Source organism: Chenopodium quinoa, unplaced genomic scaffold (genome assembly GCF_001683475.1).
Source record: "Chenopodium quinoa cultivar QQ74 unplaced genomic scaffold, ASM168347v1, whole genome shotgun sequence".
Classification (NCBI taxonomy): Eukaryota; Viridiplantae; Streptophyta; class Magnoliopsida; order Caryophyllales; family Amaranthaceae; genus Chenopodium; species Chenopodium quinoa.
In genome coordinates, this window is record NW_018745251.1 from 1237304 (window position 1) to 1309392 (window position 72089).

A 72089-nucleotide genomic window follows, 5' to 3' on the forward strand; every position below is an offset into this window, starting at 1 on the left:
GATGAAGAAGAAGTCGACAAGAATTAGAAAAAAGCAAAGAAAGAGAAGAAAGATTAGAGCATTGCTTTACTTTTTATTTATTAGACAATTGGAAGTTAATTTATTTTCTTAAGCTTTCATTTTAATTCAATTAATAATGTAATTTTACTTTATTTTATTAATGCAATATTCATCTTTTACAATTAAATCAACTTTTACATTACAATTTCCATTAAAGCAATGAAAACACTTAATTATTTTTCTGAAAATTATTCGAGTAAGTAAGTCAAAAATTTCTGAAATACACCAAAATTTGTCCAGTTTAATGCGGAAAAATTAGCGTCGCGATATGGGTTTGTCGCCAGACGCTGATGTTCGTCGCCTGGCGATGTCTTTGTCGCCATAAGCTGTTGTTCATCACCTGGCTGCTGTTCATCACCTAGCGCTGTCCTCTGTCGCCGGGTGACAATTTTTCTGGGATGCGTTTGCAAATTTTCGCGTTAATTGCTTTGAGTTGAATTGCTGGGATGTGAGGTTTGTAAGAATTAAAGTGGCCGCACCCTATAAGGGTTGCCTACGTATCCTTTCTTAAGAAATCAGGCCAAACGTAACTCTATTGAGTATCTTACTCAAGTATTTATGAGTAGTACTTCTAAAGTTGGTCAAGATTTATCATGTTTGAGAATTCATTACCATCCATATCAGTTAGTTTTGCAGCTCCTCCTGATAGGATAGTTTTGAGAATATATAGCCCAGACCAATTGGGTCTAAACTTGCGTCTTGGTTCTAAAACATTTTTCCTTAATGCTTTTAACACCAAGTCTCCTACTTTAATATTTTTGGTCTTACGATTATAATAACATTATGTATGATGTAGATCCTCCAGTCTATTTTCATCAAGTAGAATTAGCTCTTCATATCTCGCTCTAGTCCATTCTACTTCATTGAGTTTACTTTCTAACGCGATGCGTAGGGAAGGTATTTCTAGCTCTATAGATTGTACAGCATCCATCCCATAGACTAAGAAAAATGGCGTATTCCCTGTTGATGAGCGAATTTAATTGCGATAACCCACAAAGCAAAGTGGAGTTTGTCAGGCCAATCTTTGTAATTTTATGTCATCTTCTCGATAATCGTCTTTAAATTTTTATTAGCTGCCTCAACTGCACCATTTGCTTGAGGTTTGTATGGAGAAGAATGATGGTGTTGAATGCCATACTTTTGTAACAATTCTTCACATTCTGTTTGAAAGTGAGTTTCATTGTCACTTATCATTTTATGTGAGACTCAATATCGACGAATAATGTTTCTTTCGATAAAGAGTGCTACATGTTTTGTAGTGATTTTGGCATATGATTTTGCTTCAACCCATTTAGTGAAGTAATCAATTGCTACTAATATGTATTAATGGCCTCCTGTTCTTGGAGGAGTAATTCTTCTAATAATATTTATTCCCCATGTTGAGAATGGCCATGGTGATGTACAGGTGTAGAGGATAGACGGAGGAACATGTTGCAAGTTAGCATATATTTGAAATTTAGGGCATCTTTTGACATATTGATGACAGTCCCTATTCTTGGTAGTCAGATAATACCCTTCGCGCATTATCTTTTGGACTAACATTTTGCCATTTGCATGTGTTTCACATACCCCTTCGTGGACTATCCGTTCTCATAGCCCTTTGAGCTTCCTTTTTGCCTACTCATAGAAGAGCTTGACCTTTAGGTACCCTTTTGTGTGACTCGTCATTAATGAGCACATATTGGGAAGCCAAAAGTCTTAGGGCTCTTTTTGCTCTTTTGTCAGCATGGGGTGGATATTCTCCCCTTGTGACATAGTTTAGGATGTCTTTATACCAAGGTTCTTCCTCTTCTTGGGTTACTTTGTCATCTTCTATGACTTGGATATAAGCCGATTTATGCCTCTTTTCTATTGTTAAAGGCATTTGCTCAATTTCCGTAGGAATCCTAACCATTGATGCTAGTCTTGCCAAGGCATTAGGAAATTGATTTTCCTCTCTTGGTAGGTATGTGTATTCTACCTTTTCCAATATATTTGTGAGAATTTCCAGTAGGTTTGGTAAGGGGCCAAGCTTTCAATCCTTACTTTCCATCTCTTGGAAATTTGATTGATGATTAACAAAGAATCCCCAAAATTTAAAAGTTTCTTTGCTCCCAACGCCAATGTTGTTTTGAGGCCTACCACGCATGCTTCGTATTCTGCAGCGTTGTTGGTAACGTAGAAATCTAGCTTTATGGAGATTAGAACATGTTTTTCTTTAGGTGATACCAATAGTACTCCTACACCACATCCCTTTTTGTTTGAGGCTCCGTCGAAATAGAGAGTCCAAGTATCATCTTCTGTAACCATCAAGTCTTTGTTTGGAAAATAATTCTCAAGTATAGGCGTGTAATCTTCTATTAGAAAATCAGCTAAGAAATCTTAAACCACAGATCCTTTAATAGCCTTTTGGGGCATGAATCTTACATCAAATTGGGCTAAGTTGACTATCCCTCTTGATATTCGCCCATTTAGTGTAGATTTCTCGAAAAGATATTTGAGTGGATCCGTTCAAGATACTACAAAGATTGTATTAACGAGCATGTAATGTCTTAACTTTGTTGTGTCCCACACTAATGCGAGGCACAATTTCTCAAGTGGTATATAGCGTATTTCATACTCGAGCACCTTTTTACTTAGATAGTAAATGGCATTCTCCTTTTCTTCTACTTCTTGTATGAGCATAGCCCCCATTGTCTATTTGGTGACAGTTAAGTACAACCTAAGAGGAATCTCTGGGAGTGCTGGTGCTAATACAAAAAGATTAGTGAGATAGGCTTTGATCTTCTCAAAATCTTTTTGACACTCATTGTCCCATATTACCGGCACATTATTTTTAAGCTTCTTTAATATTGGTTCACATATTGTTGTTAATTTAGATATGAACCTACTTATGTATTGCAACCAGCCAATGAATCCCCGAATTTTCTTTTCGGTTTTGGGGAATGGCATTGACATGATTGCTTTGGTCTTGGTTGAGTCTATCTCTATTCCTCTAGAACTAATGACGTATCCCAAGAGTTTTTCTGAGGTAACTCCAAAAGCACACTTGGATGGGTTCAACCTCATGTTGTATTTTCTTAACCTTTCAAAGAATTTTTTTCCGGCTACCAAATGCCCCGGGCGATCCTTTGATTTCACAATCATGTAATCTACATAGAATTCGCCTTCTTTGTGCATCATGTCATGGAGTAAAGCAGTTGCTGCTCGTTGGTAAGTGGCACCCGCGTTTTTCAACCCGAATGGCATTACCGTGTAACAGTAAGTGCCCCAAGGTGTTATGAATGTTGTTTTCCATGTCTTTTTCTGCCATAAGAATCTTATTATACCCTGTGTATCCATCCATAAATGAGAGAAGTGCGTGGTTTGTTGTATTATCGACTAGAATATCGATGTGTGGTAAAGGAAAGTCGTCCTTTAGACTTGTCTTATTTAGATCTCGATAGTCGACACAAATTTGTATCCTTTCATCCTTTTTCGAAACTGGGACTACATTTGCAACCCATTCGGGGTATTTCGATAACCTAATAAAACCTGTTGTGTTTTAGATCTTAATAGTCGGGTTTTGATTCGACGTAACTTTTGTTTTATAGGTTTCATTCCTAGAATTAGCGGAATTATGCGTTGATCTATTTCTCTATTAATGTCTGGCATATCTTCATATAACCAAGCAAAAACATCGATAAATTCTTTTAATAGATTAATAAATTTGCTTCTATCAACTTAATTAAGTGTTAGTCTTATTTTAACTTCGCTTTTAATGGTTGGATCCTTTTAGATGTCAACCGTTTCAGTGTCCTCAATTACCAGTGTTTTATTTTCACGTGTTTATGTTGCTTTAATTATTTCTTTGTCACTTTCATTGTTAGTTAAGCAATGCTCATCATCTTGAGTCAAAGAATGACACGAGGAGTAGGCGAAAGTTGACATATTGTTGAATTCAGAAACCCTTACATCAAATAAAGTTATGTCCATTGGGACTTTATTATTAACTATTCTAGTATAAGGTGATTAAGAAGAACCGGGAGAAGGTGCTATAACTAAGGACTTAGAAGACTCGATAAGGGAAGACTCTAACTCGGACTCAGACTCAGACAATTCTTCGAACATTGGTCCTTTTCCTAATGTTATGGAGATCTTTCTTCCACTTGGAGTAGTCACCTTCACGGTCTTTTGTCATCCTTGAACTAGACCCTCTCCTGGAGTGATAAGTTTTGAAGGATCAAAGTTATCACTCTGTAGTACCGTTTGAATGAGCATAGAATTATCTTCGATATGCGCTGGCTCATTCTTTTCATACCCAAAGTAAAGTCCCATGACATTAAAGTCAAAGCATGGGGGTTCTTTCTCTTTACGGATAGAAGTTGGGACATCATCTAGAAAGTTACAATCCAAAAATATTTCAAACCCAGGTTGTCTTATCCCATTCTTGACAAAGGGTTCAGGAAATTCATAGCATAGGTAATCCTCTCCTTCTTTTGTGAATTTTCCATTTAGGGTAAGTGGATAATGATCCATTAGGATTCCTTTCTTTTAGGTACGACCGTTCCTACGCGCATTTTCTTTTTCCCGGGATCGCTTAAGATCTTCCAGAGTCAGTTCAAAACCAAGTCCAAATGTGTCCAATTCAGGGAGGTCAGGTAGTCCCATTTGCTTTGCTATCCTAATCTTCTTTTCAAGGGTCATTATAGGAAAACTTCCTTGTTTTTGGAGGATAACGTTTACCATCATGTTAGATTAGAGGTTGTAGTGAAGAGGGGTCCTTTCATCCTCCTCAATTAAGGATATCTCTTCGTTAAATCCCAAAAAGTTTTTGTCATCTTCATCGTGCTCCACATTTATAATGGGATTCTTGATAACCTTGATTCTTATTGGTGAAGCATCAATTGTGACAGGGATTCCTCCAACTATAGCCTTCACTTGCTGGTGAAGGGACAACCTTTAGGTTGTGAAGCCATGGGCTTCCCAACAATAGGTTGAAAGATGCTTTAATGTCTCCCACCTAAAAAGTAGTAGCATGTTCTATGACTCCTACCGTTACATTCATGGTGATAGTCCCAAGAGCTTGGCGGCGAGTGTTTTCATAGGCTCTTATTCCCTTTGTAGACAGAGACAAGTCTTCATCTTTTATCCCTAACATTCTCGCAGTTCGGAGTGGACAGACGTTAAATCCTGATCCATTATCTACAAGAGTCATTGGGACGTTCATTCTCTTACAGATTATTGTGAGATTTAAGTCTTTGTCATAAAAGGTGATCAAATTGATGGGACTAGGAAGATCACTCGCGAGAAAGTTTGCCAACCCTTCAGGAGTGATTTCAGAATCTATTCCTATTTTGTCCAAAGCATTCATTACTGCCAACCTATGTTAATGGGATGTAGCTAAGAGTTTCCATACATTCATATCAACTTTAGTCTTCTTTAATTTCTTGACAACATCGTTGTCTTGTATTATAGGTATGGGAACTTGCTGAGTAGTGGGGATTGGTTGTTGCACAGTAATAGGAGGTTGCATTCTCCCAGATCTTGTGAGGACATCTATGGGTTAATCTTTTACATCCCAAATGTCTTCCACTGGATATATTGTGGAGAGTGGGGTCTCTTTGATATCCTCAAGGTTAGGGGTGAAAGTTCGGTATTCAGTTTGGATTATACCCCAAACCGAATCCAAACCATATTATTTCGGTTTAGGATTTTTAAAACCGAATCCAAACCGAATTTGGATTCAATCCAATCCAAACCAAACCGAAATAATTCGGTTTAGTATATTGAATCCAAACCAAACCGAAATTCTTTGGGCTACTTTTTTTTGCCTTAAATTCTGGGCTGTTATTGGACACATAGTTTTTGGCCTTTTAAAGTCCTAATTTTTGTACCTGTTCCTGAAAAAACATAAATTTTTAAACAAAGCTTCCACCACCATAATTAATGTCATGAATTACAAAACTTAAGTCTGTAAGCATACCAAATTTAGGAAAAAAAACATAATTAAAAAAAGTTTGACCAGCCAAAATAAAATTACAGACAGTCAGACACAACAATAGTCTTAAACATAAAATGACATTCCCTCAATCAAGCTAAAAATCAACAAGCAAAGACTAAAAAAAAACGTGAGAGTCATGGCAGATTGGCAGCAGCTTTATTCAAATCTAGCAGTAGCTTCTTCTTCTTGGCAGCCTACTCTTCATGCATTCAATCAAGCTAAACCAAGTCTTGGTGGATTGGATCATTAATTGTCGTATTCTTCATGTCTAACTTTTAAAAAATAAACAAGTTACATAATATATATGACATAATGAAAAAATATATGATAATTGTTGTTTTATATTACCTTCTTCAAGGTCTTCAACTTCCTGCAAAAACACTCTTCTACATTAGGAAATGGAGAAGAACGTAGACAATTTTGAGCACAAACAAGGCCTTTAACGACCCTCGGAGTTCAGGAGCTCCTAAATGGGTCTAGAACCCTACCACCAGTGCTGAATGCACTCTCAGAGGCTACTGTTAAGATAGGGACATCAATTATATCACGTGCCATTTTTTTCATTGTAGGAAACCTAGCACTATTAAACTTCCACCACCCTAAAATATCAAAATATTTAGATTCCTCCTCCGTTTCCTCATCCAAATACTTGTCTAACTCAATTTTTGCATCTCCATCTTTTTCACACTTGTGTTTCTTTTACTTAATTTTCAAAGCCTCAATCTTCTTGTGTTTGGGGGAAAATTGGGAATCATCCTTACTTGATGAGGAAACTTCCTCCCTACTCACATCACTAGAAGAAACGCGATACCCCTCATACAAAGTATTTAAAGCATCCACTCAACAAATGCAATCAAAGAATAACAGATGCAATCAAAGAATAATAAATTTCAGATATCATCCACTCAACATAATCTAACTTTTAATGAGGATCAAGCACAACAGAAATTTAAAGTAGCATTTTCATTTTCTCCGGATCACCCCAATATTTATCATATTTGTCCTTCATTTTACTAGCCATAAGACAAATCTCCGAATCCTCATTTGCAATCAAATATTTCAAAAGTACAGAAACACTCACCAATTCATGAAAAATAAATTGAAAGTCACATGCAAAGAACCAGAGAAACGCAAGGTAAGATCATAAAAGGCTCCTTAAAATTTAGAAAACCTTCTCACAGTTTCCCAATCATCAAAATTAGGGGAACCCTTCCCTTCTCTTTCATTTAATTCAATCACATAATGAGGGTCTTCCTCAGAGTACCTCTCAAAAGCAAACTCAAGATCTAAAGCATAATCCAACATTAAATAGGTGGACTTCCAAGTAGTAGGCACATCAAGACACAACAACTTTCTAGAGTTGATTTTTTCATCCAAAACACATTTTTTAAACTTTGACAACCATGCAGGGGATGGTTTGATGAATCTAACAGCTTGTCTCACTTGAGTAATAGAGTAATTAAAATTATCTAACAACTTGTTAATTATCGAGGTTTGACTTTTGTTGACTTTCTCTCTTCTCTCTCTTCTTCATGGTTCTTCATTTTTGATTGGTTTTCTTCATCAAATCTGGATTTCAACGGCGAAGAAGAAGAAGCAAGCTATTTCTACACCTAAAATTGCGCAACGAAAGGATGCTCATGAAGTTGTTGGTTCGGTTTTGAAGAATTTGGGATTTTCAAGTCCCCCTTTTGTTCCTAGCCCGATTCAAGAGGGGGATGAGCTGCTTACTCCGGCGCCGGCGGTTGCTCAGGCAGCTTGTGGTGCTATTTCTGATGGTACATTAGATGCTGAAGCTACTGTTGCTGGTAAAGATGCTGCTAGATCGAACTAGTTCAATGGAACAGTACCTAGGGTTTCTGGGTTTACTGTTCCATTGAATGATGGTGGATCTGGGAACGATGGTGAACCAGGTCATCCTGTTCTTCCTTCCTCACCCTACCTGGAGCATATTTCGATCAAGGTTACTGAAGATCGAGCTGCTTCTCCTACTGACTTGGAGCTGAGCTTGCGCGATTCTACTGGAAACCGTGCTGCTTCCCTTGTTCTGGAGCAGAATGGGGCTCGAGCTTCATCTTTTGCTGGGAAATTGGCTGCTAAAGGAGCTGCACTATCTTTTGTTGCTCCGAAAGTGCAAGATGGGAAGCTAATTGCTGAGCTACAAGCAGCCGAGCTTGAGCAAGGTAATCGAAAATGGGCTAATGCTCTTGTTTTTTATGTGGTTTGCTTTTATCCTACTATTGCTGCTGTTCTTCGTTTCTTTGCTCAACAATGGAATGATACGCAAAAACCAGATGTGTATTGGCATGATGATGGGTAATTTATTATCAATATGTGTTCTAGTGATGATAGAGATACTATACTTTGTTCTGGTCCTCATATGTTCTTTGGAAAGCCTGCAATAGTGAAGCCTTGGTGCCCTGATTTTGATTTTCATGCTGAAATACTTAGAACTATTCCTCTTTGGCTTAAATTCCCTAATCTTCCACTTAATTGTTGGGGATCTCACACTCTTAGCCGCCTTGGTAGTTTGCTTGGAGTGCCAATTTGTGCTGATGAGTGTACTACTAGATAGCTTAGAGTGTCTTTTGCTAGGGTTCTGATTGAGATTGATGTCACAAAGCCTTTGCCAACCTCTGTGTGGGTTGAGAGTCCTTCGAAGGAATTATTGGAGGTTAGGGTGGTGTATGAGTGGGCTCCTTCTTTTTGCTCTAAGTGTAACAAGATTGGTCATGATTGCTCTGTTAAGCCTCCTTTGCCTAAGTAGGCTTCTAAGCAACCGGCTCCTGTTCCTCCTAAGCAAAAGCAAGTTTGGGCTCCTAAGCCTGCCCATGTTCCTGCTCCTTCTGCTGCTGTTGATGTTGGGGTTTTTTTTCATGGTCAATCTGTTATTACTCCACAGGTTCATACCTCTAAGAATTCAGATGAGGGTTGGAGAATAGTAGGGAGGAAAACAAAAAGTCAGCAAACTAGAGTTCATCAACCTACTTCTACCTCTAATGCTTTTGTTGCTCTGTTTGCAAATGAAATGGATGGTGCAGGTGGTTTCACTATTAATCCAAGCGGGGGTGAGGTTAATCCCCCTTTAGTGTCATGATTTACTCTGTTTGGAATGTCAGGGGCCTGAATGACCCTGGCAAAGTTTCCTCTGTAAGGAGGTTGCTTCACTCTCATTCAATTGATGTTGTTGGATTGCTTGAAACAAATATCAAATTGAAAAAATGTTCTCACTTATCAGAAGAAGTTTGGCTCTTCTTGGCTTTGGTTGTGTAATTATGATCATTCTCCCAAATGGAGGATTTGGCTTCGTTGGAATGTGGATAGAGTAACTGTTAATGTCTTGAAGATTCATGAACAGTTCATTCACTGTACTGTTTCTTCTAAGGATCTCTCTACTCAGATTTTTCTCACTGTTGTCTATGGTCTTCACTCCATTCATGATAGGCTTTCTTTGTGGGAGGGGCTCAAAAGCATCTCTATCTAGCATTCTCCTTGCTTTTGTGTTGGTGATTATAACTCTGTTCTTCATGCTTCTGATAGGCTTCATGGTGCTGATGTTACTGATTATGAGACTAGAGACTTTCAGAATTTGGTTAATGATTTAGACCTCACTGAGCTCAAAAGCAAAGGGTCCTTCTACTCTTGGTCTAATAAGGCTCATACTGGCCCTAGAACGCTCTCTAGACTTGATAGAGCCTTTGGTAATCAAGCTTGGTTAGCTTCTCATGGGCATGTGGAGACTGTCTATCTCCCTCCTTCTTTATCTGATCATAGTCCGGTTTTGCTGGATATTTGCTCTGGCCTTGTTGGGAAAGGTAGACCTTTCCGGTTTCTGAACTGTATTGCTGCTCATCCTGATTTTCTTGATACTGTTTCGCAGGCTTGGGGCTCTGGTAGTTCTGTTTGGCAGAAGCTCAAGTCTGTGAAGTCTAGTATCAAATCTCTTACTAGCAAGCAGTTTGGTAACATTGAGGAAAAGATTGACCAGGCTAATGATGAGCTTTCTAGAATTCAAACCTTAATGGCTCAGAACCCTGATGATTTGGATTTATGTGCTAAAGAATCTGATGCTATTAAGGTTGTTAAGCATTGGAATGATATTTAGGAAAGCATCTTCAAGAAAAAATCTAGGATTAATTGGGTTAAGCTTGGAGATGGCAATTCCCACTACTTCTTTTCTGTGATGAAGACTAGGCAAGCAAGGAATAGAATTGACTCCATTTTTTTTATTCTAATCAGGTGTTGCTTAAGGATCCAGATGCTATCTCTCATGAAATCATCTCTTTCTATAAGTCTCTTTTACGGACTCAGGCTCCTTGGCTCCCTGTTGTTGACCTTGTTACTATGCGGAGGGGTAAGCAGCTTAGCTTTTCTGCTCAGAGCTCCCTCATTAGGCCTATTTCTCTTGCTGAAATTGATGCTGGCCTTAAGGGAATTGATAACACTAAAGCTCCTGGTATTGATGGCTTTAACTCCTATTTCTTTAAGAGAGTTTGACATATTGTGAAAGATGATATTTATGCAAGTGTTATTGATTTCTTTAATAATGGGATCTTGCCTAGGAAATGGAATTTTACAACTATTACTTTGGTCCCTAAAGTCCTTTCTGCTTATCATGTTAAGGATTTTAGACCTATAGCCTGTTGTACTGTGGTCTATAATCTCATTTCTAAAATCATAACTGCTAGGCTTGCTGCTGTCATTGGTGAGGTGATTGATGATGCTCAGGCAGGGTTCATTCCTGGCAAGCACATTGGTGACAATATTCTTCTTGCAACTGAATTGATCAAAGGCTATGATCACAAATTTATCTCTCCCAGGTGTATGGTTAAGGTGGATTTGAAGAAAGCCTATGATTCGGTTGAGTGGGGTTTCTTGATCACTGTCATGCAAGAGCTTGGTTTCCCTCAGAGATTTGTTGATTGGATTTGGAATTGTCTTACTTCTGTCTCTTACTCTATTCTTATTAATGGTTTTCCTGCCCCCCCCCCCCTTGAAGCTAAGAAAGGGTTAAGACAAGGTGATCCTATATTTCCCTTCCTTTTTGCTATAGGTATGAAATACCTCTCCAGATGCCTTGATGAGCTTAGGTTGTCTCCTGACTTTAACTTTCACCCTAGATGTGAAAAGTTAAACCTAACTCACATGATGTTTGCTGATGACTTATTGATGTTTTCTCGAGCTGATAGTGTTTCTGTTAAGCTTCTCTTCCAAGCCTTCTCGAAATTCTCGGGTGCCTTTGGGCTTTCTGCTAATCTTGATAAAAGTGAAGTCTACTTTGGAGGAGTCTCTGTTGATGTTCATAATGAGTTGAGGGAGCTTCTTGGTGTTTCTCAAGGCTCCATTCCTTTTAGGTATCTTGGGGTCCCTCTCTCTTCAAAGAAGCTTACTATTGCTTAATGTAGGCCTTTGGTGGAGAGAGTCACTGCTAGAATTCGAGGGTGGATGGCTAAACACCTGTCTTATGCTGGGAGGCTTCAATTGGTGAAGAGTGTGTTGTTTGGTATCCAGACTTATTGGGCTCAAATTTTTATTCTTCCGAAGAAAATTCTGAAAGAGATTGAGGCTAGGTTCAGATGCTTTCTTTGGACTGGATCCTCTGCTCCTGCTAAGAAGTCTTTGGTTGCTTGGAATAATGTCTGTCTTCCTAAAGTTTGTGGTGGCTGGAACCTGCTTTCTCTTCCTGAGTGGAATAAAGCAGTTGTCACTAAGTTACTTTGGGATATTGCTCACAAGGCTGATAATCTTTGGGTTAAGTGGGTTCATATCTACTATTTCAAGCATAAAGATTGTTGGACCACTCTTACCCCTACTAGATGCTCCTGGTTCTTGAAGAAGATTTTGAGTTGTAGAGATATTGTGAATGATCAAGGGGGATGGGATGGTTTCGTTCAGGGCAACAAGTTGAAAATTAAGAAGCTTTATGCTGCTATTAGGCCTCAAGTGCCTAAAGTTCCTTGGAAGACAGTTACTTGCCATAACTTAGCAACTCCCAAGAGTGTTTTCATATTGTGGCTAGCTTTATGGAATAGGCTTGTCACTAAGGATAGGTTGCTTCAATGGAACATCTCTTGTGATCCAAAGTGTTTCCTTTGTTTGAATGGCAATGAAAGTGTTCAGCATCTTCTTTTTTATTGTGATTTCTCTAGGAGGGTTTGGAGTAAGGCTTTGGGGATCTTACGTGTTTCCAAGCCTGTTCAGCAGTTTAGTGATGAGATTGATTGGATGAAGAAAATCTGCAGAAGTTCCAGATTAAAGAATAAAGTGATCCAAGTGGCCTTCACTGAAACAGTTTATGGGATTTGGATTCAAAGGAATGCAGTTCTCTTTACTGGTTGTTGCAAATCAGTTGATGCCCTTGTTCGGGATATTGTCTTTCACTCAGTTTGTAGAATCCTGGCGGGAAGCAAATATTTGATTGTTTAGGGCTTGTCTCGGATTCCTTGTGTGCGTGTTCTGGTCTCTTTTTTTCAGTTGAGGTTTTTGTTGTATTTTGCTCTATTTATTGTTATTTTTTGCTGGTGTTGCTGTTTGCTTGTTATCTCTTTACTTTTAGTGTTGTGTTCTACTGGGTGTACTGCTTTGCACTGCTAAGCTCTGTTGCCTTGCTGCTGCTTTCCTCTTTGCTGCTGTTCAGGGGCTGGTCTTGGTGTTGGTGCTCTGCTGTCTGCCTTGTTGTTCTGTGTTATGCAGCTGCTTGTTCTGCTCAGTGCTTTGCTGCCCGCTGTCTTGTTTTGCTGCTGGGTGGCTGCTGTCTTTTGTTGTGTACTGCTGGTGTGCTTCTGCACTGCTGGGTGCTGCTCTGAATTCTGGTGCTGGTTGGTGCTGCTTTGAGCTGCTGTAGGCTGTGGGAGGCTGCTGATGTACTACTGATTTGCTGCTTATGCACTGCTGAGTGTTGCTCTGTATTCTGGTGCTGTTTTCTTGCTGCTGCACTGCTGATGTTGTTTTTGCACTGATGTTTTGGTGCTGGTTTGTTGCTGCAGTTTGCTGTCTTTGTCTGTTGGTGCTTCGTGCTGTTGCTGCTCTGCTATAATGCTCTTTTGCTGATGGGGCACCTTTGACTTGCTATGCCTTGCTGTTGGTGTTGTGCTCTGATGTTGGGGCTGCTGTGCTTTGCTTTATGCCATGCTGTCTTCTTTTCGGGCTTGCTTTGGTGCTCGTTTTGTTGTTTTTCTTTGTTCTTTTGGTTTCTTTAGTCGGTTTGCAGGCTTGTCTGCTTCTGACTGTAGTTTTTGGTGGCTTTCGGGTGTTTGGCATTGTTATTTTTCTGGTTTTTTTTGTTGTCTGGTCCTGGTTTCCGGAACCCTTCCTAGAAGGTGGCCGGGAAGCTCAGTCCAGTTGTTCTAGGCCCTTCCTAGAACCCTTCCTAGAAGGTGGCTAGGTTTGGGTCTAGAACTGGTCGTGGGGTGTCTTGTTGTTTTTCAGGTCTTTTGGTGTTCTGGTGTTAGTTATAACTTAGCTTTTGTAAGTTGTAACTTTCTCTTTTTGGTAATAAAATCTTATTTTCCAAAAAAAAAAAAAATAGAGTCATTTAAAATATTCAAGCCATCAGAAACAACCAAATTCACAATATGTGCAACACAACGCATATGAAGGAACCGACCCTTAAGAACCCCAGTTTTCCAACCATTTATTTTCCTTCTCATATATCCTATTGCGGTATCATTTAAGCTAGCATTGTCAACAGTTATGAAAAATACTTTTTCAAGCTCCTAATCCAACAAACATTTCTAAATGTCTTTCCCGATTTCCTCACCCTTATGACTTGGTACAAGAAAAAAATTCAGAATACGTTTTTGCAATTTCCAGTCATTATCAATAAAGTGAACAGTCAAACACATGTAATTAATTTGCTGAATAGATGTCCATGTATTAGTTGTTAAAGAAACCCTTGAGTTACACTTTTTTTAATACCATTTTCAGCTTCTTTTTTCCAGTTAAAAAGTTTTCAAAACAATCTCTAGCCACAGTAATTCTTGAAGGAACATGAAATCTAGGCTCCATAATATTACATTAATGTTTAAAACCTACTCTATCAACAAACTTAAAAGGCAATTCATCAACTATAAGCATGTAAGATAAAAGCTTTTCTAATTAAAACCGGATCATATTTCACATAAGACAACCCACTAGTACCACCACTTTCAACTTTACTTTTGAAAGACAACAAGCTTTGTTTTGAATCTTTAGGAGTATTATAGGGGTACTTACGACATCTATTTATGTGATCCCACAATGGACTAGTGCCATTTCTCTTTGTACCACACTTGTATCTCATACCACAGTATATTTGCAACGTGCTTCCATTCTGGTGTGTGTTTCTTCTTTGATAAAATGCTTCCAGACCTCAGAGCAATCCTTCATCCTCTTCCTTTTTGGTTTGGATTTATCATTATCAGATTGCTGCTTAATAGGAGCACCTCCTTCAACGTCACCCATATTTGTGGAGATGTTAATTTAAGAAAAAAAAAAAGTAGCATATCAACACAGAAACTAATATATAGGGCCATTTAACACAAAAAACCAGCATATCAACACAAAACCAGCAAGTTTACATTTCAAATTTTCAACAGCCAACAAAAAACAGAAAATTAATTACTATACTACAAAAATAAGGTTCATAAAATAATCAATCTATAAAAAATAACATAAGTACTCACCAATTTGAACATAACAGAACAAAACATCACTATAAAGATTGAACAAAACATCACCAATTTGAATGGAATTAATTCGAGCATAATAAACCAGAAATAACTTAAAATTCCCGATTCGAACATGATAAATTAATAACCCAATTTCACAATTTGAACATAATAAATTATTAACCCAGAAATAACTCAAAATTCCCAATTCGAACATAATTCAAATTCTCAATTCAAAAAAACAAATGAAAAAGGAAAAGAGGAGTAAATAAAAAATCCTTACCTTTGAGTGAATGAGAGAGGTGGTGGCGACAGAAGGTGGTGGCGCGTCGCAGATTTGAGGGAGTACAAAGTCTACGAACACCTGATCTGAAGAAAGGAACTGATATTCGACCAATGAGACAATATACGGTGGCCAGATTGAGGAAATCAAGGGTTTTGGTGAGGAAGTAGAGGAATTGAGGAGTGAAGGTGGGCGAAAGTCAGAAAAATGAAGGAGGAGATTAGGGTTTGCTATATATATGTAAGGGAATCGGGCTAGAATCTATATGGGCTTTAAACATTTCGGTTTAGATTTCGGTTTTTGGTGTTTTAGGACCTAGAACCGAATCCAAAGCAAAATAATTCGGTTTCAGGATTTTGGAACAGAATCCAAATCGAAAACCAAAAAAACCAAACCAAATTTCTAGTTCGGTTCGGTTTGGATCGGTTTTCGATTTTATCCAAAATACTTTCACCCCTACTTAAGGTAGACATCATCATCGTCACTGTCCTAAACACCATTAATAGTAGCATCTTTGTCTTGTTGAATTTGGACTATCTTTTCTCATTAATCAGTTTCTGAATTAAATCCTTCAATTTAAAACAGTGTTCTATTGTATGTCTCCCTAATTGATGATATGGATTGTTGAACCTATCTGTCCTCTTTAGTGATTCAAATGGTCTCGGTTCGAGAGATTTAATCTTGCCACTCTCGAAGAGCATTTTGAACATATTCGCATAGGTGGTCCCAACTGAAGTGTAGGGCTTATGGCTCCTTTTGGGGGTTTCGACTACTTGAAGAGAGAATGGTTTCTTCATAGTAGTCTTTATAGGTATTACTTATTTTTTGACATATTTACTTCGCTCTTGTTTTGTGCGTTCAAGAACTCTTCTACACATGCCTACCAATTTGTCTACCGAATATTTGAGGAGCGACATATCTTCTTTAGTGGGCGGTTGTTGCATTGGGGACGGTTCACTCATGGCGTCAAAGAATACCTCTTCTTCTTCTTCAAGGGCATGAGTTTCTTCGACTGGTTTGATCAAGGATGAGGGATCAACACAATTTTCCTCATCAGAGATACCCAAGGAGTCAGAAAGTGGTGCATTTTTTATAATAGGCTTCTTGATTGCAGGAGGAACTGGCAGTTTAATGTTGTCGATTAAGTCCTGGATAGCTTCCTTTATCTTCTAGCAATTCTCATTAAGATGGCCCCTACCTTGATGGTATTTGAACTGTGCATTAGGTTTCCAATTAGCCGTTCTCTTTTTTACTAGTGGATCCTCAAATGGTCCAATATGAGTTATAAGACCTTTTGCATGAAGACGGTAAAATGCGGTGTCATAAGTCATACCAATAGGAGTAAAGTTTCTCCTAAATGGTTTCTTTTCTCCTTGACTATTTATGGTGAGGACTTCATACAGATTAAAGGTGCTAACATTATTTGAGTGGTTGGTTTTTGAAGAAGAAGGATTGTCGTTCTTCTTTTCTTTCCAGCCACTGTCGGAGTTAGTGTTAGTAGTTTTTTGCTTCACAAGGTCGTCTTCAATATTAATCCCAATTTCATAGATGGCCTTGAAAGTATTCAAGTTTCTTTGATACTTGTGATGTTTAGAAAATTTTTCCTGGAGATTCTTTATGAACAGATTCTTTTTCAGTAGATACCTCAATCATCTTAGCAGAGGTTTCTCTCCACTTATTAAAGAAAGAAGTAAAACCTTTATTCTCTTTTTGTTTAAGTATCTCAAGTTCCGTATGATCGGTTTCAACATGAATATTACACTTGTACCTATCAATAAAAGCGTTTACAATGGCATCCTAAGTAGAGGTTTTCTCTTTGTCAAGGCAAAAGAACCATTGTTGACAAACAGTTTCGAGTGATAAAGAAAACAGCATATGAAAAATTTTCTTATCTATTCCCTTAATGTTCATTATTGTCTCGAACACTCTTAGGTGGAAGTAAGGATTATCTGTTGCTTTAAACGTAGGGATGTCACTGGCATTGAACTTCAGCGAAAGATGTTCCTAGTCCACTGAGACCCCTTGTGAGCTAATGTCTTGGAATCTATAGTCATTTGATATTTTGCTAAAGCTTTCTTACATGTGCTCCATTTGTTGTTGCCTTACAGGGTCATTGACTTGAAGAGCTATACTCTTCATTAATTCAATTAGGTTGGCCACATCCTTCTTGAGTTCATTAACTTCTTCTTGAGATGCCATGATCAACTTGGCTTTTCTTTTTCCACTAATGGGTTTGTAAAAAAGGAGTATTTGAACAAATGTATTGCCTTTGATTAACTGCCCTTCTTTTCTTGACCAAGCGCTGTAAATAAAACCATTCATATGTTTTAATGACTTAACTTAAATTTTACTTTGAATTTATTTATTTTAAAAAACAAAAAAGCATAACTAGGGTGTATTTTTTAGATCAAGTAAGGGTTTAAACAAGTATGGTTTAATTGGAGGATTAATATCCGACTTACCCCCCTAAAAAAATGACAGAAAATACACGTATACAAGACTCTCTAGACATGGTAAAAACGTGACATATTATGTTTGTGCTTTAATGGTGAATGTGAGTGACATACTTTGACTCTTGTGTGAGATCATGGGACTATGTGCCTAGAATCAATTAAGGATTGAACATGATTACTGCCATTAATAAACCGATTAAACTGTATTAGCAAATTGATTAGTCAGACTCGTCGTGAAGATTCGAGCAAAAATACAAGTTGTCGTTAGACGCCAGGATTTGGGTCAGTAAAAAAGGGTCCATGGTTATGAGTCCAGATGCACCACACAAAAGCCTTACCTTTGAAAGGGTTTGGCGCGAGTTAAACTCGCTTCTATGGTTTGGTGAATTCAACAAACTCGGATGAACCCTTCGTTGCAAGGAGCGTTCGATTAGGTAGATTGAGCGTGAATCCCCAGAGGGTTATGGCCATATGTAGAACACATATGGGTTTCGGAAAAAATGGAAAAACTCAATCAGAAAGTAAAACCGAGCAAACAGTACTGGAAAACTAGTCGAAATAAGAAGGTAGAATTCTTGATCGTTATTGGAAGAATTTGGTGCAAGAAAATAGCGTATGGACGCTAGCACTGTCGCCAGGCGATAGCACCATCATTTGGCGTTGACGCTGTTTTCTCAACTCTGATTCCTAAATGCCTCGGCAGCAATCTGTTCTTGAATATTCCAGCTTTTTTCGTAGCATAATTTCAACTTTAGTTGTGAAAGATATTTCCCTATATTCCTACGTGTAAAATTCCTATGTTTTTTACACATTGTGGATAGTCTTTCCAATGCGAACATTTTTATGCTTATGCTAATAATGTCAATTAAAATTACGCACGTGAAATACATAGAACTTTTCGAGTCTCATCCACTCATTCTAAATCATTGCCAAAATTAATTTTAGGAATTAAAATAGAAATCCTCCCCAATGGAGTCACCAAAAAACTATAGGGAATATTTCAAACCATCCCACACTTGAGCCCCACTATGATCCTACACTTAAGCATGGTGGCGTCCAAAGGGAATGAACGAAGCTAGAGTAAAAGAGTCACCAACAAGTTTTTGGAAATTTTAAAACGTTCAAAGGTTGAAGGTTACACCCCTTTAACGATCCATGAGATCATCAACTCCAATAGGTCTGGAACCATGACTAGAAGTTTGGGGATGAAGGTACAAATCCAACCTAAAAGAGATTGAATCTGTCCTAATAATAGGCCTCTACTTTATTCTTCTCGTATTCATGTGCGCTTTCTGACTAACATGCAATCAATAGGTTAACCCTAAACCTGTTTAATCTATGTTGGTTGAATATTAATAAACAAACAAAACTATTATTGGCGAGCACTTGTATTATAATCATATTAACCTAAAAAAGATTATTAATTATACTATCAAGCGTGATTACAAGTACAAATTCCCTTTAAACATTAATAAAAGGCGTGATCAAGCAATAACAATATTAAACATCAAGGAACATAATAATTATCATCATAATAATAATCATAATCAAAATAATCAAAATAATAATCATCATAATTATCATAAACATGTTAGAGCATAATATTATTAGCAAGATCCTAGGCATGATACTAACAAGATTAATAACAAACCCTAACATATCACTAAACATTAAAAATCAAAGCCCTAACATGACACTAACATGGTATTAGGAAAGAAATAGGAAGCATCCTAATAAACATACTTGATATTAGAAATATTAGTTATTACCCTAAACATGATATTAGGAAGCACTAAAACATCCTTACATGATACTAGGAATTAACAAAATAATTTAACCATGGTTTTTATATCGAAAGTTCAATGTAACAATTAAAGTACTTACTTTGATGCCTCGTACTTCTTTCTAATAACAAAAATACACACGTTAGTAACTTCAAGGAAAATAATAAAGAATTAAATTAAATAATTGAAATAGAGATTTGGGACCAAACCCTCAGAAATATCCAACCTTTCACGTCTAGGACAAAGGCAATTTCGAACCTTGCTAGGTGTGTCTAGATTTAATGAGTGAGGAATTTTGTGAGAGGGAAGGTTTAGATAAAGAAAAGAGAGAGAAAAAGCTTCTAGATTTTAGAGAAAGACAGAGAGAGATGATGGTTGTCCTTTATGATTGTGAATGATACGACCCCTATTTATAGAAAAATTAGCACGGGATCAAAGAAAATCATATTCAGAATAAAATACCTCATGTCGCCAACGACAAGAGTCAGCGCCAGGCGACAAGCTCGTCGCCACGCGGCAGCTATCAACGTTAGGCTATGACTCTGTCGTCTCGCGCTGATTCACAAGTACAACGCGCTTCCGTATGCGAAATCATCTTTTAACCCGGTTAACAGGTAATTTCACATCTAAGAAAATTTAAAATCAGATTTGTGATAAATAATATATTTTATTAAAAAAAACATTTTTAAAATATAATTATAAATCCTAATCTTATTAGAATTAAAAAGAACCTTCTAGAATATAAAATCAATCCTAATTACTTTAGGAATAATAATTAATAGGCCATCCTTTAGATCATTAGGCCACATTTTATTTAATCCATAACTTCCTCATTATTCATCGAAATTGGGCTTATAATATATCATTAGAAAGCTCTTGTTGAGCCTAATCCAACTACAATGTTATTGGACCCTTATCATGGACCAAACCAAATTGGAATAGCTATTTCTCATAAATAGGGAAAGAAAAGAAATATTTTTGAAAACAGAGAGAGGAATATTTTAATAAAAACATCCTCATCACTTTGTATGATAATCAAATGACGTGAAAGGTATTCATCACTGGGTTTGATTTTGGGGAGACACATTTGAGTTTCTACACTGGACTACTTTGATCATCGTCTTTTCTAGACTCGATTAAAGTGGGGGCTAACTGTAGACACCTAATTTTGGCCTCTTGTACCGAAAGGAAGTGCGATCGATGATGTTACAAAACCCGTTCTTCATGCTAGATCAAAGTTTAAAAGTTTATGGACTACGAAATTTAAGCCCAATTCTAGCCCTTTCAAAGAGATTTCAAATGGTATATTATAAGCCCAATTTTGAGCTTAAGCAAAGAAGTTATGATCAAAACACTAAACCGGGCCCTAAAATCGACACCCTTGCACTCAAAAGGTCATATCGTTTGATCCATAACAGATTTTAACCTTATTCTAACGGCACTGTAAATTAGACATTCAGAGCATTCCAATGATATCTCACGCGCCTTAATCTGACTTTGCAATAAAAAGTTATGGAAGTTTTTAAAACGCATTTTTGTATAAGGCAAACTGCACCCAGCGCAACTCAGGGAGTTGCGCGCGCCTGGCTCACGTGACTCATTGAGATGCACGCGGCACCCAACGCAACTAAGAGAGTTGCGCGGGCCACTTGACGGCGCGGCTCCAAAATCCAAAACCTTGATCCATACACCTATAAATAGGGGTCTTTGTTCAACTCGAAAGAGGACTGAAAAATTAGAATTCTAACCCTAGCAACTTCAAAACCCTAATCTCTCAAGTTCTCTTGTATTATACTACTTTTCTTCTCTCATCCCAAATACTTTCCAATTCTAATTGAATCCATTGAAGTCTTGGAAGTACAAAGAAGAAAGAAAGTTCATAAACGTATTAAACGGAGATTTAACATAGAAGAAGAACGGTTAGTTTCCTAAGCCCTTAGATAAATCACTTTCTTTTATTGTTTAAATAACTTTAATTGAATAAATATTGTTGTTTTATAACTTTAATTTAACTTTTAATTAATTAATTCTTAGTAATTTATCGTTAATCAAGACTTGAATTTGATAATTAATTGTTGTTTTATCAATTAAGACAAGGCAAATATTTTTATTTTGTTTTATTCATGAATATTGATTAAATAAAAATTAATAACGAAATTTGAAATATAATTCCTAAGTGATTGATGCTTGTAAATAAAATCAACTAACTTAGTTTTTAGGAGGCACGTTGGATATATTGTTTGTAAATGAAATTGTGAAAAAGGAAGATCTAGTAGAGGTCGTAACTAGGGCTAGAATAGCAATTCCTCCCTAAAAGAAACGTTATTTTAGTACCCTCGCTCCCGAACTCATTTCTGGTACATGTAGACCAATTTGGGCATGGGTAAACTCATGATTCGTGTTAATTATCCCTTAAACTCTATTTGGGAGAAAGGCATGAACGAGTTTTATGAGTTTTCCTAAAGCTCATTTGCGACTCCTACTTGTTTCTTACCAAAAAGAGTCATGAGAGGATCATTTCTAATTCAAGGTCACCCATACAGTCAGGAATTCAAATCCTAATACACCCCAGCAAGTTTGAAGTCCTATGCTTTTGAAGGGCCATGGGCATTTAAGGAGAAAGATACCTAACGATGGGAACACCCTCCTTACACATGTGCTCACATCCCGTTTCCCCTCCCCTTTTCACCTTGAACCACCACCCTTGTGAGCGCATTCTCCCTTTTCTCTTAAATCACCACCCTCATGAGCGCACTCCATGAGCATAATTCGATGTTGTTGATGCTATTGGATGTTGAAATTGATGAAACTACGTGTCGAGTTGTTGATTGCAGGTGGTGAATTGGTGATGAGGAGGAGATAGGTATTGGGGCTGACGGTTTAAGCTAGTGGTTATGGTGGTTGTTTGGAATTTAATTTGCGGGTTGTGTGGTCTTTTGGGATGATTTGTTGGTGTTTGTTGTTATTTATTGCTCTTGCGTGTGTGGAATAGGGCGGGCATGCCGGCAAGAGGAAGGTTGTGCATTTTCTAGTGGGCGATGGGTTAGGGTTATGGTGGACGGTGTGGCCGGTGGGCTAGCCAGGAAAGGAGAGGGGTTTCAGAATTTTTTTTTATTTTTTTGTTTATTTCTAATTGTTTTTGCTAATTAACAAAAAAAAAATTAACCAGTTCAACAAGTCAATGTAATTGGGATTGAAGAAAGAAAACAACCCAAAAGTTGGGATTATTCTAGAATAATCCAAAGTTAGGATAAATAAAAGAAAACCGAGCAAATTTGGATTATTATTTACAATTTTTTTTCGTAAATATATCTCTAGTAACCATACTTTATATCAAACAATTCTCCTTCTGGTCACAACACTATAATTTCCCAAAACTTTTAACGTACTCCACTGTTGCGATTAAACATTTGGAGTATTTATTTTTTACAATATATTAGTATATTATAGTATAGTGTGAGAAAATATATCATAATTTAATATTTTGTTACTTCCAAAATATATTATGGTTAACGAAAAATTGTCTTAAATAATCCGAACATTGCCTCATTCGCTCAAAATAATCCCAACTTTTGATTAACTTTTTATAATCTACACTTTGATGTTAATTTACTCTCAATGGTCCCAAGTGACCTTTATTGGCAAAATTGGCTGCAACACTATGAATTTTGGCTTGGGTGCACTCAGCACCCTGAACTAAGAAAAATAGTCAAAACACCATGAAGTATTAGCATGGGTGCACTTAGCACCATACAAGAAATTTTCCGGCCAAAAGTGCCCGGATTCCGGCGACTTTTCTTTTTTAATAAAAAATGTTTTTTTTTAATAAAAAATGTTTTTTTATAATATTTTTTTCTTATTATTATTATTAATATTATTATTACGAAAATACCTCGATTTGCGTGTTGTTATTATTTTGACGGAAATTGTGCAGGTAAAGTTTCGGGGTCATTTTTACTCTTAATGGATCCAAATTTAGCTCAGAATTTGAAAAAAAAATACCTCGTTTTGCGTGTCGAGAAATATCTAAGTAGCTAAGACACGCGACTCGGGATTTTTTTGACACGTAAAACGAGGTATTTCCATTATTTTTTGGCGAATTCCGAGCTTAATTTGGATCCATTTAGGATAAAAATGACCCCCGAAACCTTACCCGAACAATTTCCGTCCCAAAAAATAACAATACGCAAATCGAGATATTCCTCGACACGCAAAACGAGGTATTTTCATTACTTTTTTGTAAATTCCGAGCTTAATTTAGAACCATAAAGGGTAAAAATGACCCCCGAAATCTTATTCGAACAATTTTCGTAAAAAAATAAATAACAACACGCAAATCGAGGTATTTTTGTAATAATAATAATAATAACAATAAAAATATTAAATAATAATAATAATGATGATGATGATGATGATGATGATGATGAGGATGACGACGATGACGATGATGATGATGATAATAATAATAATAATAATAATAATAATAAGAAAATAATAAAAACATACTTTTATTAAAAAAAAAGTCGCCGAAATCCGGCCACTTTTGGCCGGAAAATTTCTTGTATGGTGCTAAGTGCACCCATGCCAATACTTCAAGGTGTTTTGGCTATTTTTCTTAGTTCAAGGTCCTGAGTGCACCCAAGCCAAAGTTCAGAGTGTTGAGGCTAATTTTGCCACCTTTATTTGGTTGAATAGGTAACTTTTTTAAAAAGTTTAATTTACACGTGTCACCACGTGATTAGTCAAAAATATTAATTAACAATTAAAAAAAGATTTATGGTTACTAATTAACGCTTAACTAAAAAATCAAAATAATGAAAAATTAATAAAAACCCACCACCAGCAGGAAACAACCACCCTCCCTGCTCCGCACAACCCTCTGCCCCCGCCTTTACCGCCGCTCTCAGACCCCCGATCCTTTGCGTCAGCACATACACTCCCCCTACCCCCTGCTCAACCACCTAAACTACCATTACTTTAATTCCAAAATCCCTCTTTCTCCCCCCTAAATCCTTTAAAATCCACTTCCCTCGTGGAAAAAAGCACTTGCAAAAAGCACTTATCATTTCTTCTGTTCACCTTTGAAAGCCTAGTATAGCCCGAAGATGGGGGAGGGGCATTCGTGGACTTTTTGCAGTTAGGGGGGAAAGCTTTTTATGGGTTTATCAGGGAAAATAGTGTGTTTTGGGATGGGGTAATGGTGGTTTAGGGGGTGGCTCAAGGGATAAGAGGAGTGATGGTGTCGGCGCCAACGTTGTTAAGGTTTGGGCACGGCGATAGGGGCAGGGATAAAGGGCTGGGCGGAGTGGACGGTTAGACTAGTGGTAGAGGTGGTGGTTAGCTTTTTTAGTTATTTAATTAAATAGTTTTTTAAGAAAAAATAACTATTTTAAAAAAAAACATTTTAATTTTATTTTAATATTTACTTTTTTGTCAAATTAGATAGTGACACGTGTTAGATAACTTGTTATAACAATTTGTTTGACATGTTAGGACCATTAGAAGTAAATTCACATCAAAGTTTAGATTATTAAATATATAATCCAAAGTTGGGATTATTTTGGGCGAATGGGACAAAGATCGGATTACTTTGGGCAATTTTTCATAGGAAAAATTGTCATGAATAATATAACCTTTCATCAGTCTTCCAAAAATAAAACGACCTTTTGATTATTCGGGAATAAACCGACCTTTGATAATAATCTTTCATAAATATGATAAAAAAAAAATCGGTAACTTGTTTAACAAGTTAATGAAAGACAAGTGTCACATCATGATTGATTAGAATTATTTTTTAAAAAATAATGATTTTCATTTATATGTAAAAACTTAATAAAAAAAAATCCCTCCTACCCCTTTTCTCCCCCTTCTGACTAGCCAGCCCCACCTTCCCCTCCCTTTTTCCGACCACTCCACCCCCTTCTCTCTCCCTTCTTTAATTCCCGGCTTCCTCTCCCTTTTCTTACAACTCTACTTCTTTACCCTCCCTTTTTCAACCAACATTATCCCTTCCCTTCCCCGGACCACATCCCCTTTTCCCTCCTGTTTCCGACGTCCTATCCCCAACCCCTTCTCCTCCAATTCCGACCACCGCCTCTCTTACCCTGTACGTCCTCCCCCTTCACCTCTCTTTCTTGAAATCCCCCACCAACCCTCGTTCCCTATCCGCCACCAACGAATCGAACCCCAAAACAAAACCCTTGTTCAACCATTAAAAGTAGAGGCGACATTTAGTGGTTTTGAGGGTGAATAAGAATTTTGTTTTTGTGGTAGGTGAAGGTGCAATGGGGACAACAGTGAGGTGTTTTCATGAGGTTTCATTGTTGGTGGAAAAAGGATAAGGGATGCAGTGGTGGTGGCTGGAGTATTTATAGGATAGGGGTTTTTTTTTTTAAAAAAAAAAACAAAAAAGTAAAATCAATTGTATTTTAAATAAAATTGTTAAAAAAAAACTATATATCCAATTACAAAGTGGCACGTGTCACATTAACCCATTAAACAGGTTACTAACCAGTAATGTCCTATTTATGGAAAAACAGTGTCAAATTTCGTTTTATTTTGGAATAACCAAAAGGTTGTTTTATTTTTGTAAGACCTCTGAAAGATTGTATTATTCCCAACAACTTTTACTTTTTCATACTAGTACCAAAATACAAAAAACATTATTTTCCTAAGCAGTTACCCAACCCAATTTAAGTCATTACCTAATCCACAAACAAGTTCGAGAAAACTTAATTACATTTATTTCATCAAATAGGGCTTGCCACAAAAAAAAAAAACAAAAAAAATACAACCACTTCATCGTCTACAAACTAGATACTCCTTGTGCTTTGACAAAATTGCACAATTTGAGTCCACATAAATTATATTTTCTAACCATTGAAAGAGGAATTCTTTCTTTGCAAATATGAACGATATTGATTTTCTAACAATATCAGTATATTATATTATAGAGTGAGAAATTATATCATAATTTAATATTTGCCACGTCCATAATATAATAAGGTTAATACCAGAATTTAAAAAAACATTGTTTTGCTATGTAATGACCAAAGATAATTTAAGTCATTACCTAACCCACAAATAGTACAAGTTCGATAAAACTTTATTATATTTATCAAATTAAACAGGCCGGGTTACGGTAGGTGAAAAAATGCGATCACTTCATCTTATACAAACTTGATACACCTTATTCTTTGAAATAATTGCACAATTTGTGTCCACATAAATAATATTTTCAAATCATTTACAGCAGAATTCGTCCTTTGCAAATACTTATAAATGAGATTGTTATTGAGATTTTTTTATGAATGAAAATCTAAAATGAAAACCTGCAAAAAAGAAAAATGCAAAAGCACAATTTGTTTTCGAATTTTTATCACGATTTTAGTTGGGATTTGCAAATTTATCAATAAATAACATTGAAGTTGGGAATGGGGGATAATCTATGACATGATTGATGAACAATGATGAACGATATGAACAATGATGAATGTGTTTAATTTTGTGATTTTTATATTTTAATATAAATTCAAAAATTAATTAATAGATTTTCATAATTTATAATTATGTATAAATTTAAAAATAATGCATGTATTAAAAAGAATACACTTTAATACATTATGTACATTAAAAATAATTCAAAATAAAAATAAATATAGAATATAGGCCAATCAGATTTTGCCACATCGGCAAATTGTGGTGTTATTTTTAAAGAATAACATTGTAGAAAAAGTGATGGGATAATGGGTATTAAACATCGGCATAATGTTGTTCGCGATACCCTTGTTGATATTTGTTTTCGGTCCTGGATTTATGCTCAAAAGGAAGTTAACGTTGGGTTAACTAGAGGAATCGATGGGGCTCTTCGACTTGCAGATGTGTTGCTGTATTCTTGGGATAGAGGCCTTGATGTGTAGGTTGACTTGACGGGGTCTTCTCCTTTAACACAATCAATGTTGTCCGATTTTAATTTGCTGGTCATGTTGTGTCGGTTTCTGCTTAACGCAAGCTGGACAAGTATGGGGCGCGTTACAGGACTATTGGCTATGATTTTTTTCCCTTCTCCTTTTCTTCGTTAAGGGAATTAGAGAAGGATGTTGTTGTATAGATGAAGCGGTTTAGGCGTTCGCAAGGACTCATGTTATAGGTGCTCATGAGGCTGCTCACATCTTCAGCAGGATCAGGTTCGATATAGCTAGAGGAGTGGGGGTCCATATTGTATCTCGACTCCTCACTAATTTCTTGTAAATCGATTGACTATGTAGGTTTTTGTTAATAATAATTATACTCCCTCCGTTACGAGTTACTCGCAACAAAGGGGTAATTTGCGGACTCCAGTGCAAAAAATTTAAGGGGGTGTATCAAAGAGTAAGGGTATGTAGATAGGTGAGTTAAAAAAGGGTGGGAAAAATAAGTGGTCCCAAATTATAAGGAGACCGTGTGACTTTTTTTTTTGTTCCTTTCTTTTCCATCCCTTTTTGTTGGTTGGTAGCATTAGTAGGGGTGTTTTTTTACCCTCTTTTTTTCCCTCCAAACTTTTCATGAAAAGTTCAAAAATAATTCAAATCAAATTCAATTTTTTCCCTCAAACCATATTTGAATATCAAAAGCCCCTTATTTAAAGGGGGTACCTGTTTCATTTATTTCCATTCATCATCATCGAAATTTTTTGGGATTGGGGTGGGGAGGGAGGGAAAACAAAATTCTAAGTTAGATTACAAACCACAAGTTACCATTGTTTGTAAATTACAAAAACCATCTTTAACTAAAATTAGTCCTAATTCCTAATTGCTGAGTTAGTAGCAGCATTAGTCCTTTGTACAGAATTAGGCTCCATTGAAAGCTCCCAAAAAAAAGCAAGTCAGAACAACTTCATCACCTACCGTTAGATTTGAAAAAAGAGGGACTCATGGAAGACGAATTTGATGAATTTTACGACATCAGCCAACTGCTCATGGAGCAGGAGACAAAATTGCAACAGAGCACAGATATGGGAAATGAATCCAATAGTCCACAGTCAGTGTCAGACACCAATGAAGCCAGTACTCAGCAAGAGACAAATTCAAAATACACATGGGACTCAGATTCAGAGACAGAATTGGAAAATCAACAATCAGAGAATGCAAGTAAAAGTAGAGAACTGAACGTCCAGGAAAAGAGGCAAATAGTATATGACATACTGCTAAACATGGATGGGGCCTCCCTTCCTAGAGGGCTGCTGTCCTCATTAGCAAGAAAGCATGATGTACACAGATCAACAACATGCAGATGGTTCAAAGAAATTAAAGACATTAAATTGGGAGATGTTGTAGATGTCAGGAGCAAAAAATTAGGCTAGACAGGTCCCAAGCCTAAGGAATACTCTAATGAGTGGCTTATGTTTGTGCCACTTTACAAGAGGACCACAAACAGGAGCTATGGTGCAGCACTTAATATTAATCATGTGGTTATACACATGTTAAAGAAAAGGAAAGACTAAGGGGTGTCACAGCAACAAATCACCCAGGTTTAAGTGACAATCACAAAGTAGCAAGGTTGAAATAGGTGTTGCAGAAAATTAATCTAGTAACAAGTGAAAGGGACCTAACATTTTTGGATATGCAACATCAAATCCACATTGATGAAAAGTGGTTCTACTTGAACTCATAAACAAGAACCTTTTATCTAACACCAAATGAAGAGGTACCATACAGAGCACAACAATCGAAGAGGTTCAAGTTAAAGACAATATTCTTGGGGATGATAGGCAAGCCTCTTTATGGTGAGGATGGGACTCTGCTTCACTCAGGGAAGTATGGGCTACTCCCTTTTGTGAAGTATGAAAGGGAAAAGAGAAAAAAAAAGCAAAAATAGAGAGGCAAGCACAATGGAAACCAAAAAGTCATTTAGAATGTCAACAGAGAAGCAATCAGAGACATGATTATGAACATAATCATTCCAACTATACGTGCTGAATGGCCACAACATTTATCAAAGCACATAGTTATTCAGTGGGACAATGCAAGGCCCCATCAAGTACCCACTGTTGTTGAATTTTTGGTAGCCACACAAGCTAATGGTTTTAACATTTAGTTTGTATTCTAACCTGCCCAATCCCTAGACTCAATGTGTTGGACCTTTGTTTATTTAAGGTGATACAGCCCAGCCAATATCATTCTTTCCCCAAGAATGTGGATGAACTGCTTGAGAAAGTGGCAGAGGCTTTTCAGATTTTTGATCCCACACTAAACAGGTACACATGGATCACTCTCCAATCATGCATCATAAAAATACTAGATAAAAAATGTGGGAATAACTTCAACCCACCCTACATGAAAAATGCAACATAAACAAGAGAAGGGACCTTGGAAGACATACTCAAGGTAAAAAGGGAACTCATAGCAGAAACAATGAACTACCACAACACATTGCTTGTTTCTACAATAGGCCCTCAACCAGAGACACAAGAGATGGAAGTGGATGCAGACTTATCATCATGCAAGCGTACAACCTTTTAAAAAAGACAATGCTAGCAAACAACCTTTTGAAGATGCAAGACACACATTTTTTTTATATGAAGATTGAATGAAGAAGATTTAGATGATCATGGATTGCCACATATAACCATTAAGACTAAAACTTGACTTTTGTTTGTGTTTTGTAATGGTTATGTGTATTTTGACAAATAACATAGACATATTAGTTAGGCAGTTGTGAAAAACAAGTGTACATGTAGTAGGAATTATGTAAAGATGACAATTTTTTAACAATGAAAAGAAACCATTAACACCAACATAACTTCTGGTGTTATGACATGTTAATACTGACATGAATCCATCAGATGTGCTTTTTTATCAACACATAAAACCCTCCATACAAAGGCACCTCAACAAAATATTATGTAACAATTTGTTGGAACATCCTTTATGTAGGGGATAGTGTCAGTAAAGTCCCTTAATGACTTGGATCAATAATGGACCATTACTTAGGGGGGGACTCAATGACTGAACTATAGAAGCAACAACTGGGACTCTTTGCCTCAAGTATACAGTCAACAACTGGGACTCAATGCCTCTACTATAGATTCATCAAGTGGGACTAAATGCATCACATACAGAAGCAAGAACTAGTAATCAATTCAGCAAGGCCACATGCATCAAACAGGACAGATTGCCAAAGATACAAAACCATCATTTGGGACTCCATGGAAGCAACACAAACACACTTACATTAAGAGTATTCCAAGTGCTGAAATACCAGAAACATGCTCATCATCCATACAGTAAAACACCCCCAATACGCATCAGTATACAGTCCCATAGACTACAACTAACAAGACATAATTAACCATTTAGAGTACCAATCACAAAAACAATCACCATGCTTACCATTCAACAACAAATTAAACAACAATAATCATACACAAACCAGTCACTATATCATTTAGAGCATTCAACAGTCTTTCCACTTGAATCAACATGATAAGCACCAACAACAAATGAACAAAAAATATTCATACTCAAACCAACACAAATAACCAACAGGAACTCACACGTAAGATCAAACACCTAATAATTATAGCCAAAACAGAAAAAGTAAAAGGAATTAGGGTTTAGTCATAGTTATGCCGCAAGATCAGAGATTAGGGAGGAAATCATGTGTGTATTTGTGCCTTAGATAGGTCAGGTAGCAAGGATCCCAGTCATTGTAGTCGTCAAGCCACACAGATCTACGGAGTTTGTGCCCCTAGGAGACCCATCCTTGGCCAAAGCTTCCTCAAGCATCCCCTCCTTCTCCTGGTCAGTTTTTTTAGGGGACTCTTTCATCCCCGACTTCCCCTTCAACAGTATCCTTAGCGAAAACCATCAGATCCGGTAAAAGAGTCGCCTTAACAGCCACCTTCTTAGGTGGATCTGCAACAACCTCTGGCTCCTCTTTGTCGCTAGATGAGAAGTACAACTTAGCCCAAATTTTTCCACCAGAGTACCTCGAAAAGGAAGCAGAGCACCTTCGTTCAGGTTTCATCACTCCAGATCCACGTCTTGCAATGTACATAGTGGATTGAAAATGCAAGGAAATGAAATTAGGGTTTCCGAGAGAAAATGGAAGAGAGAGAACAGAGAACGAAGAGGAGAGAGAAAGCAGATTGGAGGAAGAGATCTAGTGTTTTTTACGAGCATCTAGAGAATTCTCCAAAAGATATGAATTTTGGGCAGCATGTTCGAGGTGAATTGAATGATGAACATTCAATTAGGTAGTTGGGGAGATGAATGGAGTCTTTTGATTTACGAAGGAATAGGGTAAGTTTTTTGTGGGAATGGTTAGAGTAGATTATTGTTAAGTTAAATTGATCAGAAGATAAGTGATGTGGTTTTAAATAATTAAACTAACTTTTTAGAAAAAGGGTAAATTTGTCATTTTACCCTAAAAAACTTACTAAAATAGGAAAGAAAATATTTTGTTGCAAGTAATATGTAACGGCTATTTATAGTATTGTTGCGAGTAATTCGTAACGGAGGGAGTAATAATGTTTTAAAAGTAGAATTTTAATAATAATGGGTGGTGTTTTTAATTTTAATATTTAATAATTAATTAATGTTATTTAAATCTTTTGATAATTTCCTCAAAAAAAAAAATAATACTTAAAACATAAATCACTTTTAAAAAATGTAAAAAAAAACGTTTAGCCAATAAAATGATGATACGTGTTCGGTACAACCTGTTAAACAAGTCACAAAAGGTTATAACTTGTTTAAAGTGGACCCCCCTAGAGATTGTACTTCCTCCATTCCCGTATATTTTTACATTTGGAATTATGCGTTGTTATTAAGAAATTGTGTAAAGTAGAGGTATAATGGAATATTGCAATGATTGCAAGTACAATTCTATTTAAAAAAAAAACAATATTGTAAATGTGGTCATTCAACCACTACAAGAAAATAACCTTTTCGTAGCAATTATTTTAAGCTTTAGTATCGATTGTAATTGCAACAAAAAGCTTTCCCAACGAATGGTCATTCGATACAATATCCCCCGTTGCCTTAGCCTTTAGTAGTGGTTTTCAATATCGCTGGGGTTGGCCTCAATAATTGATACGAAATACTACATCCAATCGTGGTGATTATTATAGCGATTACAATCGCTATAAATGTTTAACTCATTTTCTTCAAAAAAAAAAAAAAACATGCGTATGATCTTTACAAGATTCGAACATGCAACCTCAAACTCTTATATTAAATGTTTCACTAATAAGTTATGACATATTTTATGTATTCTTTGTCAAACAATATTTATATATCTAGTGTTGAAAAGGCTTCTCCTATCGATTTTTAGGATTTAGTGGCGATTGTAAATGATACGATTTATCAAAATTATTTAAATGTGTAAATATAATGTGGATATGTATTATTTTGTTTTTCGTATCGATTTTATATGGGAAAACCATGGCGATTGTAAAAATGATACGACATCCTTAATTATTTCACAAACATATTTGCATATTGTAGCGAATGTACAATCGCTACGAAATAATCGCTACGAAAAGAGATTTTTCTTGTAGTGAATGTAAAAAAACAAATAAGAACGGAGGGAGTATTATTTAGAAATAATCAAAAGATTGACTTGTTTTTGGCGGACAGCTCAAAGTTTGTATTATTTTTGACAATTTTTCCTTATTTTTATAATCACATTAATAATTATCTGGCAAAACTATATTTTCAACACTTATATTAATCATGTACAACTATGTTTAAAAAATTGAATTTTTATATTTGCATTTTTATTTTTGTAATCACATTAGGCCCAAAAAATTTGCATCGTATTTTAATTCAGATTTTCGGATTGGGTCGGATTGGATTGGGTGATGAATTCCGGTCAGATTGGATTTGATAATTGAAAATGAAATTTTATTACGGATCAGATTGGAATAAGGCTAAATTCTATTGAAAACTAAATGGACACCCCTAGCCCTTGATTTAGAAACCCAAGGAATGAGTTCGATACGCCTTATGTGACACCCTTACCCAAAACTTAATGAGGAGTCCCAAACCTAAGATATCTATTCAAAAGGGGGATATCATTCTATAACATTGACCAAACATAAAGTAAGTACTTGACAATAATAAGAATCAAGTTTCAATCACATACCATTTTGCTTACATTCATAATTTCAAGTTTATACCACACTTTATTAACCAAACGACCCTATATCAAAGAAGAGATGTAAAAGTGCCGAATTCACGTCGTTATAGAAGAGGAATATTAATATAGATAACCGTAATTTTCATGCAATCTTTAAATTCACTCACCTACTTTAATCAGCCATTAGAATTTATTAAATTTCTGCCTATAATCTTGAGTTAATCACCATAGTAGGTAAAAATTTCCCAACTAATAACAGATGGAAAAACGGTTATACCCATCTTAAGAAACTATACTTACAAGTTACAGATTTTGTTCCATTACTCAAGACAAGAAATATGAAGCAAATTCTATTTAAAAGCAACACTCAAACTAGCAACGCTATACATATAAGAAAAATTCTTGTACAAATATATAACTTAGAAAGAAACTTATATCGTCCTACTCTTTGTGTTGACTGATGGCTCAACTAGGCCATGAGAAGTCGGAAACAGTTTACAATTCGTTGCAATCGTCGGTGCCAGGGATCAAAGATACGGTGGTAGCATTACTAAGATTGGTGGCTCTTTTGGCTACATTGGCTGCTACGATTGGTATGGTTATCAACAAAGAAACCAAGACCTTTGTTGTTGCTACCATTGGTACTAACACTATTAAAGCTACACTTACCGCAAGGTTTCAAGACACCCCGGCAAATATGTGAGTTTTAACATAAACTGTGCACAATATCTAAAGCTAAATCGTCTATGTTTCCAGTAAAAAAAAAAATAAATAAATAAATAAATAAGCTAAATCGTCCCATTAACTATTAACACTTGACATTTTGCGCTTTTTACATATCGTATTATAGAAAAAAGCACTATAATATTATATTATGGTAAAGATGACACGTTTATTTTATTACATTTGAGAATGATGGATAACTCAAGTGATTAGAGATTTTCTTGGAGACTTTAGGATCGTTTGTCACCCTCGTCCTTTGTAGCTCTCTAAACACCAAAAAAAAATTAAAAAAAAAATTAAAACATTTGTTAATGTATAAATTCAATTTAACTACAAATACTACCTCTATTTCTTATTATTTGGAACAAAATTTTTTTTATACCTCACAAATATTGCACACTAGATTAGTTCCTGTGCCATACACCGTGATCGTTATAGATAATTAACAGATAAGTATTATAATCATAAATTAGTCGAATAAAAATAAAAGTATGTGATATGTTACATTTTAATTGTATTTTCTAATACACAATTAAAAAAAAAAGTAGGCAAAAAATCCAAGTAATATTTTTTTTTGTTGTAAAAAAAATCACAAAATATTTTTTAGAATACATTTTTCAAAAACTTTTGTATACATCCGGTTTACACTAATATTAGTGTACATCGAGCAATATAAGGGTAACTTTTAGCTAATTTTAGGGTAACTTTTTGTCTTTTTTTGGGTAACTTTAAACATAATACAATTTTTATATAAATCAACAACAAGAAAAGTTTTATTAAGGTAATTTAATTACACTCAATCACTAATAATTGATTTTTAGTCATTTAAAATTTGATTCTTTATTAATAAAGCGTAGATAATTTTTATTTGAATTGGGTTACTTTAACTCATATTGGGGTAACTTTTATTCATTTAAAGGGTAACTTTTAATCACTTTAGGTTATCTTTATAATGGATGTACAATAATTATTGTACACCTGATTTTTTTAAAAGTTTATGTATACTTTTTGGTGTATAGTTGTCCAATTTTCTCTTTTAGAAAAATTATTTGTGAAATCTATTTACTTTAAATATACTACATTAATATGAAATATGTATATAACAAATAATATTATTTTTAAAATTGATTTGTTTCCTTAAATAATAGATTTATTTTCTTTATATAAAAAAAATTAATTAAAGACACACCAGGAGATAACACGTGTCATTGATGATGTGTCTTTTAGTATATAGTATTGTTGATTGATTGATTGATTGATAATAAAAAATGAGCTAATACATTTCTAATTAAGTTTTTTTGTTTAGGGAAATATCCCTAATTATAAGTGAAAACTAGGTTAGTGTCGTCAGGTTGTGAACAATTGTGGGAACATCTTATGCCTAATGTGGTTTCTCCGTATGTTTTGTTGGACTCTATTTCTATGAATTAATGCACTAACCGTTTTTCTTAAAAAAAAAAAAAAAGTAAATAATATAAAACGTTAATAATTTTTTTTTTAAAGAAATAAAAAGTTGATATTTTTAAAATATACGTAAAGAGAAATTAGAGGATTCCAATAAAATCTCAGGTGTCTAAATTTTTTCTTATAAAATCATATAAGCTAGTCAAAGTAGGATTTGTAAATAGTGTCAAAAGTCAAATTATGTCGTCTAATTTAAAAGAAAAAATATAATAATATTCTATGATCTTGTTACTAATACTTGTTTGTTTGCGATCAGATTCTTTGTTGTAGCTAATGGATTGGCTACTTTGCACAACCTGTTGGTGTTGATAGCAATGTTCTTTGGAAAGAAGATTGATCCCAAAGGAGCTCGTGATGTGGCTATCTCATTTTTTTTTTTTTTGTTTGTTCTTTCTTAGTTCTATTTGTGTTCTGTGTTTTGGTAAATGGTTGGTTTCCGGCACCTAAAAAAAAAATAATTTTGTTTCATTTTTTTTTTCAAAGGTGTCAATTTGGGTACCTTGGGTCAGGTGAGGTCAAGTTAGGTTAGTCGGGCTAATTTTAGAGTAGAGTTAACATTATTTATTGTGTCCATAAGAACAAAATATTTAATTGGGCCTTTTTTTGTGACGAAACAAAGTTGGCCAATTTTTTACACCTCTAGTTTTTCCATGATAAACTACAAAGAAGAAGTATAAATAATAGTTTAAGGATTCAAATCTAAGAACTTTGGTTGCATTCAATTTACGAAGGAAATATAATTTCATTATAATTCTTTAATTGATAGTTGTTTGGTTAGCTTACAAAAGTAAAAATGTGAGAAGATACAATTTCTTGAAAAGGCAGAATTCTTATAAAATTTGGAAATTAATTTACCCACCTGGCCACCTCTACCATGGTCACTCTAACATCCCATGTTAATTTTTGTATGAAAATACATATCATCATAAAACATTGGGTCAGATTTCAAGTCAAGAAAAATAATTTTTGGCTAGAAATATCTGGTATTTAAAAGCTTTAAATGCTATGCAGTTTTCACTTTTTAAATTGAACATCCTCACCTATATTGGTTTACAGTTGGGTCTGGTTCAGTTCGGGTCAAAATTAAGGAGCAAATTTAGTGGGCTCAATAGGTTCTGGTTAAAAAATTATATACTTAAATCCACAAAACAGGTAGTTTTGGAGTCAAGTTTGCACGTTGGTAAAAAATTGATAGGTCTACTTCCCATGCTTAAAATATTGAGTATTTTATTCTCATTTGCAACCAAATGAGATCTGTTGTTGTAGATGGTTCTCTCCCCGTTTTTTTTTAAATGCATCAATTTGATTTTTGCACAATTAATGTCCCATTAAATTGTGGGATTTATCAACTACCTCCTTTTTATATTATTTGCAATGATTTAACATAGAGAGGAAAAATATTCAATCATTGCAAATAATATGAAATAGAGGTAGTATTAAATTAATAATTTAAAGAAAACGTGATAGTCATTGTACTCCTGATGTATAAATTTATGAATTTATGATTATATCATGAGGCATGTAAGAGAGTTATTTTCTATAAGATGATCAATTCAACGATTATAAACTACAAATATTTTTTATTCAACAAGTTAAAACTACTACAAATATCATTTTTTATAAAAAATTCATATTGAGGAACTCCGTTAGGTGAGGAAGCACCCAAATGAAACCAATATACATCTACTAAGTCACCAAATTAAACTACTCTTAATTAAACATCTCCATTTCCAATGCAAACACATACTAATAGTGAGAATCAAACTTGTGATGCAACGGTCAATTTTTTTGCTAATCTTACTTGGTTAGACACTTGTTTTTTTTTCATGGTGCACACAAAATCATCTAATTTACTTCGTCCGGAGTAGTATTCTAGATCAGACTTGTCAAACAATTGTATACAGGTACATATAGTAGCATAGTTGAGATAATTTGGGAAATTGGGTTAAGTTCGATGAGATCGGGTTGAGTTTGATGGGATCCGATTGGGTAAAGTTTATATTAATTTTAGGTCATTTTAAATTATTGTGTCCATATGAGTTAAAATCTGAATTAGAATTTATCAGATTAGATCGAATTTGATCGATCTGACCAGTTTTTAACACCTCTTTAGTAATGCTAACATTTACATTTAACATGAATGATGCAGATAAATTTAGCTATACTATCAGCTGGAACCAACGCTGCTGTGTTCATGGCACAATTAGCAAGGCATGGGACTACTCATGCACAGTGGAACAAAGTTTGTGACAAATTTGATACCTTTTGTAGCCGTGGTGGTGGTGCCATTCTTGCTTCATACATTGGCCTTGCAATTTTCGTTGTAGTTATTCTCATCTCAACTTTCAAACTTCATCTAACAGTTTACAAGGAGAATAATAATGCTCATGCTTCTGTAGAAATGTAATATTTAATTTAAGAGCATTTTACTATGCTATTAAGTTGTGATATGTTAATTATTATGTACCCTTTGTACTCTCATGGGTTATTTCAAATGAAAAAAATATAATTTTAGTTTTTCTAGGAGTTTAATCAATAATATGAAAGGTTGATTATAACTCAAGTGGTTAGAGTTTTCCATTCAATTTCAGGAGATTATGAGATCGGTTCTTATCATCCGCCTGTTCTTTTTATTTAGAATAGGGTCTTATTTGAATTTTATTGGTGATGGAAACTCAATGAACAACTTAAGTAAATTGAATTGACTTGAAACCTATAAATTTTTATCATATTAAAAAAATGAAATTGTACAAAACAAATAAAATGAATTGTACATAAACAACATGCATCATGCATGAGGAAACAAATAAATAAAAATTACTACACCTACTATATGATCTCAAATCCTCTAATCATATTAACCCTTTATTGAAGACACTCTCAACATCTATAACATTGAAAAAAAATATGGGTAACTTTTTTCTGTAGACACCTCAAAATCTTTTCTCGACCAAAACCCAATGATAATTAGTAAAAGACTTTCATCATCATTTGGTTAGAGTAGCGTAGGATCGAAGTTGTGCTCGATTTTATTTAATAACCCAAATGATTTCATTTTTCTAGCTCGTTTTCCTTTTCATTATAAGTTCAAGCATTTTATTTAACTAGTCCTTAATTAATTAATCCAAGCCGATTGAAGAATCCTAAAATGTCTAAAGGTTAGTTGAGACGAACACTACAAAAAGGGGGGTGAATTGTATGAGAGTTCCTAGTGACTACTTTTTGCGGAATGTAAAACAACATATAAAAGAACTTGCAATGCACACAATATTTTATGAGGAAACTTTCCAAGTCCCTTCTAAGGGATTTTCAAATCAAACTAATTCACTATAATATGGCAAACTTCACAAGTTACAAACCTATTATAATAAGACCTATACTCACAAGTTCCAGAATGAACTTGTTACACAGTATGACCCAAGAACTATCCTTCCTAATCTAAGTCCTTGACTTAAATTCACTCGTACTCCCTGAGTAATTTTACTCAGCTTCAACATAGAAGCTCACACTATTGTATGCAAAGATGAATGCACACACACACCCAAGAACCCAACCAATTACAAAATATAGACTCTAATATATGAGAGGAAAGCTACGCACAAAATCCGAAGCTAATATGACAAAGATATAGACTTGGCAAACTTACACAATTAAGCACACTTTGATTTCATCACGCATAAACTCATAGAAAAAAATGAATTCGGATTTTTACAATTTATACAAGACTTGTTTGTATAGAAAGTAGGGTTTTCAAAAGAAAAACATGTTAATTTTCAAAAATCCAAAAACACGGTTTTTAAGTAAATCTTTTTAGAAGAAAATCTTTTAGGAAATTTATCAAAGATAATTATCTCAAAGAATAATATCTTTTTGATAATCGGTTTTCAAGAAAATAAATCTTGTTAGAAAATCTTTTCCTAAAAACGTATCTTATTAAACTTTCAAATTTTAAGAAGCTTGCCAAGAATTTGTCACGTTTCTAATAAACCTCATGCGTAAACCTACTTACATATTTACAAAATTTCTAAAAGATAAAGACTTATAAAACTGAATTGCTACATCAATATTTTATTTGCGTAGGATACTTGGGCTTCATGCAGTCCCGGACTAAGTTCCTGCTGTCAATTTCATTCCAATTCCAAACTGGAACTTTGCAGGACAAGTTTTTCCTAAACTTGATGTCTTCATCGCAGATCAAGTCAACTCCATAACTTTGTGTCTTCAGGTTCCTGTTAAGGAACTTCGTTAGTTCCTATGAGGGAACTCTTCTTCTATCTTCCTTAAATTTCTTTGAGTTCTCTTATGAGTCTTCAAGCCTATGCTACTCTTCCACTTCAAAATTCAAATTCACCTGTTCTATTCACAACACTAAGAGAACTCTTATTGTTTGAAGTTTGCTTTGTTTAAGTTAATCATATCAAAACATTTAAGCTTCAACATAAAGTGTGTAAAACAATTGTACAAACGGATAAATTCATAAAAAAACACGTGTAAAGTATAACAACATAATATTCTCGGAATCCACAAGATATGTGCGGCATGCCAGAATTTGTGCGCGATACATGCCACATACTGTTGTCGCCCTAGAATGTCGCACCAATTTTTAGTGTGTTAAGCAAGCCTTTACTTAAGTACATGACCCTTTACACATACGACTTATTTCTATATACTACCTCCGGTCCAAATTACTCGCAACTTTGGAATATTTTATATCTCACAAATAATACCCCAAAGTTGCGAGTAATTTGGACCGGAGGTAGTATGTGGAATTCAACCCAATAAATATTGTAGCCTTTTCAAGGTTACAAGCTCTGTTTTCCTACTCTCATATTCTGTCTCTTCAAATAATTATCTTCCTAATCTTCCACAATTCCTCTTCCAAGTGCTCCTAAACATCAATACTTTACTTAAATCTCTATTGCTAACCTACAACGTGAAAGGTGATTGACCTAAGGGTTTAAATGACATTAACGTTCGAATTATTAAAAATTAATCCGAAATTGGGATTATTTTAGGCGGATAATGCAAAGTTTAGATAATTTAGGGAAACTTTTTTAAAAGGAATGGTGTCCTTCGAACAAGTGTATTATTCTAATAGGGGGTTCAAAATTATTAGAAAGCTAATTATTAAGTGAGTTCAAGTGATCGGAATGCTTGGGTGGAGGTCGCTTCCGATCAGTAATATTAATGTATAATTAATACTACAACTTAATCTTAATAGAACCCTTCAAGTCACACTTGGTAACTAACGAGCCGAAGCGACGAATTAATTCGGAAGTAATTATTGAGTTGATAGAGTAATTAATATTTAGACGTCTGTAGACACCCATTTGTGTCTCCCCAAAACCAAACCCAGTGATGAGTACCTTTCACGTCGAATCATAATCGAATGAAACGAAAGTGTGGAAAGGTCTAGTGGTGCGGAAAGTTTTAGTCTTTTCTCTTCTCTCTGTTTTTAAAACTTTATTTTTAAGAAAATAGCCAATCTTGGCGTCCAATCCCAGGCCTTGGCGCCTGGAACCAGGCTTGGCGCCAGGCGCTAGCCGTTGGTGCCTGGTGCCAGCTAGCCAGGGTTGGCGCCAACCTTCTTTCCTGAGCGTCAGACTCTGTTTTATTAAATTATCTTTTTTGGCTGATTTTCTCTATAAAATCGTATTAAAACCTCCGTTTTCAAAGGGGGATTGACCAATTCATCATCTACATTCAACTACAACCAATTCTCATCATTCACGAGTTCTCAATCTACAATTAGTTTTAATTAGCGTTCTCTTAATCATTCAATTCTTTCTTCTTACTTTACTTTTCATACAAAATTTCGCATTCACAAGATCTAGAAATACTTAGCCATATTCGAAGTTGCCTTCGCCCTAGACGTGAAAGGTTTAATTTCTGAGGGTTTGGTCCCAAATCTCTCTTCCAATTATTTAATTTGATTGCTTTGATTATTATTTTCCTTGAAGTTACTAACGTGTGCATTTTGTTATTAGAAAGAGGTACGAGGCATCAAAGTATGTACTTTAATTGATTTTAATTGTTATTATGATGTAGAAATCATGTTTATATTGTTATTATGATATTCCTAGTATCATGTTTAGGGAAAAGAATATAATATCAAATATATTAAATATGATTGTTACGATGCTTCCTATGTTTTTCCTAATATTTATGATTGTTAGTATCATGTTAGGGTTAAAGATTTGATCTTGATTGCTTAGTGACATGTTAGGGTTTGTTATTAATCTTGTTAGTATCATGCCCAGGATCTTGCTATTATAATGCTTTAATATTAACATGAATATGATTATGATTATAATTGTTATGATTTATGATGATGATTATTATTATTTTGATGATGATCATTATTATTTTGATGATGATCGTTATTTTGATGATGATTATTTTATTTATGATGATTATGATTATTATTATTATTATGATATGATTATTAATTATTATTCATGATATTGATTATTTATTGTGTTGCTTGATTATTTATAATTATTGCTTGATCACGCCTTTTATGCATGCTTAAAGGGAATTTGGTACTTGTAATCACGCTTAATAAGATAATTAATAATCTTGTTTAGGGTTAATGTGATTATAATTCAAGTGATCGCCAATAATAGATTTATCTGTGCATTATATTCAACCAACATAGATAAACAGGTTTAGGGTTAATCCTATTAATTGTATGTTAATTAAAAAGCGCAGATGAATACGATCAGAATAAAGTAGAGGCCTATTATTAGCGCAGGTTCAATTTCTTTTAGGTTGGATTTGTACCTTCATCCCCGAACCCTTATTTGGTTCATGACCTTATGGAGTTGACGATCTCTTGGACCGTTAAGGGGTGTAACCTTCACCTCGTAAATGGTTTACAAGTTCCTTAAAAACTTGTTGGCGACTCTTTTGCTCTATCTTCTTCCCTTTTGGACGCCACCGTACTTTAGTGTCTGATCACAGTGGGGTTCAAGCTAGTGGGATTAAAGCTTGAAATTATTCCCTACAACGTCGAAAATTCGAGCTTGGAGCGTCATAACCAAGCGTCGGAAGTCGAGTCGAAAATAGTAAAAGACTTATTAAAATACTAATAAATAAATAATTACCAAAATACCCCTAGCATCGGAATACCGAGTGCTAGGGGCATAGCCGAGCTACCAGCCCGCACCAAGTGTGGGGATTTCTAGCAAGCTGCGGTCAGTAGCCCGCACCTAGTGGTCGCGTGTTAGCACACTACAGCTAGCAGCCTGCACTAGGTGCGCGACATGTTAGTAGCAGGCCTCGGCAGCAGCAGCCCGCACGCAAGTGCAAGGGCCTGCTGGTCGAGGAAGCTAGCAGCAGCCCGGACATATTGGTGTGACGCGTGCTAGGCCGAGGCATGGACAACAGCACATGGCACCCCACCTTGGGTGCCTTGGTGCCCAAGTGTGGGCGTGGCGCGAAATGATTGGGAGTTGGGATGTGAGTTGGCCGATTTTGGGAGAGGGAGTGGAGAGCAAGTTGACAAGGTAAAGTCCTATCCCCTAATAAAAAATGATTCCTAAGTCCTCTTACTAAGGTAGATAGGGAAGTAGGGTCGAATCCATAGAGAAACGGATCTTTCTATTCCTAATTAACTAATATAATCTAGATTATGAAGTAACCAATAATTAAAATTAAATAATAAACTAAACTACGGAGATTGAGAATAGGGAGAATACAATATATAAAATGATCTAGGGCATAGATTCACCAATAAATAATATTTTAGGGTAAATATAATAATCATTCATCAATGCATACATTAACCAGATCATAAAGGGCTTTCGCTACGTATTACAATCACATAATTAATTTACTGGTATTAAATCTCATCTCTCGAATCTCGACTTAACTATTTATAAATTAACACGCCTATTGAAACTAGACCTAAACATCAATTCTCATCTCTCGAATCTTGAATCAATATTGTCAAACTCATGTATAAAAGATCAGGCCTAATCTAGTCACAGAGCATTAAATCAATCAATAGGAAATTAATCTAGCATTGACAATCAACAACAATAAATTACCCCTTCATATTATTCATGGATCCCCATAAACCCTAGAAAGAAAACTACTCACACATAATAGGATTTAAACTAATCAATGCAATAAAGCTAGACATGGTTAAAGGAATGAAATCAACAACTAAGATTAAGGGAAGAGAAATAGTTACCAAACAAATTTGTATTGGTGGAAAAAATTAAGAACAAGAGTTGAGAGAAAAATTAAGAGAGAGAGAAATCCTAAATAGAGAGAGAAAGTCTAAGAAAAGAAGGTCAACAAAAATTACGTACAAAACTCGTACTTAAACGTTCCCTAAAACAAAAATTAAAACTAAGTAATCAGGTCTTGAGAAAACACGCGCCCGATCGGGTGAAGGGCCGCCCGATCGGGCCCGCCTTTTTCTTCACACTGTATCAGGGCAGCCGCGCCCGATCAAGCTAACGCACACCCGATCAGGCGCGCCTTTTTGATGGTGTTCTCTTGTGCGCGCCCGCCCGATCGGGCGCAAGCTTGCCCGATCAGGCCCGGTCTTCTTCTTGAGGCTCGGATGTCGATTGGGCTCAATTCCTCAGCCCAATCTAAGTTTCCTCATTGGGTTTTGATTAAACGATACAATAACCTCGGTGTCTCATACCGAGCCCTTAATCATCGGTTCTCACCAATCCTGGGCTTCAAAAGTGATCGTGTCCTTCTAGCTTCCGTTGTTGATCCATAAAACCCGGGAAAATGCTCCAAGAGTGTAATTTCCTGTAAAATACAACTAAAACTATGAAAACACTAGAAAACACAAATTAGTAATAAAAGTGGCTCGAAAGAGCCAAAAACACTACTAATTATGACCGAGGGACGGGGTAAATTACTATATAAAATGGACATATCAAACTCCCCAAGCCAAACCTTTGCTTGTCTTTAAGCAAAGAGCTCATCAATGAACATATAAAATATACTTCACCCGATTTATCAAATCAAGCACAAATGATTCAAGGCAAATCTAATGAACATGCTTCAATATCAATCAATCTTATTCATCTAATCACCCTTCCTCCCCAACTATTGTCAAGTAGAGAAAACCACAAGAGCATATAGAATTCAAGACTAGTGCTCACACACTAAACTCTCATTTATGTGGCGAGTAAAAGATGTACTCGATCGCTCTCCAACCAACCCCTTTAATTGTGAACAATGCCCTCCCAACTCACACTCTCGTGTGTTTAAAAACAATGAACGCTAAACCTACTAGTCGACTAGAAATATGTCAAGTCATAACTTGCATTGATAAACAACACTTTCAAATTTACACAAATCTATGCACAAGGTCGGAAGGTTTTTAAAGCTTGTAATGTAATGCTAGGGTAAAGGGTAGGTGTAGACACTTAAAAATGTCTCCCCAAAACCAAACCCGTTGATGAACACCTTTCTACGCCATTATTGGTCTAGTTGAGTATTTAATCTATGGAGTGCTTAAATCCATGTTCTATCAAATATATTTCATGAACAAATCCAATTTCTAGCTCATTTCCCTAAACCATAACCTATTTTCCACTTTTCGTGTCCACATCGCAAAACTGAGAGAAACTGATTGTATGGCTATAAAATTTTGATCCAATTATTATTTTGTTGGATAGGCCTTTAAATAATTTTTCCAACCATATATCATAAGCCCAATTCCGAGTTATAACGAAAAAGATATGAGCAAAACATTAAACTCGGCCCAAAACCGACACCCTTCTACTAAAACGGCCATATCTTAAAATATACAAACTATTTTTACCTAATTCTAATTGGGTTGGAAAGTATACTTGATAAGATTTTCAACGATATATTTTTTGCTTTATTCCGAGTTACGGATAAAACGTTATGATGATTTTAAAAACGCGTAAAAAACTGGAATTACCGCGCAACAACTAAAATGCCGCCGACGCGGAAAGATCTGACGTGGCATGGGAGAAATTCCCGTGACACGGTAATTTGGAGGGGATTTTCATGTTTTTTAGTGCCCCGTAACTTGGCATAAGTAGCGTGACCCGGCGCCATATGTCGTGACACGGTGGACTTTGTCGCGTCACGACGTTTTCTGCCGTGTCACGGTGCTTAAAACTTCCCCGCGTCACGGGGAACTGTGCCACGACACGAGAATTCCCATGTCACGGTGCCAGTGCTGTGACACGGACAACTCCGTGTCTTTTCCGCGTAATCCCTTCACGCGTTTTTACTCCCGTAGGTCAAATATTTCCCGCGTCACTCTATTTTTCCCCGCGTCTTGCTAATTTCCCCCGTGACTCGGTAGAATCTGCCGTGTCGCGGTAGAATCTGCCGTGTCGCGGTAGCCTTTTTTAGGGTTTTTATCTTTTTAGGGTTCGGTGTGTTCCCTCTACTCATTTTCCCTATAAATACCCCCCTCCTTTCTGCAGTTCTGGGCACCAAATTATTCTCTCTCACCTTACACCAAAAATCATTCTCTTCTCCCTCTTTAACCTAATTTCTAGCCTCTTTATTCTTCCACAACAATTTCCCTAAGCACTCCAAGGAGTCTATACTTAACCCGAGGTTCCGTCCTTAAACCAAGGCGTAAAAGGTACAAATAACTGAGGGTTTGGATTAAATCAACTCTACTTTTTATTTGATTTAATTTTCATTTACTTTATATTTTTTTTATTGAAGCTACTAACAGTTTATTCATGATGTAGCAATTTAAAGGAACGCGCAGAATGTGAGTAATTAATTAATTTAATTGCTCTTATTTTATTTTTAATATTGCTAGTATCATGATTAGGGTTATTTTATATTTGATTTGGCTAACAATAGTATTGTTAAATTGCTTCCAATATTAATGTTTATTCTATTATTTTTTTATTGATCACCATATTGCATGTTTAAAGGGAATATGTAATTGAAAACCACGCCTAATAAGATAATTTGGACAACCGGTTTAGGTTCCTTTTAATCTTATTATTAATTGAAGTGATCACCAATATTTTAGAATTATGTGTGCATTAATATTAAACCAATTTAGTTAAATAATAGTTTGGAGCGAATTGAATTATTGTATGTATGCCTTTGAGATCACAGGAATGCTTTTCAATATAAGAATCGAGTAGAGGCCAATACGGGCGAATGTGACTCCATGACTCATTTCGTACCATCATCCTCGATCCTCCTTTCGTGGTTCCGAACCATATGGAGTTAGTAATCTCATGGATTATGAATGGGGTGTAACCTTCACGGGTCAATCGTTGTTGCCTATCGTTGTCCCTTATCGTGGTTGCCTTTTTATGATCCGTGAACGGTTTACAAGTTCCTTAAAAACTTGTTGGCGGCTCCCTAATTTTTTTTCCCTAATCGTATATGTCAATTCCCACTTCCTATGAGTGCCAAGCATATTCACAACATGCTTTTATGTAGGCGCACTTCGTACGACGCCTACAATTTGGCGACTCCACTGGGGAGGATTCTTGGTTATTTATCGATTTGAGTGATCGATATTTAATTGAGATGAGTGGATGAGTGGATGAGACTTGAAAGATTCTTGAAAAATATTCCTGTGATTAATTTGGCATTTTTGCATATGCATAGACGTTTTAACGTCGCATTTAGGTCTGCCCCGTAGGAAAAATTGAATAACTTGATTGCGTACGAAGGAAAACAGGGCACCAGTCAGATTTTCTGACTGCCGTGCCACGTCAAAATCTGTCGTGTCACGGTACAGTGCACCGTCTGACGGTGTGCCGTACCGTGGCACGGGAATCTTTGCCGTGTCACGACAGTCCTAAAATCAGTCCGGTGGCTTATTTTCTCTTCTCACATTCAACTTCCTTTGACTTTTCTGAAAAAAAAAACGTATGTGTTCTACATACGTCTTAGCCTCAGGGGATTTAAGCTCTATCAACCAAAAACGCTCATGGCAATAAGGGTTCATCGAAGTTATTAAATCCACCCAAACCATGGAGTCGAGTTCGATTTCATCACGAACTCGCGGAGCCGCCCGTTGGCATACACCCTCAAGGGAGGCTGCCTTGCTAACGCGTCCAAACTCTTAACCATGGTACCCTATTGACACCAAATAAACTTGACCATAGTCGAACATAGAACTTGACCTTATGTTTGGTCGTTTTGATCCTAACCTTAACGATCTTTCTTTGTCTATGGTGGATTATTTTATGACTAACGATTGCCAATGGACCGTACTCACTTAGTGCACCGTCTGACGGTGTGCCGTACCGTGGCACGGGAATGTTTACCGTGGCACGGGAAAGTTCACCGTGTCACGGTAATTTCCACCGTGACACAGTGGATTTTCTAAAAAAAAAAAAAAACGTTAATCAAGTCTTCCGTGTTAATTTGTTCCTCGCGTCAGTCATTTTGGTTATTGTTCACATGTCTAGCCATACGATCATACCACGAGTCTTATAATATCACTTAGTCACTCACAAGTCAAGTATATTCCACACACTTTCTTTATGTTCCGACTCGAGTCGTGCACCAGGTCGTTTATGATCGTATATTAGGTTCATGCACCCTTTTTTCGTCATCATAAAAAAATGAGTGGAGTTTTCTCACCTGTTTTCAAATGTCTATTTTTTCCTTCCTTTCCTATCTTGAGCAACGAGTCAAACAATTAAGTGAATTATTTTATTTCACAGTACTCGGTCAAGGAACATGGATAGATTAATACGGTTCGAGTCATTACTGCAACAATCGATCAGATCTAATAGGCGTTCAAAGAGAACTTTTACATCTCCATTACTCATCACCTTACAATGGCCACGAAACAAGACATTGAGAACATCAACAAATCCATTGAGGCACTGTCTTCCATGATGCAAACCCTTACCACTAGGGTCACTACCATGGAACAAAACAAGGTCACTGTTTCCACCCTTGACAAACTGAAGGAACAAATGAGTAAGATCTCTGAGGATTTCACTTATGTGGAACGGCCTCCCACTCCTTTGGATGTGAAGGAAAGACTCCCTGAAAAGTTCTCCACTGCTGATATTCCAAAGTTCAAGCCTACTGACAATCCAATATTCCATTTGAAAGTGTTCTCTGCAACCACGGCTCTTAAGGGATTGGACGTAACACTCTTCCCTACGGTGTTCCCTCTCTCCTTAGAACATGCTTGCCAAAAATGGTTTTATTCCTTAGATGCCAAGCATACTGCGACTTGGCAAGATGTCACCGACAGTTTCATGAATCGTTACAAGTGTAACATTCAAACCAAAACTTCTGAACGTGAACTCTCCATTCTCAAACAGAAAGAGAATGATGGCTTCACTGCTTACCTGAACAGGTGGAGGGAAACAACTTCACTCTTCGTAGATCCTCCCAAAGAAAGAGAGATGGTTCGCCTCTTTATTCAAAATCTGACTCATAAATATAGGGAACATCTCAAATTTCTTCCACTAAACACTTTCAAAGCTTTATACGACATCGGCATCAATATCGAGGATGAGCTAATAAAGACTGCTGGTAGTAACAATAATAACACTTGGAAAAACAAGAAGAACGACCATCCTTCTTCTTCGTCTTCTAAGCACGAAAATACTACCATCAATATAAGCCAAGTTGATATCAATGAAGTGTTAGCTCTTGATGCTCCATTGCCCAAGAAGAAAAGAACTTACACTCCTTTAGGAATGACTTATGATGCGGCCTTTGATCGCCTTTATGGTCAAGGCTTGATCACACCTATTGGACCATTTCCAGAGCCAAAACCTGAAGAAAGGAGCGCCAAATGGAATCCCAATGCCCATTGCAAGTACCATCAAGGAAGGGGCAACACTGCGGAGCAATGTTGGAATTTGAAGGACGTCATTCAAGACTTGATGGATGCAAAAAAACTTCTTGTCCATCCAGGCGGCAAGAAGTAATGAATACAAGGCACACAAATCCTTCGTGCAAGATTTCATGATTTCTTTCTTTATCATTCATCTCCATTCCCCCATTCATGTCTAGCATAAGTTTTCCACTTTAAATTTTTCTATATGTTTCATGTGTTTCATTCACCTTTTCCGTTAATAAAATGAGCAATTTTCCTTTACATCTCGATCATAAATTTTTTCATTCATTCAATCATTCATTCTAAAAAAAAATATAAAATAAAAATAAAAAAAATAAAAAATAAAAAATCAATTACCGAACTAAACCCAAGGTACACCAATGACTTGAGGCACCTTTGCAACCCTGTCATTCCCTGTTAACCGTCCAATCACATTCCGTTTCTTCATTAACCATTTTGAGCCTCGTCTAACGTTTGGCCGTCATTTCTTCAACCCACATTCACTTAACCCTGGGATTGGAAGATGTGTAATTGTATAACATTCAAAAGGCAAGTAAAAAAAAGCAGCAAAGCAACAATAAAACAATGTCTAAAGGCAAGTGTTCCAATGTCTTTGATATGAACATGTCTCAAATTGCGTCTCTCATCGAGTGCTTGGTACCGTGCCTGAGAAACATTAATGCTAAGTGAGTGATGGACCGCATGATCTGAGATTGCCTACATTGATTCAAAAGAATAAAAAAAAAGAAGAAAAATATATATATTGAAAATAAACTTGCAAAATTCAAAATTTTCAAATTCACAATAACACATCTTGGGGGCTTCTCTCGGGTCTTGATCCTTTTACCCCTTTCTCCCTTAAACCATAAACTTAACCACATTACAACCCTTGAAAGACCTCTTTGAGGTGTACATACACTTGTGCAAAGTTCGGTTAGAGCTACATTCGGCTAATTCCTAACGGATACGTAGGCAACCTCACATTGAGGTGCGGCCACATTCATATTCATATCTATGCATGACCGAGTCAAAAAATATCCAATGCTTATCCCTACCCATTTAGAGCTAGACTTGGGGGCTTGAACCCAAATCACATTAGCTTACCCAGCCTGAAGAGTCATCATCTTTGACTCTTCTCACATCTCTTTCCATCGCCATAACCCTTGCAGCCAGCCTTAGTATCACATTCACACACTTCACTCACACATCCATATCCATATCAATCATCCTTCCCTTTAAGAGCCCTTTATCATGAAATCTTATTTCAACATTGTGCATGTTTCATCATATTTAAAGACAACATTCAGCAGAAGAAACATTGTATACTTGCTTAGCTTCCTGACCTGAGCAATGTTCATTGTTTCGCATAATGTGCTAAGAAACATTTATATATCAATGATTTTTAATCATACAAAGCATATCGTGCTTAGCTCCTTGACCTAAGCAACGCAATAATCACTATACGTGCTTAGTTTCCAGACCTAAGTGACGTTCAAAATCGCTTCTTTACACCATATATGATACTTAGCTCCCTGACTTAAGTTCATTCATCTATCGTGTCACATGATGTAATTGTCCTTAGCCTCCTGGCCTAAGAACATGCATCATGCATACATTATTTTCAGGACAAGCAATTCAATCCACACGATTCATTTCGTCTTGCTCAAGGAGGAGGTTCAAAACTTCTTTCTTATTTTATTTTGGGGAAGTTCTAAAACTTTTTCCAAGTTTTCATCGAAGGAAGTTCGAAAATAAAAGTTCAGTTTTCACATCTTTCTTTTTAGGGAGAAAGTCGGTACCCTCCACTCATGAAAAAAAATGACGAAAAATTTTGCTTTTGCATCTTCATTTGCTTGAGTCTGCACACACACATAGACACACACACACACACACTTACAAGTCAAACTTGGTCAAGTTAGTGGTCAAGTCAATCACAATATATATGAGTCCATTGGCAAATTTATTTTTGCAGGTCTTATCTACAGCCCACGTCCGGGGACAAACGGGCCATCTACAGCCCACGTCCGGGGACAAGAGGACCATCTACAGCCCACGTCCGGGGACAAGCGGACCACCATCATTTCATGACGCAAGGTTCTCGATACAGAGAGACTTGCAATCTCATCATCTTTCGACTTTCCTTAAGCTTGAAAAGCGTTATCCGGCGGATTTTTCTTCAAGTATAGAAAACCGCCAAATCGGCTTTCCTCAAGCATGGAAGGCATTATCGGTGGAATTCTTCAAGCATAGAATTACACCATATTCATCAGTCGGCTTTCCTCAGGCTTGGAAAGCGTTATCGGTGGATTTTTCTTCAAGTATAAAAAACCGCCAAGTCGGCTTTCCTCAAGCATGGAAAGCGTTATCGGTGGATTTTTCTTCAAGTATAGAAAACCGCCAAGTAGTCAGCTTTCCTCAAGCATGGAAAGCATCATCGGTGGATTTCTTCAAGCATAGAATGACACCAAATTCATACGTCGACTTTCCTCAAGCATGGAAAGTATTATCCGGTAGGTTTCTTCAGGCTTAGAAAACTACCAATCTCCTCGGTCGGCTTTCCTCAGACATTTAATGCGTTTCAACAGACGTCATCCGGTGGATTCCTTCAAGCATAGGAAGCTACCAAGCTCATTTGCCACCAATACACTGGTGTTAGATAAGCATTCTATCCCTTTACTCTTTTATCTGTAGAACTAACATTTTTCTGCAGGTATCGGCGTATACAGAATGATTTAGGATCGCAGAACGTCTTTAATTATTATCCGTCCCTATCAGCTACTTTGACTATCGTTTTCGAAACTGACGTTTCTACAAACTCAGTCAAAGTAGGGGCTTCTGTAGACACCTAAAAATGTCTCCCCAAAACCAAACCCGTTGATGAACACCTTTCACTGCCATTATTGGTCGAGTTGAGTATTTAATCTTTGGAGTGCTTAAATCCATGTTCTATCCAATATATTTCATGAACCAATCCAATTTCTAGCTCATTTCCCTAAACCATAACCTATTTTCCACTTTTCGTGTCCACATCGCAAAACTGAGAGAAACTGATTTTATAGATATAAAATTTTGATCCATATATTATTTTGTTGAATAAGCCTTTAAATAATATTTCCAACCATATATCATAAGCCCAATTCCGAGCAATAACGAAAAAGATATGAACAAAACATTAAACTCGGCCCAAAACCAACACCCTTCTACTAAAACGGCCATATGCTAAAATTTACAAATTATTTTGACCGGATTTTATTTTTTTTGGAAATTATCCTTGATAAGCTTTCCAATGATATATTATATGCTTTATTCCGAGTTACGGATCAAAAGTTATGATGATTTTAAAAACGCGTGACAAACTGGAATTACCGCGCAACAGCTAAAATGCCGCGACGCGGCAAGATCTGACGTGGCACGGGAGAAATTCCCGTGACACGGTAATTTGGAGGGGATTTTCATGTTTTTTAGTGCCCCGTCACTTGGCATAAGTACCGTGACCCGACGCCATATGCCGTGACACAGTGGACTTTGCCGCGTCACGACGATTTCTGCCGTGTCACGGTGGGTTGCTGACGTGTCACGGTGCTTAAAACTTCCCCGTGTCACGGGGAACTGTGCCGCGACACGGGAATTACTGCCGTGTCACAGTAGAAATTCCCGTGTCACGGTGCCAGTGCTGTGACACGGGACTACTCCGTGTCTTTTCCACGTAATCCCTTCATGCGTTTTTACTCCCGTAGGTCAAATATTTCCCGCGTCACTCTATTTTTCCCCGCTTCACGCTAATTTCTCCCGTGACACGGTAGAATCTGCCGTGTCGCGGTAGAATCTACCATGTCGCGGTAGCCTTTTTTAGGGTTTTTATCTTTTTAGGGTTCCGTGTGTTCCCTACAAATACCCCCCTTCTTTCTGCAGTTCGGGGCACCAATAATCATTCTCTCTCACCTTCCACCAAAAATCATTCTCTTCTCCCTCTTTAACCTAATTTCTAGCCTATTTATTCTTCCACAACAATTCCACTAAGCACTCTAAGGAGTCTATACTTAACCCGAGGTTCCGTCCTTAAACCAAGGCGTGAAAGGTAAAAATAACTTAGGGTTTGGACCAAATCAACTCTACTTTTTATTTGATTTAATTTTCATTTACTTTATAATTTTTTTATTGAAGTTACTAACAATTTATTCATGATGTATCAATTTAAAGGAACGCGCAGAATGTGAGTAATTAATTAATTTAATTGCTCTTATTTTATTTTTAATATTGCTAGTATCATGATTAGGGTTATTTTATATTTGATTTGGCTAACACTATTATTGTTAAATTTCTTCCAATATTAATGTTTATTCTATTAATTTTTTCTTGATCACCATATTGCATGTTTAAAGGGAATATGTAATTGAAAACCACGCCTAATAAGATAATTTGGACAACCGGTTTAGGTTCCTTTTAATCTTGTTATTAATTGAAGTGATCACCAATATTTTAGAATTATTTGTGCATTAATATTAAACCAATTTAGTTAAATAATAGTTTGGAGCGAATTGAATTATTGTTTGTACGCCTTTGAGATCACAGGAATGCTTTTCAATATAAGAATCGAGTAGAGGCCAATACGGGCGAATGTGACTCCATGACTCATTTCGTACCATCATCCCCGATCCTCCTTTCGTGGTTCCGAACCATATGGAGTTAGTAATCTCATGGATTATGAATGGGGTGTAACCTTCACGGGTCAATCGTTGTTGCCTATCGTTGTCCCTTATCGTGGTTGCCTTTTTATGATCCGTGAACGGTTTACAAGTTCCTTAAAAACTTGTTGGCGGCTCCCTACTTTTTTGTCCCTAATCGTATATGTCAATTCCCACTTCCTATTAGTGCCAAGCATATTTACAACATGCTTTTATGTAGGTGCACTTCGAACGACGCCTACAGTAGGGTAAATTTGGGAGTATGTGAGAGAAAAGCTATGCATTAAGGGAGCCAAATCCTTATTAACCCATGATCAAAAATAAATGATGATCATACATCTCCAACAACATAACTAACTCCAACAAAAACCACCAAATACAACTCCAATCATCATAAACAATCCCAACACTTACAAAATTCAGTCATAAAAATATGATAATGTAGAACTTGAGTGAAAAACAAACTTTGAACTCATTCTTTTTTTTTTCTTTTTTTTACAACCTTCAAATAGAACACTTGAGCATTAATTTTTTTTCTTTTGCTCTTTTTTTTTTCTTTTTAACTCATATTGGAAATTTCAACTTTGAAAACAACATCAATATTTTCCAATAAAAAATCAAAGAACAATCACTCTTCTTTTATTCCCACATTGTGCAAATAATGTGCACACCACAACTCCCTCACCTCACCAACTAATAGCTCCCCCAAGCCAAGATTTGGACTAGTAACCAATGGGGCTCATATAGGCTTGTAATGTGGCTAAATAAACAATAAAAGGGCACAAGCAACATCATGGGTAACAAGAAGGGAACAAATGTATCTAAATACTCTGAAGGCTACCTAAAAGAATGAACGCCTTCGTCCTCCTCATGTGCATAATAATAAGTCATGAAACACTACTCATAGTTGCAAATCAATACTCAAATTCATTGACATACCAGGAATTATGGAACTATCACACATTTCCTAACCAAATCAACTAGTCAAGCACTATATTCACAAGTAGTTGGACAAAATTGACGCATATTAAAGTTTCAAGGCAATCAAACATCAAATAATTATTAACTAATCCCAATGCCTATCATCAAATACCGAGAACCAAAACAATTTTCTCAAGTAAGGGGCACAGGGAAGCATAATTTACAATTCATTGGAACGTATTTTTGGATTTTTTATTTTTTTGTAATTTTTATATATAAGAAAGAAATAAAAACTACACTAGGAAAGTAATCAATTGAGAAAAGAGAAAGAAAGTTACCATATATACAAGAAATCTCCCCCAAAGCCAAATCAAGCAATGCCCTCATTGACTTGGGAGGGTAGCTAGAAGGAACTACTCCTCATCCTCATCCATCCTCTCATATCCTCCTCCATGGCTCGAGCCGGCACCACCCTAGCTCGGTCTAGCACCACCATAACCCGAACCACCTGCAAAGTAGTTAGGGTCCACATTCCCCCCATACCCCCAAAAGGAGCATCACCCCTATAACCATGGACTGAAGAGTAGTCCACATAAGTACTATACGCACCGGGGTGAGAATACCCTCCTTGGGGGTATTGGAACCAATCGGGAACAAGTGAATCGGGGGGAATATCCCCTCGTCGGGCATAATCATCATACATGGGGTACAAACACCTCCCGAGGTTCCTTTCCAGATACCCCACCCGCCTATCTACAGACCCAACTCTAGTATCCAAATCCCTAACCATACCCTCGACTCTCCCTTGCCCCATCTCGATCCTATCCAATTGGCTCCTAAAAGCCAAAAAGTCATAAGGGGCGTTGGGGTCAATGTTGTAGTTGGTTGAGGAAGTGGGAATGTCATATGTGAAGGGTGGAGGTTGTGGGTAGTGTGGTGAATGGTGATGAGGTGAGTAGTCTATGGGAGATTGGTGGGGTTGAGGTGAAGGGTGAGGTGGTTGAACCTCACCTTGACCGTTAATCTCGAAAGTATAAGAAGGCTTCCCCTTCTCAAATTTGGTCAAGGCGGGGTTGGGTAAGGTGAAGGCATGGTCCCTCCTACCCGATTGTAGGTGGACTATCCACCAAGTGTCACCCCCCCACGGGCTGCACCCAGTTTAGACTCCCTAGATAGACTAGGTTCATGAGGTTTGATCCTACAACTTTCCTATGCCCATCAGGGTTCCAACCTAGGTGTTTTTTGGCAATGTGGGTCACTAACCCCCCAAAATAAATAGGTGCCCTAGACCTACTAGCCTCGGCCGCATTGGCCGCCCTTTGGAAGTGATTGGCTTTCCTATGAGGTATGTTCAATTTTTCGGCGTTAGGAATTACATAAGACGTCAAAAGTTCCAATTCATCTCTCCTAACATTTGCCGGTTCATGCCTCCCAAAAATAGTGAGGCCGGCAAATCTTTGCCAAAATTTTGGGACGGGATGTTGAATCCACGTCCTTTTGGAATGTTGGAGGTTAACCTAATCCTCCCAAGTTAAACTCTTATAGACCACGACGGTGTGGTCTTGAGAGGGTTCAATCGGTTTATCCGATTTCAAATCAAACAACTTTCCGAATTCTTTAAGAGTTAGTCTCACATCGTTGTTTAATAATCGGAATTGTACATGAGTGATTAGTGCATTCATTTTAATAACATTAAAACTTGAAATAAATTCTAATGTTAAATAGTCATACGTATCATGACACATTTGAAAGAAACCACTCATGCCTATACCTTTGAACAACTTTTCAACATATTTATCTAAACCTAGTCAAGCTAGTGTGGGATGATGAATAAAATGGGTTGAGATTACCTGACGATCAATGAGGTTCAACATTATAGCCCGTTACTCTTCCGAGGTGATGACAACCTCCTCCCATCCCGGAATTTGAAGGTCCGGGTTGAACGTCGTTTGTGGTGCCCTCGAACTTTCACCCGTTTAAGTCCTTGAACGTTTTGAGGCCATTATATGTGGAAAAATTTGATGTTTGAAGCTTTCTCTCTCTAAGGGTTTGAAGGAAATATGAGAGAAAGTGGGAGAAAATATGTGGGAAATGTAGAGAAGATGTGAGGATTAAGAATATGTAAGAAATTTGAGGTTTTGATGGGTGAAATTGAGGAGATCTTGGATTGAAGGTGTAATTGAAGGTGTGAAAATGGATGTTTTAGAGAAAGAAAGTGTGAAGGAGAAAGAAGAAGTAAGAAAGAAAAAGAAAGGGGAAAGGGAGAAAGGGGTTAAAACCCCGGATCAAAAAGGCGCGCCCGATCGGGCGAGCCTCGCCCGATCGGGCGAAGGTGTTTGATGCCAATTTGCAAAGTGCGCGCCCGATCGGGCAACCTCCGCCCGATCGGGCGTGAACTCGAACTTGGAAATCGCCCTTTGCTCGCCCGATCAGGAGTGCTTCGCCCGATATATCTTTTTGCGGCACTCAATTTCTCCAGAATTTCGCCCGATCGGGCTAAATTTCCCTCAATTTCTTCCCTCACTTGCGCGCCCGATCGGGACTCCTTGCCCAATCAGGCGAAATTAAATCGATCTCTGCCCCTTAGGTGCGCGCCCGATCGGGCGAGCCATGCCCGATCGGGCCCGTACCTAGACCTGGAGCTTCTCTTTCTTCGCCTAACTTTTCTTTTTTTAAACCTCCGTGCTATGGGATCTAAACCTGTACAAAAACACTCATGAAAGGTAAAATTTACTCTCCTCACCTCTCTAAAATAAAAATAAATAAAAAAAATAGAGAAAAAGGAAGACTAGTCTAAAAAGCAAGAAATACGGGTTGCCTCTCGCAAAGCGCTGGTTTATCTAGGTCCCCCACGACCCTCTTACCACATTATAGTAGCTAGGATCCGTGGCCTAACGCTTGATCGGGTGGTTTGTCACCCGGTCTAGCGGTGTTTAGGCTACGACGCGGTTTCCTGACATGCCCTGTGGGACGCCAATTCACCTTATCGGGTGGATCCTCCTTGACTTGGGTAAGGGGTTCTTCAATGCTACGCACCAAAGATCCTTCTTTGATCGAAGGTTGCTTCAAATTGTCATTGCAATCAACACTTGCAACTTGATCGGGATAGGATAGGTCGTTAAACTATTCCCCCAATCAAATTAACAATTTATAAAGCCTAAACCTACACTAAACTAGTTAGTGGCAAGTAAAGGGTCGATCCACTAGGGAAGTACGCTAATTCAACATCAAATATCATTAATGCAAGAGTGAAAAGGGGATTGTTTTGTTGGTTTTGTTGAGTAGAACACTAAAACTACAAGTAAGCAAGAAGATGATGATTAAAATCAATAGAAAATGACGCTAGGGATTCGGGGGTTTCAAACATGAATTAGAAAGAGGGGAACAATGATAGTTATCATGATGAACATGCCAAAGAACACAAGATCCTACCTAAACAATTCATTGTCATGCAATAGTCTAGGCAAATCAATAAAAGAAGTCAATGCTAATTAGGATCATTCGCATACATCCTATTAGACACAAGCGAATCAAGAGAATAAAGAAGCACAATACATGAAACTCCATTTTAACAACTCATTCTCATGAAATCATTAAAATAGAGGTGATCTTAATCTAGTTCAAATCATTTTCATGCATTTAAACTAGGAGGCAATCAAATAAAGTGAAACAATAATCCCAAGCCATTAAAAATCATGTCTTTCATCAATTTAAGGCATGTAATCAATCCAACTATCATTATTCATCCATCATTCAATACATATCTTCCACCCCCTTCCCCTAGCTAAGAGTTTAGCCTAGAGAAGGAGATTAAACATAATATCAAAACTAGAAATAAATACAAGAAACTCAAAACAAAACATGATTGAAATATATGAAATCAATAACAACAAGATAAACTAATAAGATAGACAAAAATAAGAAACAATAAAACAAATAAATAATATTAAAGGAAAGGAGAAGAGATTACTAAAGAAAGGATTGAAGACAGATGAAAACTTGGATACTTGCTTGATTGATGGAAGATTAAAGCTTGAGCAAAGTTGAATACAATAAAGGAAGCTTGAATAACAATCTATTTTCTCTCTCTAGATTAGGCTAATGTTCTATGGAATTAGTACTAAGTGTCCCTCTATTACAAAGAGTCCCGTCTATATATATGTGGCTCCACCCAAAAGAAAATGACTTGGACAACAAGGCGCAAATAAATCGTAAACCCAGTCGTGCGCGCCCGCACAAATGAGCTGCGCGCCCGCACACAATGTTTGTGCGCCCACTCAGCGTAGTGAGTGGCCGCAACTTTGAGGGTACGGGGAAAATGAGCGCGCCCGTGCATCGGTGTGTGCGCCCGCACACAAGTCGCACGTAGGGTCGCGCAAACTCTCTGGTTTTGCTCTGTTTCTTCAGTCTGGCTGTGAAGGTTCTGACACGGCTGCGCTCCCGCACATCCTCACATGTGCGCCCGCACAGAAGTCGCACAGTACCTCGCGCACAAAAGATAGCTTGGCTTCTTGATATCCTCTTTCTTTCGACACATAATACCTACAAAACCAAAGCATGGAAATCAAAATAAAAACAAAGCGAGAAGACTAAGAGAAGGGAAGATAAGGGAGAAAAGGAAAGAGGAAGCAAAACTAAGTAAAAATGCTTAGAAAAAGGGCCAAACAAGAGCAAATGAGGGGAAAATCCTTAGAGAAAAAGGGTAAAAGAGTGGCTTAAATTCCACTCATTAAAATCCCCCACACTTGCCTCTTTCTTGTCCTCAAGCAAGGAAAACCGGAACGAAAAGACAAACACAACAAACATAACATGACAAGGTTTTCGCAAAACCAATCAAACCTCAAGGTAATGGAATGCTCAATTTGGACTCATTTGCAAATAAATGCACCTAAGAATACTTATCCTTTTCAATTCAAGGAGGGAAAACACATTCCAAGATGCTCAAGGTTGAAAAAGACTAACCAAAGCTAAGCGTAGAGAACTAATGATTTCATTCTCCACCCTAGCCCCAACCAAGACGGTCCGCATTCTCTCCACTAGCTTTAATTCATCCCGACAACCCGACATCTCAACTATGCATACTCTCTCCATAGGGTTGAAATCTACCTCCCTCCACTGTTCTTTGACCACGCCCCTCTAGAATCCAATGGTCTTAAGTAGGGTTGTAATGTCATGGCTAGGGGTTATGCTTGGGAAACAATTTGAAAACTTTGGTGGCAATTCCTAAGTGAAGCGAAAGAGTGGCCATCTCTCAAGAACATCCTAAGAATTGAACCTATTCTTCAAACTCACAACCTTTCAAAACAAACCCACCACATTACTTCAATCTTTTTTATTTTTTTCATTTTTTTTTCATGAGTTTCAAGTCCTTTCAACTTTCTTGCCAAGCCTTTTTGTGTACTCTTTTCATGAATAGCCTTTCAAAACCTTATTTGAATCAAATTACACAACTTTCTTGCTCAATTTCAACATTATCAAACTCGAACCTCACAAGCCAATGCTTCACTAACTACAAGGGTTGGTAGAACATAGGCCGATAGGTTAGTAGTATGGCTAAGTCAAGAAAGGGTAAATAAGGCTCAAATTGTTCAGCAAGAGGGTGAATGTAAAAATGAAAACTAAATTTGTAACAAAACACAAAGAAAACAAAGAAAAATGAGAAGAAATGCCCTCTTCCTCCTCTAGAGTTATATGGTCACGATCTTGGGAGCTAGACGCTAACACAAAGATAGAGACATGCATAGATAAGGATCCTAAGTGCCGCTTACAAGAATGATGAAGGCTAGAACAAATGACGCTCACACGGGATAAGAAATATAGAAAATACTAACTAAGGGAATCCTATCCACCATAGAGAGCAACACCATCTTACCACTTTCCCCTGAGCTAAGGGTTCAAACGTCCTCAAAAGTTCTAAACTGGGCTACCTTAGCTTACAATGTGTCTAACTCAACCCAAAGCATTTTCAAACCGTGAAAACGCTCATCAATTAGGAAGATAAGCATTCAAAGACACATCGAGGCAAACCAATCCAAAAGAGTGAGCAAATTACACATCAAAAATCATTTCAAATTGTCATAATTATGCTTGTAACACAAAAAGGGAAAAACAAAACAAAAGAAAGAGGAAGAAATCAAAAGGGTTCACATACGAGGCATATAATTCAATTAAATCCCAATTGTCATACAAGTGATCGTTCGATAACAACATTAATGATCCTAGGTTCCATAGAACCAAAAGAAAACATCCTCGAACCATTAAACTTCTTCCTAAGCTAAACGTAAGCTAAACACCCAAGGAAAAAGAAAATAAAAGAGAGGAAAGGTCTTACCAAATGCCGCTTGAAATGAAGACAAGATAAATTATGCAATCTCCCCGAGGGGGATCGAATTGCTCTTTGACTTCCTTTATCTCCATTTCCAAGCTTCAAAAGTAACCCAAAATGAAAGAAACTACTGAGAAGAAACAAAAATAATAAAAAAAAAGTTAAAAATCAAAGAATGAAACTAAGAATTTAAACAAAATGAAGAAATAGAAATAAAATAAAATAAACTAAAAGAAATTTGGATTAAGGGAAGTTTGGACTATCGGGAGTTTGGATTTTTCCTCATGGGAGAATCATCACCTACATAAACACTTGAAAATTCATTAGCAAACACTTATCAAAATCACCCAGGGAAATAATCATCATAATAAAGCAGATAAATCAACACCAAGACATGATAAAGCCAATCGAACCATGAGAGCTCTACCACCTACAATGAAATTCCCTCTACACTATCATGAAGACAAGCCTTCCCCCACACTATCAAAAAAACATCCCTTTGTCTCTTACACACCCCCCACACTAAAACAATGCACCGTCCGCGGTGCGCCAAATTAAAAACATAGGGAGGGGACAAAGGGGAGAAATAAAGAACAAGGGGCTAGTGGCCACTAGGGTCGGCTTCGTAAGCACCTCCATCATCCTCGGTGTCATAAGAAAAAACGTCCGGAGTTATCCGGAGGCCAACCATAATGACCTCGGAAGAGGTCTTATTGCCATTGAGGCAACATGTTGAAAGGGGCGGGAAGCTGAAGAGGGGAAGGGTGGGTAGGATCGACATATGGATAGTTGGGGTCACCTCGAAAATTGCTCCCCCCGAGGGCGCGATAATCATACCCGGTTTTCGTCGGGTAGTCTACCCGTGGAACACCGTGGGAGGAGGGCCCTTGCCAAAAGGGCCAAGTAGGTTGTGATCCCTGCCACCGAGGGACCGACCCTTCTTGGGGTGGACAATGGGGGTAGTTTACCGAGGGGGGGGGGTGACCTCACCCCTATCCACGGCCGCACCATAAAGAGCTTGGGTTTGTAAAAACATACCCTGCTGGTTCTCCATTAAGCTTTGCATGCCAAGTTGCATGCTCATCATTTGTTGCTCAAGGCTACTCATGCCTTGATGATGATGATGATGATGTTGTTGTTGTTGTTGTTGTTGTTGTTGTTGTTGTTATTGTTGTTGTTGTTGCTGCTGTTGATGTTGGCCGACTTCCATATTCCTTAAGCCACCCAGAGCGATGGGTAGCACACCATTATCTCTCGGAATCTTCCATACATTCCTTGCATTTCGCTCCAGGGATGTACGGCTGGGGTATGGCTAGATACAATGGTGCTCTCTGTTAACTATCTAGTCATGAAAACTGTTGGCATCTGAAGTTCCTTGGAGGAACCCCGACCTTCTCATCTACTGAATGTCAATGAATAGATCTTTATCGGTCCCCACTTGAGTGCACGAGGGGAAGAAGCGTTCATAGTTGAGCTTCTTCGCAATCCTGGCAATTTCTCTTGTCTTGTGGCCCGACTTGATTGCCTCGCAACACAAGACGAACCAATACCCCATATTGAGCCGCCATTTCAATTCCTCCCTAGTGGCTACCCACAAAGTAAATAGCTCCTCATGAGAAAGCTTGCTCAAATCCTGCTTGCTAAACACCGCAAACCCCAGAATGCGGTGTAGAATACGGAGCACAGGGTGGATTATATGGTTGGCCACCAAATACCGGGTGTTGAATTCTTCATAGTCGGTAATCGTTTGCCACCATATAAATGCATCGTACTTAGGGAACAAGCTCAACGAAGGGGAAAGGAGGTCCGCCTCGGGGTTCAGATCCAACAAAACATTAAGATCACTCAGAGTCATAGAGTGCCGGTTATTGAACAATTTAAAGGAAATCTGGAAGTCGTTCCTAAGAGGCTCTTTTTTAAAAGAGGCCAAGAATTCGAAAGTTGGCTCCTTATAAGTTCGGTATTGATGCTTGATGAACTCGCTCATCCCCAAGTTATCAAGGAGCGACCTTATATCATCGTCAATCCCTAAAGCTCTCATGGAGCGTTGATCATAGTGTCGGGAGGGATTTAACTTTCGGCCGTGAAGGTCGTTGAAGAACGTAGCATGGACCTTGTTCGAAAATCTCAATCTAGGGGGAACATTACGTCCTTGAGCCTGAGTTTTTTGGGTACTTGGTTCTTCAACCGTTAACATGGGTTCCTTTTTGCCCCTTCTTTCGCTCATTATGTTTAACCAACACAAAAAACCCAACCAAAAGGAGAACTACCTTCGAACTTAACCAAAAATTGGAAAACAAGAACAACAACTCAAGTCTCAACAATCTGCAAAAGGGTTAGTGCTAACAACTAACCATACAAATATAATGCGCAAGAAAATAAGAATCAACAACAAAGCAGTTAATCAAAACACGTTATGATAGCAAGCAATTCTCATGAAATTAGTTGCATTATCAACAATTCAAACACCAAATTTCTCAACTTAGTTTCATGAAAACAGCTTCAAAAACAATAGTATGAACAACAATGTCCCCACAATCACCAAATTTCACACTAATAACCAACAAATTCCTCAAAAAGAAAACCAAAACCACATGCAATTCACTTAAGCTAATTCATGTTTAATAACTAAAACATTTTTGCATAAATAATTAAAATTAAGTAATAAAATAGAAAAATTTAGAGTTATACCACCTTGTAGAAGCTTGAACACCACCAAGAGCCAACAAGAACACCATCTTCAATGAAGCTTGCAAACCATGAAAATTGGGGATATTTGGGTATTTTGGAGAGAGAAAGTGGGTGAATTTTGGAGTGGCGTGAAAGTTTTTGATGGATTTGAAAGAAAATCAGTGGAATTTGTGAAAAATGGGTGAGATTTGAAGGTTAGGGTTTGGGTTTGTGAGGAGAGAGAAGAGAGCATGAAAATGGGGTTTCGAAAATATGAGCATGAAATCGGGAAGAAGAGGGTTAAAACCCGATTTTACTGCTCTGCACGCCCGCACAGGAGAGCTGCGCGCCCGCACAAAGGTCGCGCACTAGTTCGCCTAAACTCTCTGCCTCGAGCTTCAATTTTTGATAAATTTTGTGCGGGTTCTGATAGTGAACGCGCGCCCGCATAGATGGCACACAACAAGTCGCACAAACTTCCTGACTCGAGCTTCAATTTGAGATAAAATCTGTGCGGGTTCTGACAGTGCCTGCGCGCCCGCACAGGTCACACAGCGTGCCCGCACAGATAGCGCGCACAGGGTCGCACAGAGTAGTTTTGATTTATCCTCACATCTTCGAAATAGAAAATCCTTGTTCCTTCATCATCCAAACACCTATTAACCAAAAAGGTGAAAAAAAGGTAATCAAATTCAAATTCAAAATCATATTCAAAAAGGAGAAAGTGAAATCGGAATATTAAAAAAAAAGGTTTAGAAAGTAGTTAGAAACTTGGGTTGCCTCCCGAGAAGCGCTTCTTTATGAGGTCACTAGCTTGACCATGAGAAAAATCCTTCATGTGGGAGGCTTGGGATCCAAAGGATCAAGCAATATACATTCGATGATACCAACTTCTTCCTTGAAAAGTAATTCTTTAGACGATCACAATTAATCATGAACTTGTTACCATCCGCATCTAACTCAAAGGAGCCATAAGGAGTAGTCTTTGAAATAACAAAAGGACCTGACCACTTTGACTTGAGTTTACCCGGAAACAATCTTTCCTTGATTTGTTCACCATCCTTTCAAGAAGATTTTTGATTTCACAATTCGAGACCTCCACTTGTCCTTGAGTTTGAGGGTGGTAAGGTAATCCAACCTTGTGATGAACGCCATATCTCTTGAGAAGAGCTTCAAATTGCTTTTTGGCGAAATGGGAGCCTCTATCACTAATTAGCACCCTCGAAACTCCAAACCTAGGAAAGATGATCTTCTTTAGGAGCTTAAGCACAACCTTGTGATCATTGGTAGGTGAGGGTATGGCTTCAATCCATTTTGTCACATAATCGACCACTACAAAGATATATAGATTCCCACAAGAAGAAACTAAAGGTCCCATGAAATCTACCCCCCAAACATCAAAGGGTTCCACATCTAGAATGTTTTGTTTGGGCATTTCGTCCCTCTTGGTAATGCCTCCGCCCCTTTGACATATATCATAGTGCGCAACGAATTGGTGGGCATCTTTATGCATTGTCGGCTACCAGAATAAGGATTGAAAGATTTTTTCCACTGTTTTGTCAACACCACCATGTCCTCCACATGGTAGTGAGTTGCAACGCTCAAGAACACCTTGAATTTCATGATCTGGAACGCACTTCCAATAAAGGCCATCTCTACATTGCTTGAATAGGTATGGGTCATTCCAAAAGTATCTTCTCACCTCCTTGAAAAACTTCTTCTTTTGTTGAGAAGAGTACTCCGGGGGAACGACTCCACACGCAAGATATTTGGCTATATCTGCGTACCAAGGGTTAGAAGTTGACACCAAAGACATGAGAGCCTCAAATCCTATCTCATCATTAATCGGTACATCCTCCTTGTTCTCAAATGGAAGCCTAGACAAATGAGCCGCTACATAGTTCTCCGCTCCCTTCTTGTCCCTCATTTCCATGTGAAAGTCTTGGAGAGAGAGAACCCAACAAATCAAGCGAGGCTTTGCTTCTTTCTTGGTCATGAGATACCACACCGCGATGTGATCCGTGTACACGATAACTTTTGAGCATATGAGATAGGACCGAAACTTATCGAATGCAAACACTACTACCAACATCTCTTTCTCCGTTGTTGTGTAATTCCTTTGAGCCTCATCTAGAGTCCGACTTGCATAGTAGATGACACATGATTTTCCTTGTTTCTTTTGAACAAGAACGACACCTACTGCAAAGTCACTAGCATCGCACATTAGCTCAAAAGGCAAGCTCCAATCCGAAGTTTGCACAACTGGAGAAGAAATGAGAGCTTCCTTGAGATAACGAAATGCCTTAAGGCAAGCCTCATTAAAGTAAAAAACAACCTCTTTTTTGAGTAATTCGGTCAAGGGATTGACGATTGAAGAAAAATCTTTGATAAACCTCCGGTAAAAACCGGCATGCCCAAGAAAATCCCGTACCCCCGTGATGGAAGTAGGAGGGGGAAACTTTTCAATCACCGAAACCTTGGCCGGATCTACTTCAATGCCATTTTATGAAATCTTATGGCCGAGGACAATGCCCTCCTCAACCATAAAATGGCACTTTTCCCAATTTAAAACCAAACTTGTCTCTTGACACCATTTAAAAACTTTTTCAAGGTTGAAAATACAAGTGTCAAAAGACCAGCCACCAACACTAAAATCATCCATGAAAACCTCAATTTCTTTTTCAAGTATCTCAGAGAAAATGGAAGTCATGCATCTTTGAAAAGTAGAGGGAGCATTGCATAATCTGAATGGCATTCTTCGGTATGCAAATGTCCCATATAGACATGGGAAAGTAGTTTTCTCTTGATCACTTGGATGGATAGGGATTTGGAAAAATCCAGAATACCCATCCAAGAAATAAAAGAAAGCATGGTTAGAAAGCCTTTCAAGCATTTGGTCCATGAAAGGGAGAGGAAAATGATCTTTCTTGGTGTTTTTGTTCAATCTCATATATTCAATGCACATTCTCCACCCGGTCACCGTCCGGGTGGAGATTTCCTCTCCCTTTTCATCCTTGATTATGGTCATTCCACCCTTCTTTGGAACCACATGAATCGGGCTAACCCATTTTCTATCGGAGATAGCATAGATGATGCCCGCCTCACGTAGTTTCAAGATTTCTTTCTTCACAACCTCTTGGAGGTGGGGGTTCAACCTTTTTTGAGGTTCAATGGAGGTGGAATGATCATCTTCAAGATGAATACGATGCATACATAAAGAAGGGCTAATACCTTTAATATCATCAGTGCTATACCCTATCATATCCCTATATTTTCTTAAAACATCAAGAAGTTTTTCTAAATTAAGACCATCTAGGGTAGCATTGACAATTATAGGGTATTTTCCCTCCTTATCAAGAAAAGCATATTCAAAAGAAGGGGAAGGGGTTTGAGTTTTACCTTGGGAGGAGGCTTAGAAATCTCCTCCAATTTCTCCTCCTTGGACTCAAGCTCGACCTCAACTTGTTGTTCAACTTCCTCCTTAGAGGATTCTTTAATTTCCATGACAAATTCTTTAGCCTCTTGAGAGTGGAAATCTTCTTTGCATGTAAGGGCTTCAACCATTGGATCTTGAGGCCTCATCATGACCCTCCCCAAGCGATCTAGCTCCTAATTCACAACATCAACTCTATAGCATTTTTCAACCATTGGGGTCTTGAGCAACTTCAAAAATTCAAAGACAATTTTTTCATCGGCCACTTCACAAGTGATGGTGTTGTTCTTGCAATTGATGACCGCCCCCAAAGATTTAAGATCTTCACGTCCCAAAATCAAAGGAGTGTTAACATCTTCCTCCATATCCATCACTACAAAGTCACAAGGAACGTAGATGTGTCCCACTTGAATTGGAACATCCTCAAGCTCTCCACAAGGTAATTTCACCGATCGATCGGCCAATTGAATTGTCTTCCTTGTAGGGATCATCTCAATATTGAGTATTTGAGCAATGGATAGATGGATTAAACTAACACTTGCTCCAAGATCGGCTAAGGCGCCCCTAGCTTCCATGTTCCCAATTTTCACTGGCAAAGTGAAACTTCCCGGGTCTTTTTCCTTCTTGGGCATCTTATGTTGGACAAGAGCACTCACTTGATGTGGAAGGGTGATAAGCTCATCATTGAGATTCCTCTTGTTCGTGAGAATATCTTTGAGGAACTTGGAATAAGATGGCATTTATTTTTGTCACAATTTTAAGAAAAGGGAGGTTGATATGCAAATTCTTCATGACACTAAGAAATTTTGTGAATTTGTCATTCAACTTCCTCTCCGCAAGCCGACCGGGAAAAGGAACCGGTCTATCAAGATCCTAGCCTCACTAGGAATTGAAGTTGTCTTCTCAGCGTCTATCTTCTTCTTCTTCTCCGAACCTCCTTCTATCTCATCACCTTTTTCTTTCTCACCTCCCTTGTTTTCATTCACACTCTCCTCTCCTCCCTTCTTTTCCTCACTATCCCCTTCATTTGGTCCTTCATAGAAAGTTCCCGACCTCAATGTGATCGCCTTGCATGTATCGGGTTTTGGATTGTGAGATGGGTTATGTTGTGGTTGTCTGGGTAGAGTGGATGGTGAATTGAAAGGAGTTCTCTCGGCCAATTGAGCTAGTTGTGAATCAACCATCTTGTTGTGGGCTCTTATCTCTTGCATTTGTTTCCCAAAAGATTGCATTTGTGCATGTATGTCTTGGAGGAGTTGAGTTTGAGTTAGCTCCGCTTGAGGTGCTTGTTCTTGATGGTTTCTTTGAGGTGCTTGGGTTTGATTGTTGTATTGGTTGTTCCTTGGATAGCTTCCTCTTGGGTTTTGGGGTTGAGATGGAGGTTGATTTTGATATTGAGGATTGGAGCTATAGGAAGGTTGAGCTTGTTGGTTCCATTGTTGAGGTTAAGGTACAAACCCGGGTGGTTGTTGTCTCCAAGCTACTCCACCGCCGCTTACTCTAAATCCCTCTTGCCTTGTGTTGTATGGCGCTACATGTTCGGGGCTTAAACCCCCACAATAGGATGTATCATGGTTTGTTCCTCCACAATTTTGACAAGAGAAAGAGTAAACTTGAGAAGAGCTTGCTCCACCACTTGAGCTTGCATTCACACACGTGTTCAATTTGGAAAGCCCTTTTGTTAGTTGATCAATTTGATGTTGCAATTGATCAACTTTCTCCAATTCGTAAATACCACCTCTCTTTGGAGTATTTCTTCTTCGGCCCCCCCAAGAGTAATTCTTTGCTACCTCTTTTATTGTGGCTTCAACTTGATTTTGAGGGATTTTGATTAATTGGCCACCCGCCCCCGCATCCAAATTGGCTCTTGACATGGGCTCCAATCCGTCGTAGAGAAACCGCATGAGCAACCCTTGAATGTACTCATGGTGGGGACATGCTTGTACCAACTCTTTGAATCTCTCCCATGCTTCACCAAGACTTTCATCGGCCTCTTGTTCAAATGGTGCAATTTTCCTTCTAATTTCGGCGGTCTTGTCTTCGGAGATAAAGCGCTTCAAGAACGCCTTTACAACCTCCCTCCATGTTGTGAGGGAGTTAGGCTTTACTTGCTTTAGCCATTTATTTGCTCGTCCGGTGAGAGATTGCCGGAAAAGGTGCATACGAATGTAGTCTTGACTCACTTCACTGGTTTGCATCATTGCGCACAATTCAAGGAATTGGTCCAAATGTTCAATAGGGTCCTCACTTGCACTTCCGGAAAATTGCTCCGATTGGACCATTCGAGTATATTGTGGATGGATTGAGAACTTGGTTTGCGTGACGGGTAGCAAAATCCCTCCCGTGAGCTCATAAGCCTCTGGATTTCCGAACTCACGAAACAAGACATCATTCTCTTGTCCCGCCATTGATTCGCGTGGTGAATTTTAATAGTAAGTATAACTCTCACTGTCAACTATATCACTAAAACCTCTTCCCTCGTCTTGATAAAGCCTATGGACTTGTCTCATGGTTCGGTTGATTTCGTGGTCAATTTGATGTGAGGGTGTTCCTTGAGACCTCCTAAGAATTCATCAAAGCTAAGCAAACAATTAGCAATGACAAGGATGATAAAACAAAAGAAACAAAAATAAAATAAAGCAAAATGACTAACAAAAGCAATAAAATTCGCTAAACAAGCCGCTCCCCCGACAACGGCGCAAAAAATTTGATCGGGATAGGATAGGTCGTTAAAATATTCCCCTAATCAAATTAACAATTTATAAAGCCTAAACCTACACTAAACTAGTTAGTGGCAAGTAAAGGGTCGATCCACTAGGGAAGCACGCTAATTCAACATCAAATATGACTAATGCAAGAGTGAAAAGGGGATTGTTTTGTTGGTTTTGTAGAGTAGAACACTAAAACTACAAGTAAGCAAGAAAATGATGATTAAAATCAATAGAAAATTACGCTAGGGATTCGGGGGTTTCAAACATGAATTAGAAAGAGGGGAACAATGATAGTTATCATGATGAACATTCCAAAGAACACAAGATCCTACCTAAACAATTCATTCTCATGCAATAGTCTAGGCAAATCAATAAAAGAAGTCAATGCTAATTAGGATCATTCTCATACATCCTATTAGACACAAGCAAATCAAGAGAATAAAGAAGCACAATACATGAAATTCCATTTTAACAACTCATTCTCATGAAATCATTAAAATAGACGTGATCTTAATCTAATTCAAATCATTTTCACGCATTTAAACTAGGAGGCAATCAAAAATAGTGCAACAATAATCCCAAGCCATTAAAAATCATGTCTTTCATCAATTTAAGGCATGTAATCAATCCAACTATCATCATTCATCCATCATTCAATACATATCTTCCACCCCCTTCCCCTAGCTAAGAGTTTAGCCTAAAGAAGGGAGAATAAACATAATATCAAAACTAGAAATAAACACAAGAAACTCAAAACAAAACATGATTGAAATATATGAAATCAACAATAACAAGATAAACTAATAAGATAGACAAAAATAAGAAACAATAAAACAAATAAATAATATTCAAGGAAAGGAGAAGATATTACTAAAGAAAGAATTGAAGAAAGTTGAAAACTTGGATACTTGCTTGATTGATGGAAGATTAAAGCTTGAGCAAAGTTGAATACAATAAAGGAAGCTTGAATAACAATCTATTTTCTCTCTCTAGATTAGGCTAATGTTCTATGGAATTAGTACTAAGTGTCACTCTATTATAAAGAGTCCCGTCTATATATATGTGGCTCCACCCAAAAGAAAAAGACTTGGACAACAAGGCGCAAATAAATCGTAAACCCAGCCGTGCGCGCCCGCACAGATAAGCTACGCGCCCGCACACAATGTTTGTGCGCCCTCTCAGCGTAGTGCGAGGCTGTAACTGTGAGGGTACGGGGAAAATGAGCATGCCCACACATGAAACCTACGCGCCTGCGCATCGGTGTGTGCGCTCGCACACAAGTCGCGCATAGGGTCGCACAAACTCTCTGCTTTTTCTCTGTTTCTTCAGTCTGGTTGTGCAGGTTCTGACAGGGCTGCGCGCCAGCACATCCTCATATGTGCTCCCGCACAGAAGCCGCACAGTACCCCGCGCACAACAGATAGCTTGGCTTCTGGATATCCTCTTTCTTTCGGCACATAATACCTACAAAACCAAAGCGTGGAGATCAAAATAAAAACAAAGCGAGAAGACTAAGAGAAGGGAAGATAAGGGAGAAAAGGAAAGAGGAAGCAAAACTAAGTAAAAATACTTAGAAAAAGGTCCAAACAAGCGCAAATGAGGGGAAAATCCTTAGAGAAAAAGGATAAAAGAGTGACATAAATGCCACTCTTCACAACTCGATCTGGCGGAACACTTACCGTAGGCTCAAATCGCACAACTTGCTTGATCGGTTCCACCTTTTCATCCTCAAAACCAAGACCAACATTGTAAAATGCTCTTTCTATTGCATCAACTTCCTTCTGCCATTTGTCTATCTCATCTGAAAAGGATGCAACACAAGATACCGCGTCCAAGGGATCTTTTTCAAGAGCTTGGGGCTTGTTAGAATAATTCTCAACCACATTAACACTGAAACATTTTTTCTCAGTCATTGAGCTTTTAGGGGTATTATTAAGATTGAAAATAACTTCATCATCCCCCTACTGATAGTGTTAACTTACCACTTCTTACATATATGACTGCTCCTGCAGTGTTAAGGATTGGTCTACCAAAAATAA

At 37.4% G+C, this 72089-nt stretch overlaps 1 protein-coding gene across 2 annotated transcripts; it reads left to right on the top strand.

Moving 5' to 3' along the window:
• Positions 1-33653: 33653 nt before the first annotated feature.
• Positions 33654-38013, top strand: LOC110711311 (CASP-like protein 1B2). 2 transcript variants are annotated; one of them, XM_021889684.1, is made up of 2 exons: positions 33654-34010; positions 35755-36201. In XM_021889684.1, exons 1-2 carry the CDS (start codon positions 33772-33774, stop codon positions 35894-35896), a joined length of 381 nt encoding a protein of 126 aa, XP_021745376.1. In that variant the 5' UTR covers positions 33654-33771; the 3' UTR covers positions 35897-36201. The 2 variants fall into 2 exon arrangements, with proteins under 2 accessions (XP_021745376.1, XP_021745377.1); XM_021889685.1 differs by lacking the exon at positions 35755-36201 and adding an exon at positions 37648-38013 and having other exon boundaries at positions 33659-34010.
• Positions 38014-72089: the final 34076 nt, after the last annotated feature.

Coding starts and splice junctions, on each gene's coding strand:
- LOC110711311 (XM_021889684.1), top strand. CDS start 33,772: ATGGCTCAACTAGGCCATGAGAAGTCGGAAACAGTTTACAATTCGTTG. Junction 34,011..35,754: donor CAAGACACCCCGGCAAATAT/GTGAGTTTTAAC, acceptor GTTTGCGATCAG/ATTCTTTGTTGTAGCTAATG.